Source organism: Lepidochelys olivacea, assembly GCF_965140295.1.
Source record: "Lepidochelys olivacea isolate rLepOli2 genome assembly, chromosome: 2".
NCBI lineage: Eukaryota > Metazoa > Chordata > Testudines > Cheloniidae > Lepidochelys > Lepidochelys olivacea.
The window spans coordinates 16,088,172-16,160,260 of record NC_140412.1 but is presented as its reverse complement, the minus strand read 5'-3'; the positions used below and the strand labels follow the sequence as shown (position 1 = coordinate 16,160,260).

At 45.1% G+C, this 72,089-nt stretch overlaps 1 protein-coding gene across 2 annotated transcripts; it reads left to right on the top strand.

Annotated features, from left to right (window-relative positions):
- Positions 1-15,531: 15,531 nt before the first annotated feature.
- CCN4 (cellular communication network factor 4) lies at positions 15,532-70,717 on the top strand. 2 transcript variants are annotated; one of them, XM_084619109.1, is made up of 5 exons: positions 15,532-15,731; positions 58,003-58,282; positions 62,998-63,255; positions 65,251-65,444; positions 67,287-70,717. In XM_084619109.1, the coding sequence occupies exons 1-5, from the start codon at positions 15,684-15,686 to the stop codon at positions 67,584-67,586; spliced, it is 1,080 nt and encodes a 359-aa protein (XP_084475235.1). In that variant the 5' UTR covers positions 15,532-15,683; the 3' UTR covers positions 67,587-70,717. The 2 variants fall into 2 exon arrangements, with proteins under 2 accessions (XP_084475235.1, XP_084475236.1); XM_084619110.1 differs by lacking the exon at positions 15,532-15,731 and having other exon boundaries at positions 58,016-58,259.
- Positions 70,718-72,089: the final 1,372 nt, after the last annotated feature.

The window sequence follows — 72,089 nt, the reverse complement described above, 5'->3', positions numbered from 1 at the left end:
CTGTTCTGGGGTGTAGCGAAACCCCAGTGAACATTCTTTCCAATCCACAGCCTTTCTCCCACATGGTCCAGTGTGACTTGCTGATAGGACAAGGCCTGACACAGGATTAGGACAAAGCCCAAGAATTTTAGAAATAAGACTTGCACAGACAACTGCAGTTGCCAAAACTAAAAGAGACATGTCAATGGCTTTAAAACCCTATTGGCCAAATCCTGCCCTGACAGGCACTACAAGTGACAAATCGAAATGGGGAGCACACTGTGAATATGTTCAAAAGTCTGCACTTCTGCTGTACATCCATAATTCCCATCAGTGCTCATGTGATATTACGGCATATTACAGGGAAAGTCTATTCCAGTATATTTTCCTGCTCCTAAGAGCAGCAAGGGTTGAGCCTGAGTATATTACCTATTGTGAACTATTACAATGAAGGATGTAATAGATGTTTTGCTTGCATGAATTTTTCATGATCCTGAGCTTTGGTCTGGCTACGAAATGTAAGATCCAAATACCAGATGGAACAAGAAGTTGTAATGGTCATATAGGCCCAAAAGCTAGCCCTGATGACATAATTTGTTCCAGGGCTTATCCCTTAAACTGCACATATATTAATCTCTGCATGTCCCACAGCATTTATTTACCCATCTTTAGTCAAAAGTGAGACATTTGGCAAATTATTTGGAAAATTTACAAGTCAAAAATAAATTCCTGCACAGTTGAGTCATTTCATGGCTATCAAGGGCCACATTTTTAAAACACGCAGGACTGGAGTATTGGTAGCTTTGTGTTTTCAATCATCTGTGTGCACTGTTGGTAGTATTTACACTCACAAAATCCATTTGTGAGAGTTTGAGGCATGCAAGCCAATGATCAGCTCTATGTACCAGCTACACCGCACTGCTCTGGTGACACAGAGAAGTTGTAGCCCTCATTCAAGTGGCCCGTTAAGCTGGACTTGCAATTGCTTTGTATCATCAGGGCAGCACAAAGTAGCTAGACTAGAATACCCTGATGAATCTGGCCAGTAAATACTATTTTTGGCATAAACTGCATAAAAATAAAGTATGCAAATGATTTGCACCTGCAGCCTTGTTTGGGCACACATGGCCCCTGAGCTGAGGTTCTTGGAAAATGTGTATAGCAGAATTGGAGCGTGTAATTATATGTACAAACTAGAGCTCGACTGGCAGCATCATTTAAAATGGGTGAAAAAAATTCCTTGCAACAGTAATTAGTTAGGGCTAAATCCTTCCTTCAACTGCACTGCTAGAGAAGATTATTCCCCAAGCCTCATCCTCCTGGTGTCCATTGAGGAGAGTGTCCTGTTTCCTCTTCAGTGGGCTAGAACAGTGGTTCTCAAACTGTGGGTCATGACTCCAAAGGGCCAAAGCCAAGATCTTCAGCCTTGGGTGGTGGGGCTCGGGCTTCAGGCTTTGCCCCTCCCTCCCCTGCCCAGGGTGGTAGGGCTTGGGTGGGCTCAGGTTTCGGTCCTGCCTCTTGGAGTCACTAATTTTTGTTTTCAGAAGGGGGTCATGGTACAATGAAGTCTGAGAACCCCTAGCCTAGAAAATATGCAACAGAAGAGGTATGCACCAGGATTGACCCTGGCACGATATACAGTAGGAGTAACACGCCTTCACCACCCCAGCAGACCACTGTGTGATGCTCGAGGCATAATTTTGCCCTTTGACTTATCTGGAGAAGCAGGGGCCTTGCAATATTTTCTTCTCAGAAACCTCGTTATGGAGAAGAGGAATTGATAATGGGTCAGAGATCCTTGAACCTGCAAGCTAGAGGTGAAAATCCAGCGTGGGCTGGTCACGGCTGGAAGTTGTTCCTGTCTGACAGCTCTTTGTTGGTCCACGAGAAATGAGCAAGCGGATTCTATTCAGTTGCTGATGGACAAGGATCCAGTATGTGAAAGCCACCATCAGAACTGGCCACCTTGTTGGTAGTCTCAGCTGCAAGGCTTGGAGACTGTTCTGTTCTCTTAGGGTATGGCCACATGACAGCTGGAGCTGTAATTTGCAGCTTGTGGAGATATGCATGCGCCAACTTTGACCAAACTAACATGATACAAATGGCAGCGTAGCTGAGACGTGCAGGCAGCAGCATAGGCTAGCTGCTCCAAGGACAATCCCATCTGTGAGGCTGGGTACACAGGTGGGGGGCCCATGCAGCTACGGCTACACTGCTATTTTTAGCACACTGGCTAGATCAAAGCTAGTGCAAGTATGTCTGCCCGAGCTGGAAATTGTACCTCCCGCTGCAGTGTAGCTGTAGTCATAGAGGTGCTTCAGAGCAGGACTAAGGCCCATTGGCAGCGCAGTGTGGGAATGGTAGCACTGCGTGAATAGAAGGCTGAGATTCCTCAGGGACGAAATGCGGCAGCTTTCACATGCACTAAACTGAATTAGCCATTCCAATTTCCTCCTTTAAATTTGGAGTGTGTGCAGTTGGATCTGACAGGTATGCTCATGGAGCTCCTGACTGGCAGCTGGATATACAAGCAACACATTGTAACGGACTGAATGGAATACCGTGAATGAGAATGCGTGGGAGTAAAAAAGAAAAAGAAAAAAAGCCTCCCGGAATCTAAGTCAACAGAGGGGCCTGTTTCAGTACAGCTGTTATTTCTATTGCAGAAGTGGCTAAAGGCCCTGATAAAGAATTGGGGTCCCTGTGTGCTACGTCCTATACAAACAAATACCAGTTCCTGGCACAAAAAGCTGGGAGGTGGAGAAAACAAAGGTGGGGAGGACCCGGTAAATGGGGACACAATCCAAATTAACGGAATAAGAAGTTGGTGTCAGCACGCACTGCCTAGCCATTGTGGGGTGAATGGTGGGTGTCATGGCAAAGGTGCGTTTTAAGCAGAGATTTGACAGGGGGTGAGGTAACGGCTTTGCAGATTTTTTAGAGAGCAGTGTTTGATTCCTTCCTCCCTGGGTATTATAGTAAAGGAGTCACTTCTGGCTTCTTTGCAGCTATTTTATTAACACAAAAGGGGTTTCTAAATTCAGAACATTGAGCACCTACATAAACTGATTTACTTTTTATCCCCTTTTTATTAACTTTTAAAGGAAAAAAGATAAGGACAAATTGCAACTGTAATGCTCCCACCATCATGCATCATTTTCAGAGCTTGAACCCTGAATTTTCAGTTTTGTAACACTTGAGCTACAGGGTGCTCATGAGACAGAGAAGCGACAAAGGAGGAAAGAAAGGGCACAACAGTCCAGCCAACAACTATGTCTCCTCCAAGATTACACCTGTCACTTCTGTGGGAAAATCTGCAGGGCATAAATTGGGTTCCTCAGCCACTTAAAAACTCGCCAATGAACCCCATTGGCAGACATCATCCTCTCACTGAGGGATAGCCGAAGAAGAAGAAGATTAGATAGTGGTGTTACCCGGGCTTCTTTCAACCCAAAGCTCTTGGTAACTTTTACTCAGTGCGAGGTGGTGTCAGGAAATAAATCAGGGGAGACACGGCCGTCCTACTGATAGATGGCTGGCAGAAACAGGACAACACAAGAGTGCTTTCACTTTAAGCTAAACTTTACTTAGTCTCAAGCACTTATACACACATCCGCAAGAGGTTAGTAAAACACCCCCACTCCTTGATAATTACCAAAGCTGAGCGTGGCTTTTGAGTGGCACAGCGGCAGTCACTGGGAAACACAAGATGCATCCAGAGAGAGAGAGTCCGGTCCTGAAGAGTCCCCATACCTCAAACTTTTCCCCCTTATTTATACATGAGTAATAGAATGACATATCTCTTAAAGAAAACTTGTTAAGCAAGCGGTTCCAATGGGCAAGCAAGAGGCTCCTGATTATCGATTAACCAGGTGTGAGTTTTTGAAGAGTTTGCAGTCTTGAGGCCCCAATAGACATTTCTGGGGCACATCCTGCTCTTCTAAGATGCATGTATCAGCAACTTCAACGCAATTCTTATCAGGAAGGATGTGGGGGTCAAGCTGCCCTCTCTGTGGCACCCAAAAACACCCTTCCCCTCCTGCCTTGATTAAGCTAAGCCTGCTGACTTGGCTAATTTACAGCCTGCTGACTTGGCTGCTTTTAGTAATAAGTCATAGTGGTTTCAGGCACTTTACTGGTTTGCCAAAGTCTCCCCGTACAGTAGCAATAGAAGGCTGTTTTCTCAGAAATGGGGAAATGGACCTCTGGGTCTGCAATTTTTGAAGGTTGTGAGTGATGCAGGAATTTCCCTTCCCCGTGAGTTTGGTGCTTGAGAACAGGAGATAGTGAAAACATTGGCAAGAGGCAAACATAGTGTGAGCAGGTGCCTTTCACAGCCGTCCTCTGTGCATGTGTTGTACCTGAGTCCCACCTGCGATGCCCTCGGAATTCCGTCTCCTCGATCACAATTCCAGTTGTGCTGAATCTTGTGCTGGGTTACGGATGTTGATTACCAGCTGCCAGGGGATACTCATGACTTTAGAAATGATTAAAGGGAGGTGGATTGAGGCCATGTTTCCTTCAGTCAAACAGGAGAATTGCTGTCAGACCCAGAGACCCAGTGTTTTTTCTTCCCTTAAGAGTAAAAGCATTTATATGTTTGACCAGCTGGGGTTGGAGAAGTCCCTTCCAGCCTCTGTGTAGCTGACCGTAGCCAGCTCTTGCATACAAGTAGAAATCTGCTTGTGACCATTAGCTGACCTTCCTCCTGAGTGACTCTGCTCATGGCACAATTCCAGTTAGTCTATTTCTGCCCCATCATGTCCTTACTTATCTTCCTTAATATAAATAATATACATAATAAAACAAGTCATTTTAGATTAAAGGATGTGAATGCTCTTTGAATGGAAAATCATAACACTAGTAATAATAATACCCAGCTCTTACATAGTGCTTTTCCCCAGTAGACCTCCAAGCGCTTTACAAAATATCATTATCCTCATTTTCCATATAGGGAAACTGAGGCACAAAGAGGCAAAGTGATTTGCCCAAGGTCACTGACAGAAATAGAGTCCCAGTCCAGGGCTTAATCCACTAGGTCACGTTGCCTCCCAGGAAGCTCAGTGAGATCAGAGATGGCTTTTGCTATTTCTTCCAACCCCAGTTCTTCTAGTCTGTAATGGGGTGTCCACCCCACACAAGCCCTGAGTGGGATAATGTGGGCTAGGAGGGGCCAATTAACCTTATATGCTGCATCAGGAGGGGAACCAGGGACTGACAGGGCCTAATGGCTGCTGAAACTCAGCTGGGGAGGAGCTGGGATAGGCATATAAGACAGGAAATGAGAGCAGGAAGGGACTGCAGAGAGGTCTGTAGTCACTCCCTGGAGGGAAAGGGAGTTGGCCAGAGACAAGGAGGAGATCCAGGGAGGAGAGTGAGCCCTGGGGCCCAGCCCAGCCCAGCCTGGCCCTGCCCTGCCCTGCCCTGTCCTGGACTGGATTGGTCTGGGGAGTCTTAGAAAAGGCCTTGAGGGGTGAAGTAGCCACAGAGAGCAGCGGAGATAGAGAGGTGGGGTATGAAGGAGCTCAGAGAAGCAGCAACAGGGTCTGAGACTGAGCAAAGCTGGCTTGCTAGTCACAGGTTAAAATCTAACGTAGCAGGTGGGCCCAGGTCCCCTACCAGCCACTGGGAAGTGGCATAGGACCTGGAGATGTGGAATGGAAGGCCATCTGAGGTAGCATCTGGACAGGTTCTCTGGTGGACCTTTTTACCCCAGAAGCCGGGGGAGGGCACTGCATAGTGACCTGGCCAGAGGGCTGAGTCATGATGAGGCAGAACCCTGATTCACAGAAAGAGAGGGACTACAGCATGAGCAACTGACAGAAGGTGGCACCAGATGGGGTGAGAGCTAATGCCCAGACCTAGCCTCAAGAAAGTCCACCTGTAGTGAGGGGACCCCTTCACATATTCTTTATGCTATTTTGAAGGCATTTTTCAATAAAACTATGTGGGATATAAAATTACCCTTGTAGCTACACTGACATACCTACAATGCCGGCAACTCTCATTTGGTCAAATATGCATCCGTGACAAACCCCGCATGTAATACTGTGAGGCACTTGAAACCAGTGCCTGAGGCTGATCGCATCTGAGGTAAGCCAGGAGCAACTGCGCTGAAGCCTATAGAGTTCTGCCAGCATGGACGAGATCGCCATAGTGTGGGATCAGAATCCAGCCTAAAGAACATTCCTGCGTTAGAGGCTGGGAAAAGTACCAGATGAACTAACAGATTCTGTGGTCGCCGCTCTACAAAATGGCTAATACCAGAGATGTGTGTTATACATTCCAAAAGATGACCTCACCCACACTGGGCATCTTAGAATTTCTTTCTCAAGGACAGTAGGATTCTGCAGTGGGATAGCATCACTGAGGAGTGCACAGGCCCAGCTTTGGGAATATGTGTCCGTGTGTGCACTCATTCTTCAGGCTTCCAGCTGAACACATTGGATTAGTCAACATTTTTCTCCTACCCTTTCATCTGAAAAGAGAAACAGTTTCACAGGAGACAAACACAAAGTTAAATTCCCTTCCCCCCACATCCCACATGTCTGTCTTGGGAGTTGAATTATTTGTGATTAATAGTGGGCCCGATCTTTAGGTGGTGTAAATCAGTGACACTCCATTGACTTCGGTTGGGTTATGCCCCTGTATACCAGCTGGGGATCTGAATCAATATAGGGTGAAAACCATAGAATGAGAAGGGACCATGAAGGGACCATGCAAGGGTCATGTAGTCTAACCACTGTCTAGTCTCTGTTTTTGGTTAGTAAATATTTGGCAATTTAATTGGAATATGTCAGTTTTTGCCTGCATGAACTAATTAAGTAGTGAGGGCCCAATGTTCTGGATTCATACATGTGCAACTCTCCTAATGTCACTGGAGTCACTCCTGATTCTCACCAGCATCTGTGAGAAGAGAATCAGGTCCTGAGTGAGTAGGATCACTGACTTTAAGGCTCTGCATCCTTTCAGCCCCCAGTTGTGGGGAGGGCAGGCGGCAGCTCAGTTGACCGTCGAGTGGTGGCACTGCTCAAGTCTCCCACAGGACCAATGGTGGCCTTCCAGAAAAGGGAGGGAAGCGAGAATTCGATGTGGAAAAAACAAGTGGAGCATTTTATAAACAAAAATGAGCTTTGAGGCCATCGTTAGACATAACAAAGTAGTAAAGGGCAATGGCTGACATCCAGTCCCCCCTTGGAGCCCTTGGCAAAACTCCCACTGACTTCAATAGGGTCAGGATTTCAACATCTATATTGCTTTAAAGTTCAGCTTTTAAGTAAGTTGGCCCAGGCCATTGAGAGAACTCATGTGGTAGCCAGGAATGCAGGAGTTCATGGCTACCAGCCCATATAGCCATCTTGGCACCACTTTTTCCTTGAGAAATAGCTGCTTAACAGGCAACTGAGAGAACCCTCCTGCTATATTTTATCTCCTTGCCTTCGGTGGGACACATTCTTATCGGCAGAGATAACTACTATCCCTGAGAAGCTGAAATGCAATGTTGGCATGTGCTGGAGCGGTGCTGTCCGAATGCTCACAGGCTTGACAATATTGGGGTGGGGGTGATATTTTCTTGTCTGTGAGGCCCTTTTGGTATCTCTAAGGGCGAGGACTCATGTTCCCCTGTTTGCCATTACCTGATGTTTTTATTAATGGTTTAATTTCCCCCTTTCCATTCAGTTCTGTGCTCATTGGAACTGGTGCAGGAGGAGGGGCCCCAGCACTGAGTGCCAGTTGCAAGCACTACACTGTTCCCTCTATTAAGCAGCCAAACGCTAAATAAGAAGGAAGCCTCCTCCCTCAGACTGGCTGCAGCAAAAAGGCAACGACAGCTGGAGGAACCCAGTTGCAAGAGCAGCTCTGCTACCTGTCTGGCTTCTTTTAAAGCCAGAGAATGGCTCTCAGCTTTTACCTTCTATGAGACAATAAACTCAGAGACGGCCTCTTTCCCCCTGATATACAGAACCACGTTCTGATCTCATTCTGATCTGTAAGAGCAGAGTAACTCCACTAAAGGCAATGAGAAGAAAGAGGGTCCAAGGACAGGGTAGGCCCATTACTCAATGAGGGGGGAAAGACAATGACAGGAAATGGCAGAAGTGCTGAATAATTATGTTTCAGTTTTCACCAAAAAGGTTAATAGCTATTGAACATGTAACATAGCAAACGCCAGTGAAAACGTGGTAGGATCTGAGGCTAAAATAGGGGAAGAACAAGTTAAAAATTACTTGGACAAGTGACAGGTTTCAGAGTAGCAGCCGTGTTAGTCTGTATCAGCAAAAACAACAAGGCCATCCTTGTGGCACCTTAGAGACTAAATAAATACATTTGTTAGTCTCAAAGGTGCCACAAGGACTTCTCGTTGTTTAGACAAGTTAGTTGGCTTCAAATTGCCAGGGCCTGATGAAATACATCCTAGAATACTCAAGGAGCTGACTGAGGTGATATCTGAGCAATTAGAGATTCTCTTTGAAAACTCATGGAAGACAAGAAAGATTCCAGAGGACTGGAAGAGGGCAAATATAGTGCCCAGCTATAAAAAGGGGAATAAGAAAAACTCAAGGAATTACAGACCAGTCACCTTAACTTCAGTACCCAGAAAGATAATGGAGCAAATAATCATACAATCAATCAAACACCTAGAATATAAGAGGGTGATAAGTAACAGTCAACATGGATTTCTCAAGTACAAATCATGTCAAACCAACCTAATAGCTTTCTTTGAAAGGGCAACAAGCCTTGTGGATGGGGAAAAGCAGTAGATATGGTATATCTTGAAAATAAGGCTTTTGATACTGTCTCACATGACCTTCTCATAAATAAACTAGCGAAACACAGCCTAGATGGAGCTACTATATGACGGGTGCATAACTGGTTGGAAAACCGTTCCAGAGAGTAGTTATCAGTGGTTCACAGTCAAGCTGGAAAGCCATATCAAGTGGGGGTCCTGCAGGGGTCGGTCCTGGGTCTGGATTTGTTCAATATCTTCTTCAATGATTTAGATAATGGCATAGAGAGTACACTTATAAAGACTGCGAATGATACAAAGCTGGGAGAGATTGCAAGTGCTTTGGAGGATAGGATTAAAATTCAAAATGATCTGGATAAACTGGAGAAATGGTCTGAAGTAAATTGGATGAAATTCAATAAGGACAAATGCAAAGTACTCCACTTAGGAAGGAACAATCAGTCGCACACATGCAAAATGGGAAATGACAGCCTAGGAAGGAGCACTGCGGAAAGGGATCTGGGGGTCATAGTGGACCACAAGCTAAATATGAGTTAACAGTTGCAAAAAAACCAAACATCATGCTGGGATGTATTAGCAGGAGTGTTGTAAGCAAGACACAAGAAGTAATTCTTCCACTCTACTCCATGCTGATTAGGTCTCAACTGGAGTACTGTGTCTAGTTCTGGGTGTCATAGTTCAGGAAAGATGTGGACAAATTGGAGAAAGTCTAGAGAAGAGCAACAAAAATGATTAAAGGTCTAGAAAACATGACCTATGAGGGAAGATTGAAAAAATTGGGTTTGTTTAGTCTGGAAAAGAGAAGACTGAGAGAGGACATGATAACAGTTTTCAAGTACATAAAATGTTAGAAGGAGGAAGGAGAAAAATTTGTCTTGTTAAGCTCTGAGGATAGGACCAAGAAGCAATGGGCTTAAATTGCAGCAAGGGAGGTTTAGGTTGGACATTAGGAAAAACTTCCAAACTGTCAGGGTGGTTAAGCACTGGAATAAATTGCCTACGGAGGTTGTGGAATCTCCATCATCAGAGATTTTTAAGAGCAGGTTAGACAAACAACTGCCAGGAATGGTCTAGATAATACCTAGTCCTGCCATGAGCCATGGACTAAATGAACTAACGAGGTACCTTCCAGACCTACCCTTCTACAATTCAAAAATTACTGAAATCAGAATCTGGCTTCCATGAGCTCCATCTCTGTTCTTAATGGATCCTATCTTTCTTTTACCAGCTGTGGAGCACTGATCAACTTGCATTTGACTATCAGTAGAACATCATCTACTTTTCTACCTTGTTAGGAAAATAAGACAACCTTGTAAAATGGATTAAAAATCAAGAAAATACTTACCTGTTATGTGTCCAGCAGAATTTGAAACCTTATTTAAGGAGGAGCCGGATGTTAATATCATTGCTTTGGAGCAGGGGTAGGCAAACTTTTTGGCCAAGGGCCACATCTGAGTATGGAAATTGTATGGTGGGCCATGAATGCTCACGAAACTGGGGATTGGGGTGTGGATGGGGGGGTGAGGGCTCCCGCTGGGGGTGCAGGCTCTGAGATGAAGGAGAGTGGGACCAACGGGTTCGGAGGGGGTGAGGGCTGGGGCAGGGGATTGGGTCACTGGAACGGGTCAGAGGTGCAGGTTCAGGGTGGTGCTTACCTCAAGCAGCCCCCGGAAGCAGCAGCATGTCCGCCCTCTGGCTCCTATGCGGAGGCGCAGCCAGGTGGCTCTACATGCTGCGTGGGGCGGCGCTTGGGGCGGGGGCAGTGTGCAGAGCCCCCTGGCTGCCCCTACATAGGAGCTGGAGGGAGGACATGCTGCTGCTTCCGGGAGCCACGCGGAGCCATGGCACACATGGAGTTGGGCAAGCCCCAGACGCCGGTCCTCGACAGGAGCTCGAGGGACAGATTAACATGTCTGAAAGGCCAGGTGTGGCCCCCGGGCCGTAGTTTGCCCACCCCTGCCTTGGAGCCTAGATAGAATCTGAGGTACATTGTGATTTACCGCTTGCTAACCACTTTGTTCCATTTCATTGTGAGACACATCTAGAATAATGGATAACTGAGTTCAAAGTTGTACGGCTCATGCAGGGAGAGAAGTGAGGAGTGGAAGTCTTTAAACTACAGGACGTAACAGTGAGAGTTAAGGAGCTCAGTGCACTCATTTTATTTAAAAAAAGGTTAACAGGTAACTTGATCAAGCTTTGCAAGTACATACACAGGATGAAGGTATTTGATGCTCTCTCAGCTAGCAGATATGGACATCACGAGACCCAGTCGCTGGAAGTTGAAGCTAGATAGACTCAGACTGGAAGTGAAGTGCACCTTTTTTACAGTGAAGATAATTAACAATTGGAACAACTTTGATTTCATAGCATTTAAGGCCAGATGGGACCATTAGGTCTTCTAGTCAGGGGTTCTCAGACTGGGGGTTGGGACCCCTCAGGGGGATGCGAGTTTATTACACGGGGGATCGTGAGCTGTCAGCCTCCACCCCAAACCCTGCTTTGCATCCAGCATTTATAATGGTGTTAAATATTAAAAAATGTTTTTAATTTATAGGGGGCGGCGGAGTCGCACTCAGAAGCTTGCTATGCGAAAGGGGTCACCAGTACAAAAGTCTGAGAAACACTGTTCTAGTCTGATCTCCTGCATTTCACAGGCCATTCAATTTCAGCCCATTACACACTGGGTTAACGCCCGCTAATGTGGGTTAGACTAAAGCATTTTAGTTTTCAGGACACTAAAGGGGCGTGTGCCACAGGCACAGAACAATTAATATCAAGGTGCCACAAGTGCCCAAGGCCCCTTCAATGGCAGGAAATTGATTAGGTGGGATATGCCCAGAAAATCCCATCAGGTGATCCGTGCTCCATGCTGCGGAGGAAGGCAAAGCCCCCTGCCCCAGGGCTCTTGCTAATCTGCCATGGAGGAAAATTCCTTCCTGACCCCAAATCTGGTGATCAGTATGACCCTGAGCATTTTAACAAAACACACCAGCCAAGCACTTAAAAATAGGATTTTCTGGACCAGCTCAGAGCACTGGTCCACCCCCAAACAGTGTCCTGTCTCTAACTGTGGCCAATCTTTGAAGCTTCAGAGGAGGAGGGCGGGAAATAACCTTAGATAGGCATGTGGTGAATTCTCCATGATTTGAGGACTTTAAATCAAGATTAAATGTTTTTCTACAAACCATAGCTCTAGTTTGACCACCAGTTTTTCAGCTCAAGGCAGGATTCACTGGGTGAAATGCTATGGCCTATTTGAGGTCAGATGAGTTGCTCATAATGGTCCCTACTGGCCTGAAGAGCTATGAAAACTCTTAATGGCTCTTGGCAGCAGTTTGGCAAACTATGAACTGCTGCAGTCTGTGTTAAATGAGAACCTGAATTTCCTAGTCAGTGTCTGTTTTAATGGATAAACATAACCGGTTAGTGCTTATGCTGACTAAAGCATTCACACACACACACACTGAATATATTGGTAAGGGGGCTGGATGCCCCAGGGGATTTGTAATGGGGTTACACTGGCCCTAATCCTAGCCAAATCAATAGCGTCTGAAAGCTCTGACTGAAGTATGGTTACCATGTGATGACCATCAACTGGTCTGTGTGTGCTGAGCTGTTGAGTTCCCAGTGGACAGGTGTCCACATCCCAAAAGCTGCCATTACCACTGGCAGCCTCAGGAGAGATGCAAATTAATGAAGGAACCTGGAGAATGAAACACTCAGGATGAATGGTCAGAGGTTAATAGAATGACCAAATGCCCTGGAAAACCCATGGGCCCAATGTCTGGGGCCTGTCCTAACCAACTGGTTACATTCACAAAAATGGTTCTTCATCCTGATTTTGTAATGCAGGATGGGGTCGGGGGCTCAGTGTTGCTGCATTTCCTGCATCTACTCAGGACATTCCTGCTGAATGCTGTTGGCATTGCTTGGCCTCCATATCTGGGAGCAGAAGAGAGGCACTGCTGCTGAGGGTTCAGAGGTATGAGGAGGTGCAAAGAATGTGGGCTCCTTCTGAGATGTGACATTCTGGACTCCTCTCCAGATCTTATCTCTTGATTCAGTTGAGGATTGGCCCTGCTTTGAGCAGGGGGTTGGACTAGATGACCTCCCGAGGTCCCTTCCAACCCTGAGATTCTTATGATTCTATGATGACAAGGGCTTGGGTCAGGTAGGCAGGTGGAAGTGAAAATGCAGCAAGACAAATGAAGGGAATGGGGGTGGCTGAGAAGAAAAGAGGGAGTGTTGCTGGTGGATGAGAGGGAATGTGGGTAGGTGAGAGAGTGGGGCTGGCAGCAGAGACAAGTAAATACTGAGAGGGGGAGAGAAGACAGATGAGAAGAAGTTGAAATGAGGAACGGGAGGAGAAGAATATAGAAAATGGAGAACAGGAAAAAAACGCAGGTGGATAAGACTCTGTATCTAGAAACTGGTAGCAGAGGAGACAAATAGCCATTTCAAAGGAGGTAGCTAATACAGTCACAACGAGCCGCTTCTCCCACCCCACTCTTCACTATGGTGTGCCTGACTCTCATTGTGGAAGGGGGAAGGAGTGTAGTTGGCTGAGGAAAGGGAGAGTGAAGAGGACAGCTATTTCCCCCAGGCCAGCTGCAAACCCATAGACGGCTGAGCTCTCCCCCAGCGTATCAAGGTGTCCTAGTATTTCACAAGGAAAATCTGTTCCCCATATGGAGGGAAGCTAACAACTGTTCCTGGTCCCCATGCTCTACCTGTCCTGGCCCCATGTTGGCCATCCTGCACCTTTCATGAGCACAAAACACCTTTTACAACACACTTAAGTGCACCGAGGATTCCATCTCTTCCTGCAGTGCCCAGATTAGGCCACTCCTGCAGCAATGGAGATGCTGGGCCTCGTTCTCTTCTCACATACACTGGTGCAAACCTTTGAAGTCCATGGCCTTACACTGGTGCAGATGAGTGGCGTTAGGCCCCATGTTCTGAGACACACACCTGTCCTCCCCCGCCAGGGGGCCAAACGCTGCACCAATACTCGCATTAAAGCCGGATCTTTTGCAGCTGCATTGAAAAGAATGGCACGGCCTGTGGAGGAAGGTGCTAATTGTAAGACTGCAGGATCTGGCTCAGAGTTGCTATCTGGATTGTAACTCCCCTGACTTTAGTCAGTTTAAGCTGGATCAGTAAAAGCTATTTTAACCTGATTCATCTTTGGGGGAATGAATTGACCACGTTCTGTTCTTCCTCACTTTAAGGAAGAGACAGAGTCTGAATTCACACAGGCACAAATTTAGAGGCGTGAGGGAATATTGTGCCTGACCTTGGTGCAGGGGCATCATTGCCCCCCCCCAACCCCCTGCCAAGGCTTTTCCTGGCTCCTCACCAGCTGGTGCTGTAGTGTCTTTTCTGGTCCTGCCGAGGCTGCTGTGGGGTGGGCCATGCCTCCTAATCATTGCATTGTCAGCCCCACCTTCAACTCCCACCAACCTGGCAGGAAGCAGCCATGGCCTGCCATTGTTGGGACAACCACCCTGGCCCACCATGCCCCCTACTCCTCATGACAGGACTTAGAAATAATCATAGAATATCAGGGTTGGAAGGGACCTCAGGAGATCATCTAGTCCAACCCCCTGCTCAAAGCAGGGCCAGTCCCCAATTTTTGCCCCAGCTCCCTAAATGGCCCCCTCAAGGATTGAACTCACAACCCTCGGTTTAGCAGGCCAATGCTCAAACCACTGAGCTATCCCTCCCCCAAAAACAACTGTCACACAGAATGGCCCCCTCAAGGATTGAACTCAAAACCCTGGGTTTAGCAGACCAATGCTCAACCCACTAAGCTATCCTTCCTCTGGTCTTGCCCACCACCTCCCTGCCCCTCTCTGGGATGGGACCAGCCTGCTCATCTCCTGAGCAGTAATGGCCATTGTGGGGAGAGGGAACTAGGGATGCTGACACAACTTTGCCTCCCCACCCCTGAACTTTTCTGAAATGACACTTCTGCCCGGAGGAAAAGAGCAAGACGACAGGGATGGCATCACACTAGGGAGCCACCAGACAAGGAGCAGACAGTAACAACAAATGGACCCAGGGGACCGAATCCCAGGCAGGGTGGTCAGTCCTACCTGGGGAGGTTTGTACCTAACAGAGATCCCAAAGGCCTGCCTGTCTCATGGATACTTTGGCAACCCCTAGTACAGCTCGTCATGCTGATAAAAATCTCACTGAACTGAAACAGCAGAGCAATGAAATGACAGGTATAAAACAGGGCCCAGATCTCTACTTGAAATCAATGAAGTGACACCAGCATATAGCCATGTGGAGGATCAGACTTTGACCCTCCCTGTGTATTCACATGTGGGTAACTATGCAGCCAATAGTTCCATTGGACTTGGCAGGTCTCCTCCCATGTGTGTCTGCAGGATGGAAGACCAGACCTTCTCCCTGTCTCGCAAATAAAAAAATTACCAGAATTTTTAAAAGACCATTTTCAGTTGGGGGTGGGGGGTAATTTACGGCAATCAGTGAGACTATTGCAGATGCTTATGTCCATGCCACCTAGTCTGCAAGCCTGGGACAGCCATAAACATAATGATGGGTAAACTCTGAGTATTTAAACCCCCTGTTAAAATTATAGGTTGATGCACCACTGCATTGTAACTTTCCCTTTAAGACTCCTCTGGCTAAAGGCAATATAGTGAAATGCAGGAGGTGGGGACAAAAAAAAAAAAAAAAAAAAAAAGAAGAAGAAGACGTGAAGGCAGGGAAAGTTTCTTCAGAGGAAAAATGCAGGGTTTGTCCTTTGCCCTGACGTCAGATCTGTCTTTAATAAAATCCCCGAAGAGCCAGGAGAAAAATGCAGATCTGCCTGACTCGCTAGGCTGCCAGTTGAGGATTGCTCTGCATTTCCAGTGGTGTTTTTGTACAAAACGGCTCTAAATCTGGGTTCAATCAATGTATTTAATCCTGGCTTCCAGTGATGAGGTGGCTTCTGCCCTGGCTTCTAGCAACAAGCAGCATTTTGCAGGTGAGTTGGCAAAGTGGAGGAGAGAAATGTTTTCTGCAAACTATTATTGGTAGGATTTTAGTGTTCATAAATTGGTGCATGCCGGAAAATGCAAGAGCCGCCTGATAAGGATTGGGTAGATCAGATCTGAGAGTGTCAAGGGTAAAGATGAGATGAGGCAGGAGGGGACATATCTAGAGAAGAACAGAGCTGCCCCTCTGACCCTAATCTTTCACCACCTCAAAATTGGGACCAGTTTTTGAGGACAGAAAAGCAGCAACAATTGCAAGTTGTTCAATCCTTTTGCACAGAGTGAATAAATTCCTGTTTGACAGCTTAAATGTGTCAGTGGAACATCATTGTGGGAATTGGATTAGAAGCCACTTGGGAACTAAGAAAGAGTCTGAGGGAATCAAGAACAAACGATGTGTATCTTAGGAAAGGTCCAGCAGCAACGTTTAAGGGGGTGGGGAGGAACAGCCTGCTGAGTGAATCAACAGGTCAGAACACACCACACGTGGCAGCAGCTCCCAGTACACAAGAGAGCAGAAGAGATACTGATCAAGGGGGGGCAGGCCCAGACTGCAAGCCCTGCTGGAGGGGTGTGGGGAGGAGAGGAAAGCAGCTAGCTGAGATCAAACGAGTTTGCAGAGCAGTGTAAAATGGTTAAAGGCACAGGGTCTGGCCTGTGCATCATGCAGAAGCCACCTGGCTGGCAACCAGAGAGATGGCCAATGATTGAGGGAGCGGGACAGCTGTGCAGGGAGTTGGCCTCGATCAAACTCTCTGTGTATTTCTGGCTCTGATCTCTCCAGATCTGGCTCTTTGGGGTAATATTGATTGCTAATTTGGCTCCTGAACCACTGAGGTCTGAGTATCACTCATCTAGTGTATCTAATGTGCCTGTGTGAGACCAGATACCAAGGTGATAAGCATGATATAAATCAATAGATAGACAGATATAAGGTCCACCCTAGGAAAAAAATTCTGCTTGCCTGTTCATCTAAGGCAAGTAACTTGTTTTGATGAGCAAGTAACATAGCATGAGTGCATATTTCCCCTCTCCGTTCTCATGGTAGGTGTGGGTGAAGACTATAGGTTTTATACCTGTTGTAATCCACTTTCTTGATGTTGAAAGGCTCTGTATTTAAAAACCAGACACAACATGAGTCTGGGGGGCAGGCTGGTGGTGAATGTGTAAATGTTATTTGTTTACTTCTGGCAATGTGTTTGCGTTTGATTAGCCCACAAAAGTAAAGCCAGTCCCTGGCCAGGAGACCTTCCAGTTCAAGGTCCTGATCCTTCAATCAGATCCAGGCAGCTGGACCCCTGTGCCTGTGGGGAGTCCCACTGAAATCTTTGGGGCTCTAGGTGGGTCTGATTGTGTGGATCAGATTGCAGGATCAGGCCCTAAAAGGCAGACCCATCAAAGACAGGCTGTATGTGGAAATCCAGAGGTGGGGAAGACTTCCTTTTAATAACTACTTCTTTCATAATGAATTTGCTTCTCGTGGGCCTCCTCTACAGAGGGCGTCTTGAATGAAAAAGGAAGGGGGTTTGGCAGACTGTGGCAGGGAAGATATTCCCTGGGTAGGGAGTAGCGTGGTAAAATGCCGGGAGCATAGTGGGACACCAAGGCTGGTATGTCAGCATATGAGAGAGCACATGAGGATGTGGGGTTGCAGTAAAGCACAGTGGATGTATTCTGTAAATGTGTCACATTCTGCTCCATCTTATTAACGTTTTAGTGAGTTCTTACACATTTTATTGGGATTATCTTTTCCCCTTCCACTTCTAAGACCAACCTCTCCTAGTACTAGGAGTGCAATTGTACAGGGAGAGAGAGAAAAAAACTACAACACTCTACTGCCTATAAAACTTCTAAATATTTCCTAAAATAGATTGTTCTAGACATAGGGTAAAACTTTTAAAAGCACCTTAGCTACTTAGCCTCCCAACTCCCATTGACTTGCAACAAAACTGATTCTTCAAAGTGTCTGTCACTTTTGAAAGTGGGACTTATAATGGCAGGACTTGGGAGTTTGATAACATGACCCGCAAGTGCTGTGCTTCTTACTGGGAGACCAAGAATCTTCCCTTTCTTCTGATTCTAGCCCTGATGGGTCATGAGATTTGAATCTTGTCATTTCCACAGGACTGAATATTTCCTGTCTTGGGCCTCAGAGCAGGATGATTTTGTGGAGGGGGAAATTCCACTCATAAGGAGAAATAAAGCAATCAAAATTTAAGGGGAGGGGGGGATAGGAAACTCTTTGAGGTTGCTCAGAGGTTTGGAATGTTAGAAGTGGTCTTGTTGGAGACGGTTAGCAGTCGGAGTGCAATGGTGTGTGATCCATGCAGTTGGTTGTGTGGATATCACCACCATGTAAGGAGGGAGGGGGTGTGCTTGAGATTTTTTTTCCTCAAATCACATTGGTAAACAGGTCCCACGGGCAAAGAGTAAATGGTGCTATTGCCCCCCTAAATAAGCAGGCACTTATGCAAGCAGCAGGAAAGATAATAGTTTATTTGGGGACATCATCACTTATATCTGGTGTGAACAGCAGAAAGAGCACCAACCAAACACTAACTTTGTGGTTTTTGTTTGTGGGGAGCAGGGGTGTATGTGCCAACCTCCCTTTACATCCCTAGATCTTCATAATCATTGCCACTGATCTGAGCTATGGGCTGCCCTAGACCTATGGGTAGGATGCTTTGAGAATAGTAATGTGTAGCTTTGCCTTCTCCTTTTTTTCGGATTTACCGCCATGGGTTTGGGTCCAAGAAGTTTTCATTTGTAAAATATTTGGAACTGATGGCAGGAAAAACTGATTGTGATTTCTTGGACTCCTTCTCCAAAAAAAACCCACATTTTGATCAATCTTGAACCAAAAAAACAGCCTGGATTTGATTTTATTTTTTTCACTGGCAGCTTGTCTGGTGTTTAATCATTTCATGAGTTCCAGGGACCTGGCAATACATAGATGTTAGAAGGAGGTAAACTCAGGTTTGGTCATCAATTTTGTATTTGGAGCTTACAGCCTGGGACATGGATAATTTCGTGCAGTGTGTGTTCAAAGTGAGAAGAGCTTGACTTGTCACGTTCACCCCAGAGCATCTCCACTGCCACTGCTATTCTGTCGGGGGCCATCCTTTTGTTCTGTGTTTGTACAGCACCTAGCACAATGGTCTGCTAGGCATCGCTGCAATGCAAATAATAATACTTCAGTAGTGACTTGCTCCCCCCGTACATACAGCAGTCATGCTTCCATTCTTGACAACGGGTCTTATCCTCAGCTGGTATCAGTTACTACAAGAAGGATGTGGATAAATTGGAGAGAGTCCAGCGAAGGGCAACAAAAATGATTAGGGGTCTGGAACACATGACTTATGAGGAGAGGCTGAGGGAACTGGGATTGTTTAGTCTGCCGAAGAGAAGAATGAGGGGGGATTTGATAGCTGCTTTCAACTACCTGAGAGGTAGTTCCAAAGAGGATGGTTCTAGACTATTCTCAGTGGTAGAAGAGGACAGGACAAGGAGTAACGGTCTCAAGTTGCAGTGGGGGAGGTTTAGGTTGGATATTAGGAAAAACTTTTTCACTAGGAGGGTGGTGAAACACTGGAATGCGTTACCTAGGGAGGTGGTGGAATCTCCTTCCTTAGAGGTTTTTAAGGTCAGGCTTGACAGAGCCCTGGCTGGGATGATTTAGTTGGGGATTGGTCCTGCTTTGAGCAGGGGGTTGGACTAGACGACCTCCTGAGGTCCCTTCCAACCCTGATATTCTATGATTCTATGAATTGACAAAGTGCCATTGGGAGCTACACTGAGTCACACCAGCCGAGAATCAGGTTTAATTTATTCGGCTACCTTGAAAATGTATATGCTGTAGTGGAAACCTGGTAAATGGCTCCGCTAAAGTGCACCTGCTAAATGCACCGTGTTTATTGCTTTGGATTAAAAAGCTTTTGATTTAGGCTGTGTCTACACTACAGCCTATGTTAGCATAATTTGTCACTCAGGGGGTGAATAAATCCCACCCCAATGAGCGATGGAAGTTACATCGACATAAGAGCCAGTGTGGACAGCGCTATGTCAGTGAGAGAACTTCTCCCGCCGACATAGCTACTGACATTCTCAGGGGCTGCAGAAGTTAGGCCAATGGGAGCCGTCAGCTTAGAGCAGCTACATTTAGAGTAGCCGCACCACTGTAAGCTCTCGAGCGTAGTCATAGCCTTAGAAACTCCCCTTTTGCCCACACGCATGCACAAGCAAATAATTGCCCTTTCAAATGCAAAGTCCGGGACATGTCACTGCCTGAAGGTTAAGATGGTTCCTTGAAGTTCATTTAGGACTCAGTCCTGTTCCTACTGAAACCATTCACAAAACCCTCATTGACTTCAGAAGTAGTAGGGCTTCTTTGTACTTTTCATAACGTCTGTCTTCCATCCCTAAACTAGGGATTGTGCCGATTGCCTTCAGCTTCATTCTGTAGCAGCTGGATTTCTGCAAAGAGTGCAGGGTAGGCCTGGGAGCCAGGACTCCTGGGTTCTCTTTCCAGCTTTGCCTCTGACTACCTGTGCCTCTTTGGGGAACTCCTTCCAGGGGTCTTGAGATTCTCTGAGGAAACGTGCTAAGAGTGATTGGTTTTAATAAGCCTGCTTTCACTTACATAGCATGTTCATGGAAAGATCTCAATGACATCGTGGTTTTGGGAGTCTCCATTTTTGGGAACCCGAAGTGGGCAACCTGGGACAGAGTTTTCAAAAGGGTCCGGACCACACAGCTGGGGTCTGATTTTTTTTTTTTTTTTAATAAACACTGGCTCAGATTTAAAAAAAAAAATAGCAAAAAACAAAAACACCCCTCAGCATTTTGAGTGCTGACCTTATTGAAGAATCTGGCTCTATGTATCACAATGGGAACTGCTGGGTCCTGAGCCCACTTGTCTGCCCGTCTCTTGCTTAGGCTTTGTCTACCCTAGCACTTTTGTTGGTAACGCTTTTGTCAGTCGGGGTATGAAAAACACGCATCTCCCCCTCCCGCGACTGACATAAGTTTCATGACAAAAGTGCTACGTCAGCGGGAGACGTTCTCCCGTCCACATAGCTATCCCCGCTCATTGAGGGTGGTTTAATTATGCCGGCAGGTGTAGAGCAGCTACACGGGAGACCTTACAGCGGCGCAGCTGTGCTGCTGTACGGTCTGTAGTGTAGACGTAGCTTTAGACACCTGAAGGGGAGCTGCACTTCTTTGCAAAAATTGGTATTGAGCACTTGAAAATCTGTCCCCTGTATCTGAATTTTTTTTCCAGTAAAACTGAGCAGTCACAACTTCAGTTAAAGACAAGGGATGTTCAGCCCTTCTGAGAATCGGGTAACTCGTGCTGGACGCTCAAAATCAGGGCTCTTAAAAAAAAGGTGTCTGTAAGTGACTTGCCCCAGATCACACAATGAGGCAGTGATGGGGCTTGGAATAGAATACAAGTCTCCTGAGACACACTCCCTGCTTCCTTAGGGTATGGCTGGCTCCCTGATCCCCACTTTCTGGGTGTTTAATTTAAAAGCAAAAACGGAGGTTCCGAATCAGGAGTAGCCCAACATGGGTTGATTGATAAGGATACCCTTCTAGGGTGGGATTTATGTTGCAATACCCAAAGGTAATTGATCTCCTTGCTAGTTCTGGGTTGGAAGTCCTGATTCTTACCTACCCTCCTTGCCCCAAAGCTGTTGAAAAGCCTTCTCCCCATTGCTGCCTTCTCCTTCTACTGCTTCTATCCAGAAGCCCTAGGGGTCTCCTTCTTAGATGTGTGAGGTGCTGCTTATTCCTGATGTGAGGGCAGTGTTTCCAGGGATCTCTGAACCTCTTGTGCCCTGTATTATTTTTAATAGACCTATATTGGCCTGTTACTAGTTCTGAGCCTCACTTCTGTCCCAGATGTGGGGGAGGGAGAGAAGGCTTGTGTGCGTTAACTGTCCGTATGAGTAGAAAGGGGAGGGGAGTGCTCAGGCTGAAACAGCTGCAGGAGAAAAGTGACATTAAGGATATGTTTTGCAACAAAACCCGAATAACGAATTTCTAATACTCAGGTTGCGAGCACATTCCAGCCCTGTGCGGTCATCTATACATTGGTTTGCCCTCTCTCAATAGCTCCCCGGGTTAGTCTACAAGACAGCGTCTCTTCTATTAGTCTGGGTCTGTCATTATACTTAGCCTAGAAGGAGAATGAAGATGGGAGACGAGTGGGCAAGGAATCCTATGGTTCATGTCCTGTGGGATGTCTTGTGGCAAGGCCAAAGAAAGACTTTAGGGGTTTGTGCAAAGAAACTCTGAAAGATCTTGAGCGCATCAGGGACTGAGTCAGCTCAGCACAGGAAGTCTCGCCTTCTGCACCAAGCTCTGTGCAGGCACAGGGGTCCGTCCGCCTGGTTTGGAATCTAAGAGCTTATTGTTTTGGAAAAGTCATAAGAGAAAATGACTTACACATATTCAGTGATGGGGATGTATGGCAGAGTAATCCAGCGCCATTTATATTCAAGTGGACAAAGTTTACAGCACTTGGAATGCTGTGAATGGCTCATATGCATGGCAAAGGTCTGCTCCTGCTGGTCACTGAATGATCACAAATATTTTAGGTGGGGTGTGTCTTTATTTTCTCGGTTTATGAGCCATTCATCCCAGACTAAGAAACCAGACTGGACATGAAGTATTGACTTTATTCCCCACACACCCAAATATATAATGATCTAACCAAATTTACCCAGGTATTCAGTTAGAGTTAGATGTACAAGACTACTGCCTACAGTAGTTACTGAATTTAATACATTACTTAGTTGAGCAACATTGTGCTTAGATCTGTAGAAAACCCCTCAGAAAATATGTTCCTTGCTACCAGGACTGTTACAATCTAAGTAGACTAAACAATTTTGACACAAACTGCGCTGAATAACTCAGAGAGGGATGAGCTAGACTAAAAGAAAGCAACTTTTAAATGAGCTGTGTGTGAGAGACAGCCCTTTTCCCCCTCTCTAGGAATTGCACCACCAAATCCAACGCTATTTTCTGCTTTGCTTAAAGTCTTGATTCCTTTATGTACTGTACACTTTCTTAGATTACAAATGCTCCTGTTTATTTCATGTTTCCACACTGAAACTTCTTTTTGAGTAAAAGCCTAGGTTGGGCTAGGGGGAGGGGACTGATGAACATTTCTTCAAAATCTGAAAACATTTGCCCAGCTCTAGGCCTAGATGATTCCAGGGAAAATACGATACCTTTCACATGGAACTAATAGAACAAAATTCCTATTTGCTTTACACGAAAATTATGTTGTAGCCAGCTGGCTAGTGTTGTGTACCACTGTCTCAAATCAGAACTGTATGCCATGGCCTTATACAGCTAACTGCGGGGAGAGAGTTTCCTTCACTTTAAATGGAAGAGGAGTCTACAGTTATAGCAGGAGAATCAGAATTCTAATATCAATGTCACTGTAATGTTCCAAGAGGTCTTTGTATTCAGCATCTTGACAACCATGATATACTAGGTTGCCACAAATATATTAGAATATTAGCTGGTTATTTTAAGTGAGATGGCAAATGCCTGTCTGTACTGCCAGAGGGTTTTTAAATCTTCCAAGATCCTGCTGGCTGTAAATCAGAACTAATTAATTGTTATCTTGAGTTTGTATTGTAATTGGCAAAAGCAGATTCTGCTACCACACTAAGGCGTTTTCTGCACGTGCTAGGCTGAATTTCCGGTTTGATGAGCAGGCAGAGAAATCCAAATTCATATGGGAAAAAATAAATGCTGTTCAAGAAAGCAGGTACATGTGCTTGGCTGGCTGTGGGGGGAAAAAGAGGTCCAGGTTTGACAGAGTAACAGCTGTGGAATTTTAGCGGCTGCAAGGAAGGAGTATAGCACAAAACTTGTAGCCAGTGCTACAATGCCTAGAGTCCTCAAATGTATTACACTATAAACCTTTTGGGTTCCACTATGATGAGTTAAGTGGTGGAAAATCAGCTTGGAGAATATCCCTATTCCATTAATCAGAGCTGGCCATTAACAAATGAGATATAGGCTTCGCCAGCAAACCTCCTGGAAATTGACTAGCTTGTTACTGAGGATTTGGATAGTCACCCAAGGCCAGATCATACCAGAGGTTCTGGAACTAGGGATGCTGGGGGTGTGGCAGCACCCCCTGCCTTGAAGTGGTTTCCATCATAGGGTTTACAGTTTGGTTCAGTGGCTCTCAGCAGCCCCACTACACAAATTGTTCCAGCACCCCTGTCATTGGCTTTTAGAGTAATACCCGGTATGTTTAATCCCTATTAAATTCTACAGGGCTTTTCTATAAGGGAAGCCTCTCTGTGGATCTGGGGGCATGAGAAACTGGTGTGCAGGAGATGAAGGGGTGCATGTCTCTCCGTGCCTCACCCAACTGAAACATAACCCAGAGTCTGTAGTTAATTCTTTCAGCAGTGCCCCTTCTACCCTGGGGATTCCCTGAGAAGGGAAGTTCCAAGGTGCACCATCAGGCTGTTGAATTCTTGGCCATCTCTAAGTTCGAGGACTTCACTGAACTTAGGCTGACGTCCGAGTTTGTAATGTGTATGTGATACACATCTGCTTTCAGATTCAGCTATGAAATCTTCTGCTTCTCACAGATGAGATGCTTAATGAGCAGATATATATTTAAAAGGCCGCTTATGTAAACCTAAAATAGAGCCAATAGCTTTTCAACAATGTCACTATTCATGACTTATTTTTGGTTGTGTGTGTGTTGAGGTAGATCAAAATCCTTTCAGTGATGCCATCCTGACATGCAACGCTCTGTGTTCTTGATTAAGGGAGTGAAGCTGCAGCAGCTAATTAGATGAATGAAAGGAACATGCAGGCTGCACAGCCAAAACCTCTCTTGTTTTTAATCTAGAACCTTGTCTGTGCTAGAAAGTTGTACCACTTTATCTCTCCAGGTATAGTTAAAGCAATACAATCCCTCACCTACACCATGGACTCAGTTATACCAGTTGAAAGGTGTTTATGTTGGTGTATCTTATTCCCATATGGAAAGAGCAATAAGATATACAGGCATAACCACATCCTCATTAGGGGTTGTTGGTATAAATACTGCAATAGCTGATCACACTCCTAACCAACATGGTTATACTTGTACAATTTTTAAGTGTAGCCCAGGCCTTAGTCTAGGGGTAGTAAATAGGTGGACCACAGGCCAAATCTGGACCACCAGACACTTTTGAACGGACCCCAGAATCTTTTTATTTACTTATTATTATCTTTATTCGCAAAAAGAAAAGGAGTACTTGTGGCACCTTAGAGACTAACCAATTTATCTGAGCATAAGCTTTCGTGAGCTACAGCTCACTTCATCGGATGCATACCGTGGAAACTGCAGCAGACTTTATATATACACAGAGAATATGAAACAATACCTCCTCCCACCCCACTGTCCTGCTGGTAATAGCTTATCTAAAGTGATCATCAGGTTGGGCCATTTCCAGCACAAATCCAGGTTTTCTCACCCTCCACCCCCCCACACAAATTCACTCTCCTGCTGGTGATCTATCCTATCTATCACCTATCTATCTATCTATGAATTTGTGTGGGGGGGTGGAGGGTGAGAAAACCTGGATTTGTGCTGGAGATGGCCCAACCTGATGATCACTTTAGATAAGCTATTACCAGCAGGACAGTGGGGTGGGAGGAGGTATTGTTTCATATTCTCTGTGTATATATAAAGTCTGCTGCAGTTTCCACGGTATGCATCCGATGAAGTGAGCTGTAGCTCACGAAAGCTCATGCTCTAATAAATTGGTTAGTCTCTAAGGTGCCACAAGTACTCCTTTTCTTTTTGCGAATACAGACTAACACGGCTGTTACTCTGAAACCTGTCATTATCTTTATTGTTATTCTTTTTTAAATATTTTAATCTGAAATCTGGATCTTGCTTATACCTTGACCAAGAAATTTGGACTTTGACAAAAAAATAATTGACTACTCCCACCTTAGGCTGTAAACTATTAGCTGGGAAGAAACATGTTAGTCTCTCAGGTGCCACAAGCACTGCTCCTTGTTTATGCTGATACAGACTAACACGGCATTCAGCATTCTGTCATTCCTACCTCAATACTGCCCCCTTGTGTTTAGGTGTTGTGCAATTAAGAAACAGACTTACTGGTACAACCAAAGGTGTCGATGCATAGGCTCTCTGTTTATAATTGTGACTGCAACATGAAATGCTGTGAGCTACTGGCAGCCAGCAATAGCCAATTTTACAATAAAATTCTATGTTAAAAAAGAAAAGTCTCAGTGCTCGTGTGATTGAAGTTTTCTTTACGAGGCTAGGACAAAAACACAAGTGGCCAGCTGTGCTTGTCTGTCCCTTGGGAAAGTTTGTGAGTACATTAACCATTTAAATACTGAGATACTTCCATTCACTTGGAACGTGGCTATATAGGGCAGTGAGAAATGATAGCAATTGTGAATGTAGTGCTTTTTAGATGTCCCAGTTTAACAGTCTGAAGACCTCTGTTCATAGCACAACTGATCCATGTGATCCACCAGTGTGCTTCAGTTCTGACCTGGAGGGACCACTTACTCTGGAGGCCAGGTCCTCAGCTGCTATAAATTGGCACAACTTGTTGGAACTCCCCTGAGGACCTGGCCCTTGGTTTTTATGCCATGCTTGTCACCATGGCATCAGAGTATCTCTTGTGCTGGGAGGGGAATTAATCTCCAGGTCCATTTAACCCAGGGCCCCTTCTGCCATTACTGACCTGTGCAGATTGTGGTGGATGCATGTCTAACAGGCAATGGACTAAGCACCCCCCCTCTCCTCCCATTTCGCACAGCCATCAGGGTGTAAACTTTTTTGTTGTTGCCAGTTTGTGTTGGATTTGAACCAGTGTTGTGGTGCTGAATGGCTCTAATCCCTTCATCATTCAGACCCTCCTATGCCATTTGTTTACAAGATGCAAAAATAAAGCAATTTCCTCATTGTTCTACACAAAATTTGTGAGGCTCAACTGAGTGGATCTATTTTCTGCAACTTGTAGAACTCAACAACTTAGTTTGTTAAATATGTGTGGGAGGAAGGCTGGTATTGTGGGTAAGGCATGAGAGTGAGAAATCTAGGTTCTGCCACAGACATCTTGTCTGATTTCACCTCTCCGTGCCTCAGTTTCCCCCCGATAAAATAGGGGTATTTAATACTTCTTCCCTCAAAGTTAAGAGTGACATGCCTGGAAAATGTTTATGAACTGATTTGAATTCCTCCAGTGACAAGGCACTAATAAAATGTGAAGCATTTTGATGTACGTTAGTCACCCTTTCAGATAATCCATGCACAGGCCTCTCTGAAAGGCAGATATCCTCTTTGTCTAGCTTGAACTTCATTTTGGTGTTATCACCTTTTATTTCAGGCAGTCTGATATCTAGCATCATTTTAGTTAAATGCCACATTTCAGTTCTGTTTCCACTGACTTCACTGGAAGTGGGAGGGGGTCTCCAGTGCTGTTTGTAACTTTCCAACTTTGCTCCTTTTTTGTGAATTTATTCCAGGTGGTATTCTAGTTTCCATTTTATTTCATCAGAAAGCAACTGTTTTGTCCCAAAAGCCACATACAAGCCAAAGGCGAATCTACAGTTATATTTTTCCCAGTGTGTCAACTTTCATTTGTTTGGATGGTTTATATATATATATAAAATAAATATTTGGTTTCTCTGTTGCACACAGAAATAAGATCCAAGTTCAAAACAGCTCTGGAATAGCATTTGTCCTGAGCCTTTGGATTTGAAAGTGAAGGATGGTTTGACAGCCTAACGTGGCCTCTTCTTAGTCCCCTCCTTCCCAGTGTCTGAGTTTGTTCCTTTGCTGTTTCTGGGCCAGCTATTCAGGAACAGTCTGTTCTGTCTCCCCCATTGATTCTTCACCTACCTTTTTTTTTTAAATTTATTACACAAATCCATGCTGTCTGCAACCACCAAACTGATGATTGTTGCCCCACAATGGTGCTTACTCTAAAGCCTTGTCTCTCCAGTTCTAAGATGCAGGGGGAACAGTATCGTTTTAACACTTCCACTGGGCGTTTTGCGAGAGCTGTATGAATGGCCTAGACTTGGAGATGACGCTTCTGTCCCAGAAGTGATAGGGGAGCCCAGACCTTTAAATGCCACAAGTGCTTCCTGGGAGAGCGTGTCTGCTCTTTGCTAGCAGGGTAATAATCTGTACTTACACAGGAGCTTAACAAACATTGCTTAAGCTTCATGGCAAACGTAGAATTAGGTTTTATTAGGGGCCAAATCCTGCTTGTTTTACTCAGTGAATTAGATTCAGTGAGGTTACCTGCCAGGGTTGCCAAGCCTCCAGGATTGTCCTGGCATCTCCAGGAATTAAAGATTGTCATGGGATGAAACCTCCAGGAATACGTCCAACCAAAATTGGCAACACTACTACTTGCCTGTGTAAGGCACACCGGGTATGGCCCGAAATCTCTCTTAAAGATGCATAAACTGAGGCAAGGAGAGCTTGCTTTGTCCAAGGACACACTACAGAGTGGGAATAGGGTCCAGGAGAGCTGACTCCCTGTCTCTCCTCATTCAGATACCAAGAGCTGTTGTTTTCTGTTCTTATGCACAGTGGCTGTGCACTTTGCTAATGTGGGGTGTGATCCTGCTCCCCTTGAAGTCAAGCTCAGAACTCCCCTTGATTTGTAACTGCTTTGAAATCATGAACCGTGAACAAAAGAGAGAGAGGCACAGTAATATATTTTAACGTGTTAAGATTCATCTCACTGTAATATTGATCCCATTGTAAAAACATTTCTTCTCCTGGAGAGGCTAGGTGGGAAATAGATTCAAAGTGCCATGCAATTGAGTGAGCGAATGCATATTCGATACTGCCTTCATGATAAATCCAACAACAGCCAAGTGCACCTCTTGCCTTTCACTAAAATTTTCCACAGATGTATAGGTTTTAAAGGAACAGTGAATAATTACCCTCCTTACAAGTATACAAAGAACATTGCCTATTATTGGACCAACAAGTAATTTCCAGTAGAAAAGCAGAAAAAGACTTTTGTACCCTAGAAGCTGGTTAATTACTAATAAGGATAAACTGAATTTAGACCATCTTTTTGGGTAGTTAATGGAAGCTTAGTGCAAGGAGTAACTATCATAACAAAACGTTGGATGGAGGTGGGCAGGGAGGAACAGAAATCTCAGTCCTGAGATTATAAGGGGACTCGGCAAAGGGTGTAGGTGGGTGGGTGGGTAGGTAGGTCATTTTTATTCTGAATAAAATTCTTGTTTGACTTGCGTATTGCAGGAGTTATGGGGGGAAGTGGATCTTAATGAGTGAAAGGTCGTGTCTTGGCAGGTCCCTTCAATAATGGCATGCCACGCTTTGGGGGAAAGGTCCAGAGGTGGCTATGGAAGAAATGGACAAATGGGCCATTGAAGCTGTCATCATTAGTAGAGCTGGGGAGCAGTGATGCACTAAGGGTATGTCTGCACTGCAGCTGGGATCCAATCTCTGAGTCTGGGCAGACAGGCTCTCGCTAGTGGGGCTTGAGCTGGTGTGCTAAAAATAGCAGTGTGGATGTTGTGGCTTGGGCAGAGACTCAGGGAGTTGGGTGGGCTTGAGAGCCTGAGCTGCTGCCAGACCCACAACATCTACACTTCTATTTTTAGGGCACTAACTCAAGCCCCATGAATCTGTCTACCCGTGCTGGGAGCCTCACTATCAGCTGTTGTGTAGATGTACTCTAAGAGGCCTAGCATAGTGGATCATGGAAGGTTTATTCTTTGGTATGGACAGGACAAAATATCATCTCACTTGGTTTTAACCTACTTGTTCATTATGTGTCTGTTCTGGGCAATGATGCTGAGCCTTGCAAACACTACTACTGGCATCGAATTGGCATGTCTGATACTAATCCAAATCTTCCATATGGCACCATATGGAACCAGCATTCATTCTGTAAGGATCCGAGAGAACTTTTCCCTTCTCCTTCCTGGCAAATGGGAAATGTTCAAATGGCTCCCCGCACAATTTGATGGGGAGCCAACGGAGAAGTCCTGGTCTCCTGCCTCTCCTAGTTCTGAGCCAGTCGCCAGGCCAGTAAATGCCCATAGTGGGATTGCCTGACTGTTACAAAGATTTCTTTCTGAGTTAAAATCTAGAAAACAGAATCCAGTGCTGGCGAGTACGGTCCAAAAGCCACAACGCTCAACCTTGGCCTCCACCCCCTCAGGGCAGCTCCGGCACAGCAGTATTGCTGTTGCGTTTCCTGTTGAATATCTGTGTTTTAAATTTCCATTGTTAATTTTTTTAAGGGGGGAAAGAAAAGGGCAATTTTAAAAATGTGGTTTGACTCCAGAATCCATCTTCCTGTTGATACAGCTGTATGAGTGCCACTTAATGTCTTAGCAAACATACAACAGATCGGAGAGAGGGAGTTTAGCTCTTAATTCCTCTTTTTTTTTTTTTGCTACTTCACTATTCTGGGACTCTCTCATTATAATGATTTCTTCTTTCTCTGTCCCTCCTCTCCCCTTCCCCGCCCCCATCCCTCTTTCCCTTCTTGCACATCCCCACACCTGTTACATCATGCTGCAGCTCAGTTTGAGTAAAGCCTGATCAAAATTTACAGGATTTTCTCTTGCAGTCGATGAAAATGCTTCAGTCCTTTGATGAAAATAGCTGCAACTCTTGTTCTTTGGTGTCCTGTTCCTGGAGGAAAAATGTAATTAAATTAAATCACTTCACATTTGTTCTTTAAACAATTCAGTCATATGACGGGGGCAGCAAGAGGCCTATGAGCTATTAAAGTTGATCTGAAGCCATGTGAGGGTTTAGGCCATATTTTGAGGACTTGAGTCTCTAGGGGGGGGCTAGGTACTTCATAGACCTTCGTCATACCAAAATGAACATAATTATGGCTGGAGAGCCCTGGGATCTGACTACAGCTGTTGGGTATGAGTCGTGTGGGAAGAAAATTGGACCCTCTTGGGTTCAGGTGGGGTCGGTTCTCCTCCTCCTGCCTGTGGGTTCAGTAGAGCAGTGTCTGCATGTCCTACTACTGTCGGCCACCACCGCCATCTTGCTGCGTTGTGGAATGAGTGTTCCAAGAAGCCTTTCGCTCAGCACCACACGCAGCTCAGCAGGGGGCAGCGGCTGCTAGAAGCAGGGCATGCGCCCACTGCCATGCCAGCCCCGTGGGCAGGAAGTGGTGCCAGCCCTGGCTTTCGTTCAGGGAGGAAAGGGCTGGGGTTGGGTCAGGTTTGGTGGACTTGGGTCTGGTTCCAGCCTAAAAAATTAGACCTGTGGATGGCTGAGCCTGGTTCCATGGATGATCCTGCTGCCATTGCGGTATCCACACACGTTTTGTGAGCAGACCCGCCATGGTCAGCCTGAGCATCTTACTAGAACCTACCAGTCGCACTCTGCTATTTCTGTGGAGCTGTGAGTGGCTGCGGTGGCCAGGCGGGAACATCATGTTTCCTACCCTGGACACGCGTTGCTACTACACGAAATGTTGGAATTCTGGATAGGAGATGGGAGACCTGTCTTCTTACCTAGAGCTGAAAGGTTCCAAAGTGTTTACCCTGGGTCTGTCTGCTTCAGTTCAAGTCAACTGAGCACCTTTGCAAATCACACCCTGCACAGGTTAGCTTGCAGAAAACTGAATGCTGGGTGTAATAGTGGTGTCCGTGTATAAACTGAGACAGAGGGGTTTACTTGTTCGGCATGTGGCCAACGTAGCTACAGATACAAAGCTTTTTTTCTTTTTATTTCTTTTTAAATAGCTCAGGGATTCTGACTTTTTTTATAATCTGAGCTTCAGATCTGCTCATGAAAGGTACCGTATAATAGCTAGATATTACCGGTATTAATAGAGGTGCTGTAGGCACCTCCCTTCCTAGTCACGGTAGCAGGAGTCGCCTCCTCTCACATGGGTTGTTGCACAGTGTTCCTGTGCCGATCCGTCTATTCGGCAACATTAATGACCCCCATCACCATAATATCTAAGCACCTCACAGTCTTCAAAGAATTTGTCCTCCCAACTCCTTTGTGAGTAGGGCAGTGCTATTATCCCCATTGTACAGACGGGGCACTGAGGCTAAGAGAGACTGACCTGCTCAAGGTCACACAGGAAGTCTGTGGTGAGGCCAGGACACGAACCTGGGTTTCCTGAATCCCCAGCTAGCTCCCATCCTTCCTCTCTGCCTGAGACAGCAAAGGAACAATTAAAATAGTATTTATGTGATGAATGCTTAGCCTCTTTATGGCCACTGGTGAAAGTGTTGGTGTCCTTTTTCTTCGAATACATGAATGACTTTTTTTGCTTCTGCTCCCCAGTTGGGTCTTTATTCTTGTGGATTATTGTGGTGCTTTCTTTCAAATTAGAGGGTCACTTCTGCCATAAATAATATTTAAGATGACCCAAAATCCTGTGCCTCTGTCACTAATAGCACACAGTAGGAGAGGGTTCACCCCTCAAAACTGTACAGATTAGAAGCTGTGTACTGAGCCCCAGTTGTATGGGTGGCTCTTTAACACTCTTCCATGTGAGACTGTGTATTCCCTTTTCCAGCCTCTGCAAAGACAGGAGTGGGGGCTGTTGCTCTGGTAAAGTCATGGGCATGATGCTCAGAGCAGACTGGAAGAGAAATCTCTTCCTCACTCTTTCTGCTAAGGGGAAGCAGAGGCTCCCATTGGCTCGCCTATGTGAAGGGCTAAATGAAGGTGAACCTGCCAAGAACTGCACTGGTAGGGAAAGGGAGACAGTTGAGGATGGTGGGACTAGACCCACACATGAGAAGGCTCTTCCCCAGCATGGCTCTTCATCAACAGCACCAGGCTGCCGGAACCTCTGTTCCGCTCCCTCCTTTGAGTGGAATGGTAGCTAACATCTGAACATGCTCGTCTAGTGCGATGCTCAGCTAAGAGAGCAAATGTGACCCTAGGATGTATTATCAAGGGGGGACTTGTATTATCAAGTAGGAGCAGAGAGGTGGCATTTCCTCTGTATACAACTTTAGTTAGTAAAGCTGAGGGAATAACTGGCTTTTTTTCAGTTCAGTGCCTGACCCCTCCACCTCAGCCCCAAAATATCAGTTAGATTTTAACCAAAAGTGAACTGGGTTTTTTTTTTTAGGCTTTCTCGCCAAAATGAAAAACCAAAAAAATGTCATTCAAGACAAATGTCACTTTGAATGATGAAACAAATTGCACTGCAGAATGTTTTGTGACCCAAAGGCTTTGCCCTTCCAAATGCTCCCCTTGTAACCAAGTGCCCTTTCCCAGCTGAGATTTGGTGGAGTTTCTTCTTTAACTGAGAGACTGCTAATAATGACATTCAGAAGTTTCATAGAGAAAATGGAGCTCAATGTTCTTTCATGGCTGTCAGAGCTGTGTCTTGACAGTTGTTCTCTCCATGTTTCCTTTTTGCAAAATGATGTCCCCACAAGGCCTAGGAAAAGGAGCAGGAGTATTTTTCTTCATGCTCTAACTATCCAGATAAGTCAGAGGCTTTAATGAGGGATCAGTCATGGAGCAGCCTTCCAAAAGGAGTAGTGGGGGCAAAAAAAGCTAGCTAGTTTTAAAATGGAGTCTGATCAGTTTAAGGACAGGATTATACAGCTTGGCTGCCTGTATTAGCAGGAGGCTAGACTTACTGGCCCACAAGATCCCTTCCAGTCCTACATTACATCAGGAGGCTCCTATGGTTAAGACATTGGATTGGTATTTGAGAGGTCTGGATAAAGAGGCCTGGGTCTACCATGGACTTCCTGTCACTGTGGGCAAGTCATTTAGTGTGTCTGTGCCTTAGTTCCCCACCTGTACAACAGGGATAACACTTCCCTCTACCTCCCTTTGTCTGTCTTGCCTATTAGACTGTAACTCTTTGGGCCAGGGCCTGTCTCTTACTACCTGTGCATACAATGCCTAGCACAATGGGATGCTGAGTTTGGTTGGCCTCCAAGCATCCCTCACAATTACCCCCTTGTGGTTACAAAACTGTTCTGTAAACAGCTTTCTGCATGCTACAGAGTAGACTTTAGATAGCACAGTTCTCAGGAAAAAAAATCACTGTCCATATGGCTTTAACCCACGTGACTTCCACCATAATATGTATGGACATGCCTCATGCAGACTTCACAGCAGGAGATGCATAAATCTCAACACTGTTAGATAACAGCCTCTCTTAGGCCATTTTAGTTTAAAAAACTAGGACCAGATAAGCTCTGTGGAGGGAAGTAGAATCACGAGGGAGGTGGTTTTCAGTTAGTCATGACAACCACATTAAAGTTAGTGGGTTAGTTTCACAATCAACTATGTTTGGATCTCATTTTAATTTCTAACTTGTTCCAGCAACGATTCAGTGTTTCCATAGTTGTCTTGCCAGTGTGGGTCGGAGGAATATTTAGGTTGATTTGATTTCCGATGTACCTGGTGAAAGTGAGAGCAGAATCTGGTACAATCTGGTTTTGAGTAATAACTGGGACACCAGATGTCAAAGTTAATTAATTCCACAACTGCACTGTGGAAGGAATAAGCAGTTGCAAAAAGATAGGGGCAGAGGACGTCTTACGTCACCCAGTGCTTGCACCAACATTTTCAGTGGAATCTCAAATCAAAAAATCTCTCCCAGATTCCACTGACTTGTCCTCTTTTATGTTGTCATGAGTCAAAAGGCAAAGAACTCAGCAGATTGTATGCTTCACATTCTGCAGCTTGCTGCTCCCCTGTAATATCAAAGAGCGGTGTCACGTGAGGTTTCATATTTCCTTTTTAACTCTTTATTTTGGCCTGTGCTAAAACACAGTGACAAAAAAATTAATTAAATCCAGCAGCAGAGGCTTTAAGAGGCAGGGGTTCGACATCAGTATCCTTGTAGGACAACAGAAAGCTTGTTATGCGATCTAGCAACACAGCAGATTGGGAAGATACATCTCTAGGAAATCAAACAACACATGTTTTCAAGGAAGTGGTAAAAGCAGCATCCACTTCATGCCATACCTTCTCTATTCTGTCTTACAGATCACTGAATCTTCAGCGGGTTTCTTCTAATGTAGCAGATGCACAGGGATTTACAGAAATTGGGAAATGGGCTAGAAATACTCAGCAAGGCTCTGAAAGCTGTAGGGAAAAGTTACCTGTGGAGCTGAGTTAGAAACATGCAGTCAGAAGGAATTTAGGACATGGAGCCTTATGGAACCTGAGCAGAAAGTACAGTAGATGTAGACTGCACCCTTTCTGCCCCAACATATAAATGAACCTCCTTGTTCGTCCAGAATGATCATTCTGCCCGTAGCAACACAGTCATTTTGTTCTCTTGGGACTTGATGCAAACCCTAAAAGTCCTTTGGAAGGATCTTTTTTCTCTCCTGTTACCAGGCATCTGTATCTGTGAAGGGATTTTTAATGACACAGAATTATATGCATCTTTTTCCTTCTTGAAACATCTAATTTGGTCATCTCATCCATCCCCTAACCACATATTTTAGTATCTTAGACTAGTCTAGTTCTAAGTGTTTCCAGGCATTGCAGCTTCTATTGCTTCCCTTGGGAGACTATTCCACAGCCTAATATTCTCAATGCCTGGAAGTATTTCATGCTTTTCAGATTACATTCTTCCTTTGCTTAATGTAATCCCATCACTCCTCGTAATACAGCCTTTTAACACCCTACATACTTCCTCTCCCTCCTTAAGCTTTCTCCTTCCATGTTTCGGTAGATGGGACTGCATGGTCATTGCTGAGCCAAGGGATGTATACATAACTTTTAATCTTCCTCATCAATTTATCCCTCCAGCCAATCAATTGCTTGAACTGGTTTTCACTGAACTCCTTCCCGTTTGTCAGCGGACCTGATTTCACAGTAAGGCCCCTATACCCTATTGACATGCAATTTGAGAGCACTTTACATTGCCAGAGCAGTGTAAATGAGAATCAGACCTTATCTCTTTGCAAAAGCATGCAGGCTGACCACATGTAATGCATTATCAATACTGGCTGCAGCAATACAGGCTTGCTTCTCCACTGTCCTCCACCTTGTATTGTCACTTCTACCTGGGAGTGGTGAACAATTTTGGATTTGGTAGCATGTTACAGTGTCTTTGCACTGGTGTATATGGCTACAGAAAGTGCAAGGCAATGGAGAATTGAGCCCATAGTCTCTGGACATTTGCCTGGCTAACCCTTTTATGGGCTCTAGACACAATCTGAAATCACTCATCTCCTCTGTTTCATTGGATCGCTTATGCTGCTTTCTAGCTAGTAGCCTAAGGTGTCAGTTGGATGCTGGTTTAACATTTGGCTTCCATGTTTCTTTGATGAAAACTGCTTTCATCTCAGGAATATGGCCAGACTACACCAAGGTCAGATGTTCGAGTTGGTGTAGCAGTCCCTGTGGATGCCTGTGGTTTGTCTTGTTTCAGACATGTTAATGCTGTTTTACAGATCTCTCTGCACTCATAGTTAATAGAAGTCAGCTGCTTTGAGAGACTGCTGCCACAGCTCTGCCTGGTGAAGGATGGAATGAGCCATGGAATTTCAAGTTGGGTCTTGCAGGCTCAGATTCTGGGTTAGTTTCAGGGCCTCTTGATGTACAATCTTATCTTGCAAAAAGAAAAGGAGTACTTGTGGCACCTTAGAGACTAACCAATGAAGTGAGCTATAGCTCACGAAAGCTTATGCTCAAATAAATTGATTAGTCTCTAAGGTGCCACAAGTCCTCCTGTTCTTTCTGCAAATACAGACTAACACGGCTGCTACTCTGAAACCAATCTTATCTTGGTTCCAGATATTTTGCTGACCTGCACGTCCCTTTCATCCTCCTCCTCACTTCCTCCAGCTATAACATAGTACCTGAGCTTGACTGATGCTTGAGTTACAGGTACAAAAAATGCCACATTTAATGCAACTGAATATCACAGTTCAGGGCACTTACACCTGTGTTCTTCCTCTGTGGTCCACCAAAGGCTCCCACTCTAGGCTCCTGGCTCCCCAGCTGTAGCTTCTCTTGGGTGCAGTCACACATCTCTCTCCCTTCTGACCAACATATATCCAGGCTGCGTAGCCCCGAGACTGAACTGTGATATCCCAGCAAAAGACTGTCTGTTTTGCCTTCTCTTCAGAGATGGTACACAGTGTAATCGCTATAGTTAAGCAACCCAGTTATTTCTAAGCAAGCACATTTTATTCTGACGGTAACGGCAATACAGAAAAATAATATTAAAACAATACAAGAATCTACATGCATGCTAATAAACTTAGCAGAAATCATCTCAACCCCAGCATGGGCTCTGGGTGGTGGTGAATCTTTCAAACCCCACACAGGGGTTTTTCCTGTGCTCACAAGTTCACCACAGCTTCAGCTCAGAACGAGCACACTCATGACTCTGAGTCACTCATTTATCCAGTTTGGGCCTTTGAAGACGCCATGAATGGGTAAGCAGCCAGACGATGGTTTGAAGGTGAAGCTTCAAAGAGATTTCATTCACTTGCATTCCCTTCACTCCAAGTATTGCCTGGGTAGGAAATCCACTTCACATGTATTGTCCCCAAAAGACCTTTGAACTTCCTAACACTTCCCAGAGATTGCATTAATTGCATCTCCTAGAGAAGCAACATGTGATGCTGGCAGACCAGGTGTCAGATCATGCCAAGTCCCCCAGACCTCACTGAAAACTGACAAATGCACAACTGAAAACCGGTCTCCCTTATGTGTATCGGTATTGTCAACATAGATATTAGAGTTATAAGAATGTGTTCAGATTTTCATAGATTTTATGAAATGCTTGTAAGATGCCCAATGTATTAAATCTTTCTTATAATAACATGTGTACCCCATGTTATAAGGTAATATTTAAGAGTTTGCTCTGTAACTATAAAGTGTTTGCTCTAAAAATGCATCCCCCACACTCAGGAGAGAAGCATTACCAAGTATGAAATACTAGATTACCACAGGAGGTGTCATCTCAAGCCCAACAAAAGAAGGCCTATAGAGGCCAGACAAACCCATGTGGAACATCAATGAAGAAAATCTGTTGTTGATTGCTACCCCCATACCCACAAAGGGGTGACATGCAGAAACACTTGTTTCATCACAGCTTGAAGGCTGGGGGAAGGGAATAAAAATCCCTGTAAAGAAGAAATTGTTATCCTTATGCTGCATGGATGTCAGGGAGAGGACAAGACTTCTAAGCATAAGCTAGGGACCCTTAGCTGTTTAGTTTGGATTAACCCTAAAGGACATGCTGAGCTGGCACGTTATAGCAGCGTCTGTTACTTTTTGAAACCTAACAGTGTAACTCATTTGTGTGTGTGTGTTTCTCTGCTTTAAGCTTGTAAGTCTTATTTCTTTTTCCTAGTTAATAAATCTTTAGTTAGTTTATTATTGGATTGGCTACAAGCATTGTCTTTGGTGAGAGATCTGGGCTGCACTTGACCTGGGATAAGTGACTGGTCCTTAGAGATTGGGAGTAACCTGAATATTGACATGATTTTTGGGGTAAGAGACCATCTATCACAAAAGCAGGCTTGCCTAGGTCGCAAGGTAGACCAGAGTACCCCAGGGGGCTGTCTGTGACTCCATGATAAGGCTGTTATGGTGCTTGAGGAGTTCACACATGATACTTGGTAGGTGAAATCTAATTATAGTACACACAACCAGTTTGGGGTTTCTGCCCTGCTTCTTAACAGTCTGCCCTGAGGTTGGCACTCACGGTCATGAGCTACTCCAGACAGCTTGACAAACTCCACAATAGCACACAAACAATACAATGGACTCCTAAAATACTTAATCCACAAAGACTTAATGTAATCCCATAAGGTTTGTCCAGAATATTGTCATATCTGTCCCACAGAGCAGGTCTCCCTCTGGAGCTCCCATCCCAAAGTTGCTGCTGCTTTTGAGTTAGGAGTTGCAGACTCCTTTTGGTTTCTACTCCCTGTGCATCTTTTGCCAAAGGACCTTGAGATGTCATGGGGATAAGGCGGGCAGTCTATTGAATTGCAATTGTGCTTTATGGAAGAACACACACATGCCCCCCACATTCCAAAGGGGATCTACAATTAGTAATAGCTCAACACTGAAATAGTTTTGTTTCTCTTTATTAGCCCAGCGGGCTTCTTGTGTTCTTTCCCATTACTGTCTGACTTACAAAAGTTGCCGCTGCTGGTTTTTAAGGCATGTTTTCCACCTTCTGCCTTTCTGCTGTTTGCTTAAAGCAGAGAATTTCAGGGCCTTTGTGGTAAGTATACGTTTGGCCAGTTGCTGTATCTCCCATTCTGCATAGAAATGATACCCTGAATCAGGCATTCCACATGTTTGCAACTAGCAATGAGTGCCCTGGGGAGAGAGACTGAATGTATCTGTACGTAAGCTGTTGAGGATAGTAAAGGGGTTTAAGCATCTCTCCAGTCCCTAAAAAATACAAATTCAACTCCTAGTAGGGGCCAGCTCAGTCTGTATTTTCAAGCTTTTTAAAAAAAATCTGAGGCCAGACCTTCACAATTTTGTGTATTTGACCACACCCACTGGAGCAGATTTAACCAGGCGGCAGGTTTCCATCTGCTGGTGGCAGAACTCTCTGTGTTCTGAGTACTGCCTCAGCCGGGATTCGAGCGAGGCTGTCGGTGACCCAAAGACAGCAGCTATTCTCAGGGAGCCAGGCAGAATCTGTGCACAGCCTGTGCCAGGCAGACATTCCTCTTTGTGTAGCTCTCTTAAATGGCAAGCTATTTATTATTTGTATTATCAGAGTGCCTGAGAGCCCCAGTCATGGACCACGACCCCGTTGTACTACACACCTAGAAAACAAAGACTATCCCGGCCCCACGCAGCTTACAGTCCAGCTGTGGAGCATTGGTGCATGCATGCACTGACATAATATTCAAGCATGAGCCTGGTTCTGTATGGCTTTAAAACCTGAAGCAGCGAGTCTCAGAGCCGGGGTCTACAGACTTGAGCATGCAGGGCTCTGACTACGGCGCTAAAAACTGCTGCATAGCCATTGCGGCTCAGCCTGGAGTTTGGGCTCTGAAGCCTGGGGAGGGCTCCAGGCCAAGTCCAACTGGCTACACAGCTGTTTTTAGCACCAGAGTGCAAGCCTGAATCTGTAAACCCAGGCTCTGAGACTCATTGCTGAGGGTTTTGAAACGCAGTGTAGACGTACTGTATGCTGTCTATAAAACCAGGAACTGCAGCTGTGGTTATGCCAGATTCTTGCCAGGATAATGTGTAATATCCTCAGTCAGTCAGTCCCCCAGAAATATCTGTCTAGATAGGTGCTTAGATGGCACCTGTCATTGTAATATCTAATATCTCACAAACTTACATTGATTTATCCTGCACCGCTATGAAATAGTGAAGTATTATCTCCATTTTACAGCTGGGAAACTGAAGCACACAGAGAGATTGACTTGTCCAAGGTCTCACAAGAAGACTATGATGGAGGTCAACCCAGATCTCCTGAGTCCCAGTCCAGTGTCTTAACCACAGGATCATCCTTTTCCCCCTCTGCTCTTAGTGCAGTGCCTGAGTAGCTGAACAATAATAACTTTTGCACTAGTTTAGTATAGCACTTCCATTAATGATCTCAAAGCAAATGGAAGATGTAACCAAAATAAGCCCTAGTCCTGGGAGGTAGACATGTATTATTTCATTTTACAGATGGAAAAACAAAGGCACAAGAAGGTTAAGTGACTTGTCTGAGGTCACATAGCCAATCAGCGGCAAAGATTCAAATGAAAACTCGATCTCGTGACTCCCTGTCACGTGTTTTAGCTATAAGAGCATCCTTCCAGTAGTTTTTCTGCTGTTGAATAAGATAATAGGTTGATACTAGACAACTTTATAGGGTGAATTGCATGAGGGGAGAGATGGGGAGGTCAGAGATGTGTTTCTCTGTCCGCATTAAAGAATGTACTTTTAAAAATCCTTTGCTTTTACAATAGTTTTTTTTTTTCTTGGAACATCAGTTCGCTCAAGAAAGACCTAATGCAGAGGCTGCACTTTGTCTTATCTTTTGAATTAAGTCTATTGTGCAATTTAACAGAAAGGATTGTTTTACTGTTCTCTGCAAGACCCACCTTGCAGATGATGTCATTCAAGGCTAAATGGCTGATGATATTTTGTCGGTTGCTTTGGGCTACACATCACAGCAACGGATGCACTCCATAGGCCTCTTTAACCAGTCTCCTCATGGGTGTGTTTTTGCCGTCTGTAATTTGACAGTCTATTCAAAGACTGGGGATGGAAAGACTCTGAGGCTGTGCCCATCAGTGCCTGGATTATTAAGCCACTTGCAAACTGAGAGCAAGTTCCCTGCTTTGTGAATAGCCATCTGCAAGGAAGATATATAGACAAAGAAAAGCAACATGGGGGAAAATCAGGAAACCAAAGTTGAAATAAACTGAACAGTGGTGGGAACATGGAGAGAGATTAAAAGTCCTACTAGATGGTGCCTTGATGATTTACTACCTGGCGGGGTAATCTGGAGGAATAATTCTTCTGGCTTGTTGAAACCGGAGAGGGGCAATGATTGCAATACAAAGGGAGAAGTAAATGCAGCACATAGATACTGTGCAAAGGATCCCCAGGCACCAATAAACTAGCCGTGTGGCCTCGTTCTGGAGCTGGAATTGGGAGGGAAACCCAACATCTGCCACTGACTCATTCATCAACCTCTTGTTCTTGGCAGCTTTAAGGTGGGCATTTGTAACCTATTCATAATACTTGAATTGCCAAATGGCACCAAAGTTTGTGCTGCTCTCCACATTTAGTGTGTGATTCACCCATCCCTACTGGAGACTTTTCTTTGCAGCTTCTCAGACTTTCCCAATTGACTTGTATCTGTCAAAGTCATCCTGTTACTGAATAAATAAACTGTGCAAAGCACATATCTTATAATCTCTGTTGATTTTGCCAGATGAGCTCATAAAGCAAACAAATCCAGAGATAGAAACGTACATGTTCTTATAGCACATAAAATATTCCATCTCATATGCACACTGGGTGTGACCTTTGTGTGGCTGTCAATTCACCAGTGACACCGCAGAATTTTAGGTGACCCTGGTCTAATAAAATGCTGGTCTTTATTAGGAAAACCTGCAGGAGGCATCTAGTCTCCTTTTTAATGGCCAAGTTCTTTCTGTCTAAACAATTAGAAAAATACGCAAGGATGCTTTTCTGGGGAAATGTGAAAGAATTCTGAGGCCCCAGTGCTTGTGGCAGCATAAGCAATATTTCTGGCAAACAGCTGAACATTTGTAATCCTTACATTTTAAATAGATGAGTTCCAGTAGGGATGAATACTTTCCAGCATTTGCTTGCGTTTTTCACACAGATATCTTTCCCAGCTCATGCTACTGGAAATCAATTGCGCATTGCTATCAAATCCATGGAAATATTAATGACTGGGTTGATAAGTGATTTTATTTTCTCAGCCTAGTGAGCATTTCATTTCAGTAAAGACAGACCCTGTTTCTTCTCTCCCCTCCCCATCCCTTCTACTTAGCACAGTGTACAGTGCAGAGCTAGGATGAATCCCGTTGCCATCTGAAGTCAGATGACTCTATACGACTGCCCCTTAACCTACTGGGTGACTGGCTTTGGAATCTGCCAATTTACACACTGTTGAGGGTTCTGGAGTTTCATGTCTGGATCCCTTTCTATAAGGTCCTCAGCATCTCAGACTGGTGGAACATGTGTCTTGAGGAGAATGAAATCCCTATAGCGATATTGGCCTTTTACAGTTCCGTATCTTTGTATTTCATCCAGATCTCTTGATAGTTTGTTGTTTCTGATGCTCATACATGTGCAGCAAGCAAGCTGTCCTGCATTCAGCATTGCCTACAGTTTAAGAGTGTCAAATAGCTCAGCAGGTTAGTAATTAGCGTTATTCCTGTGGTTAACGACAGCTTGGCAGCAGTTGTGCTGATGCCACTGCCTGTCATATTGACAAATATTGCCTCATTGTTGCCTTATGCTCCCCATCCGTCTGTCTATAACCACCCAATGTCTTTTTTACTTAGACTGTAAGCTCTGTGGGGCAGGGACCATTCTTTTGTTCTGTGTTAAAGCAGCAGCTACCACAGTGGAGTCCTTGTCCACGACGGGGGCTCCTTGGTGATACAAATAATAAATGACATTCAGCTCTAGGTCCTGGGTCCAAATTGGAGCCAGGTCAGCAGGCAACATTGTGCATTAAGAGCCAGCTCCAACGCCCACTGAAATGGGCCAGGTCCTACTTCCTTTGAGGTCAATAGCAAAGCTCCCAATACAAACCTAGAAATGCACTGCAGCTCACCTGGACTACCCAGTGCTAGAACCTCTTCCACTACACCCACAGAAACACACTGACATGCCTTTTCTCCTAGCTGCAGCATCCATCCGCTTCCCCTCTGAAATACAGGTCAACCCACCTCACTGCTTAGCTCTCAGGGTCTACCCCGCCCCCCCGCAACCCTCCCAAAAAACCTTGCTAACCACAGAAATGTTCCTTTTCCTGTCCTACCTGGCACCCAGTTTCCTGTATATAATCACAGAATACAGACATGTCCCCACCCTTCTGTACATATTCCCAGCCCTCTGAAAGCACCCAGAGTCATTTGCCTGGAAACTGGGGGACGCTAAGGGTTAATTTTCCATTATAAGATCACCATGGACTTCCACATAGCCGATGAGGCCCAGATCCTGCACAGTATTTAGTTTGGTGCTTAACTGCCATTGAAATCACTAGGAATTAGGTTCCTAAATTCCTTTGGAGGCTCTAGGCCTGAGTGGTTTTGGCCTTGTGTTGCTGTCAGAGTAACAGAACCACACTTGCCATGAAAAGGCTGCAGGGTTAGGACACACCGAGACCTGACAGTCTGTTCTTCAACGGCGTAACAAAAAGTAACCAGCCTTGTGTACCAGATGCAGTAAACGATGTTGCTAACTTAATGATTTTGTTGCTAGACTTAGAGACTTTTTGGTTTCCCTAGCAAGGAAATAATGCCAAAATGACCTGCGACAAATCTAGCGACTTCCACTGCTGATTAGTGATATTCAGAGAATGAAGTCACCAATGTGTATAGTCACAAAATCATAATAAAATCCATTCCACGCTCTTCATACTACATGATCCTGCCGGCGGCCCTCAGCCCTAAGATGGGGGCACAGTGTCCAGACAGGAGACGGCAAACCCACCTAGCTGAGGGAGGCCTGAGCAGCGGCAGCCAGTGATGTCAATCTGCAGGCACAGCCTGGCCCAGAGTCAGGTGGGGAAGGAGAAGGCTGGGCTGGGTTGGGGTGGCTTGGCTGGGCGCACACAGCGGAGCCGGAGCAGAGGAGATGGCATCTCAGCCACCTCCTCCCAAGCCCTGCGGGAACCAGCACCTCACAGGCACCGCGGTCTTTCAATGAGTGCGGCCTCCCACTCCTTCCTGGGGATCATCCCTGAGACTCTGCCCCTCCCCCCTTGCTGCGGGGGAGACTCCCTCACATGGCTCCTGCCTACCCCTCTCCCCCACAGACCCTACCCCATTTCCCCCTACCACCACGGTAGAGAGACTCCCTCACTCAGACCTTGCTAGGGTGACCAAATAGCAACTGTGAAAAATTGGGACGGGGGAGGGGGTAATAGGTGCCTATATAAGAAAAAGCCCTGAATATCAGGACTGTCCCTATAAAATCGGGACATCTGGTCACCCTACATGGTGCCCTGGGAGCCCTTCACTCATTGAGGAGGCTTCTGGGTACACATCTGGCTCTGGAAACAGATCAACAGAGCCAGACGTGTACCCAGAAGCCTCCTGCTGCAAGACAAGCCCAAGAAAGAAACCAACAGAACTCCACTGGCCATCACATAGTCCTAAGCTAAAACCTCTCCAACGCATCATTGGTGATCTACAACCCATCCTGGACAATGATCCCTCACTTTCACAGGCCTTGGGAGGCAGGCCAGTCCTTGCTCACAGACAACCCGCCAACCTGAAGCATATTCTCATCAGCAACTACACACCGCACCATAGTAACTCTAACTCAGGAACCAATCCATGCAACAAACCTCGATGCCAACTCTGCCACATATCTACATCAGCAACACCATCACAGGACCTAACCAGTTCAGCCACACCATCACCGGTTCATTCGCCTGCACGTCCACCAATGCAATATATGCCATCATGTGCCAGCAATGCCCCTCTGCTATGTACATCGGCCAAACTGGACAGTCCCTACGTAAAAGGATAAATGGACACAAATCAGATATTTGGAATGGCAATATTCAAAAACCTGTAGGAGAACACCTCAACCTCCCTGGACACACAATAGCAGATTTAAAGGTAGCCATCCTGCAGCAAAAAAACGTCAGGACCAGACTTCAAAGAGAAACTGCTGAGCTTCAATTCATTTGCAAATTTGACACCATCAGCTCAGGATTAAATAAAGACTGAATGGCTGGCCAACTACAAAAGCAGTTTCTCTTCCCTTGGTGTTCACACCTCAACTGCTAGAAGAGGGCCTCATACTCCTTGATTGAACTAACCTCGTTATCCCTAGCCTGATTCTTGCTTGCATGTTTATACCTGCCTCTGGAAATTTCCACTACATGCATCCGACAAAGTGGGTATTCACCCACGAAAGCTTATGCGCCAATAAGTCTGTTAGTCTATAAGGTGCCACAGGACTCTTTGCCACCTCTTCAAGTAGGAGTATCCTCGATGATGTGTTCTCTGTTTTATCTTTCACTCTTTTGAACCACCAAGCTGCCCTGAGCCATTCAGATGTGAATGTGAAGTGAGCTCTTACGTTTATGCACAGTTGATGTAAGCTGGCCACGGGATACTTGATTCATGGAACACTACTCAGTGTCTTTGGCACCAAGTGTGGAAAAGGTCTGTTTAAGTTTGCTGTAAATACTGATGCAGCGGGTCATCTGTGGGTATGTTATATTCGTGCCTTCAGTCTCACCCTTAATCACGGGTGAAGCTGATGAGTTCTTCCTAGTTAACAACTTGGGTTGGGGTGGGGGACTGATGGGGTTATTTTTGTTTTGTTTTTGACACATTCAACCCCATTTTCTGTTTTCAAATCATCCTTGGTCAGATTTTAACTGCTCCAAACATATTTATTATTTTACATGATTAGGTTTATACAAACATATTTCAGGTTCTAGTGGTTTGCAGCCAATTTGCTATGATTATTGATTAGAGTGGTCACTATTTTTAATTCACTATTCATGCTGTGTTATTGATCAGCTAAGTCACATGTTATTTCTTCTGCTCCTTGACTGTAGGAGTGAATGCAAATATTACTAGTCTATGAGTAAAACATGATAACAATGATTGAGTCCTCGCTATATCAACTAGAGAGGCCCTTAGATAGCAATACACTTATACTAAATTATTTTTCCCTACCTAGCACAGACTTTCCTGAAGTTTCACCCAAATCAATACAAATGTGCAAAAAATAGCATCGATCAGTGCCAGATACAAGTGCACATATTTTAGAAAGTGATTAAGTTGTGACTTTGCTGTCTTGTTTTCTATGACATCTGTCACTTTCCCTGTTTTGAATAATGACACAAACTCCTTTGCAAATATAGACTGGAAGTGGAAATCTAGATCTTTAATTTTAAATGTTAGTAGGGAAGGAAGGGACTCAGTGTTATGTGCTGCCAGGCTTTTCCTCCTGTTCTGGGCTGAACCTGCAACCTTCGTATATTGAGACCAGTCATGCTGGCTAAGTAATGGAGAGCTCCAGTTGCTTTGTTTCTTTTTCTTTTTGTCCGTGTGCAGTTTCAGTTCTTGGTTTAGATCAAGCCAGATTGCCACTGATTCTGGGACAGTAGGGTGCTCAGACATTCTGTAAGCTGTATAGTCCTACTGAAACATCCTTCATTCATTAGCTTTTACAAGTTTCTTAGTATTTATTTTATTATTTGTATTGCTTTTCTGTTAAGTTCCTAACTGTGTAACAGGTGTGGTGTGTCATGATCAAAGCCCTCCTCATACTCAGTGCAAACTCCAACATACTTTTGGTAGTTGGGTGTATATGTATAGATGCAATGTTCCTGAGATCCACCAAGCGTTACTGGGGAATCTGGGACAGCTGCCTCCTGATGCTGTCAGACAGCCACAAGGCGGTTGGTAGAGACAGAAGTTTTGAATCACAGCAGTGTACGTTAGGACTGTGTTTGGGCAGTTACTCCTTTCCTAGCAGGGTTTAAACGATTGTACTTGCTTTGGAGCAGATGGATTGAAGAGATAAGCCTTCACATCACCAAACCACCACCAAAATTAGCTCTCTTGTGGCCACCTTGTTGCCTGAGCAGAGAGGTTGAGACTCTAGTCACGGTAGTAGCTTGGTGAATTGCAGACGTATTATGTCATCAAGTAGCTTGACCAGTCTGTCTATTTTAATACTCCAAGGACCAACCCTGTTCCAGAGGGGCCAAGTCAGGGCAGCTTTAGGAAACATGCAATGTCATGAGTACAGAAGGGACGTGGTGCTTTTTCAACAATTCTAAATCACTGAAGACCTGGCTTGCAGCTGCTGCATCACGTTACAGCTGGTTCAACTACACTTTCTGCACATATATTTTAGGATATTTCATTCCACTAGGTGGAACCAATAGAAAAGGGATACAATAGTAGCTTATAGTTACAAACACCAGAGTTACGAACTGACCAGTCAACCACACACAGCATTTGGAACTGGAAATACACAGTCAGGCAGCAGCAGAGACAACCCCTGCCCCCCAAAAAGCCAAATACAGTACAGTACTGTGTTTAAATGTAAACTACTAAAAAAATAAAGGGAAAGCAGCATTTTTCTTCTTCATAGTAAAGTTTCAAAGCTGTATTCAATCAATGTTTGGCTGCACTCTTTTGAAAAAACAGCCATAATGTTTTGTTCAGAGTTACAAACAGCCTCCATTCCTGAGGTGTTTGTAACTCTGCGGTTCTACTGTATGTGGTGACTAGTGGATATAGAGCATAAAAACATGGACCTTTTTTGAGGTTTCACTTGCCTTGCTGTCTTGAATGGTTTGAAATCCCAGGCTTATTTGCTTCGTAATTACTAAGGACAGCAAATTTGGAAGAATACAGAATAATGTCTTAACTAATAACAGGCCTGATTCTGCAAGCCCTTGACAAATGCTCCTCCCATTAGGAGTTCTGTAGGTCAAAGGACTTGTAGGATCCAACCCCAAATCAGTCCAATTAAAGGAATAGTCTCTGTTGGGGGTCTCAAACTCCTTTATAGTGGGGACCACAGTTTTATTAGAGACCCCACTGTTTACCACTTCAACTTGTGATTGTCTGGACCACCTCCTCTCTGATCCCCTAGCAGCCCTCTATCAACTATAGCAAGTGTTTACATAGAAAATGAATAGTAGAAATGTTTCAGAGTAGCAACCGTGTTTTATGAGCTCAGTTGCCTGATCTATTGGTTATTTATTGATTAGGTTATTGATTTAGTTTGCCCAAGTAGCACACTGTAAATTTGGTAGGTCTTGTCCCAAGATCAGGCCCAGTATTATCAGAGTTATTGCTTTGGCAGTCCCATTGGCACAGCAATGACAACAACACTCGCAGCAGACCTTTTGTATCTGTCAAAGTTTTATTATGACAATGATTAGTCCAATAAGTTAAACAATCCAAACACGTAAAGTGAGATAATATAACACTGTAAGAGTGACCGGCACCATTACATGTATATGCCTACTCTATCCTTTGGGAGAGTGCTAAAGGTTGAGACAGATCCTAGTCCGACTCTGGCATGTCTGTGAGGAACTCCAATGGCTGCATTGGAGACCAGATGTTCTATAGGCCTTGTTGTCCCCCATACATATGTATGTACAGCTGTTCCATCCTTTACCATATCCCTGACCTTCCTCACCCTTATAGTGTTGGGGAATCCTTAATCTATAGGTTAGTATATTAATTAGCTTATGCTTATTAACATAGATGTCAATTGGATGACTGTGGTTACCTACAGCTGAGCATCATCTGCTTATATTTCTCTCTAAAAATACTCTAAACTGGTTGAAACTGCCTTCTTGCGGGTACCTACCAGCAGTTTGCAGCATTTGTGATTATTACAATACAATAAACAAACTCTTGTGCCATCTTGTGACTTAAGGTCATCGTTGGTTTACTTACTCATGCTAATTTATTGCTACTCAGGCTATAAGGCCTTATGCTAACTGTGTAAACTATTCTTATAGGTCTAGGTCTGCAGGTCTCTTGAGTTCCTGCTATTGGTTCCTTACCCTTTATCTACTAATTCCTACTATAAATATTACCTGGCTGCAGCAGGAAATGCATGCATAGCCAGCTCTCCACAGACCAGTTTGGGAACCTCTAACTAGTCTTTACAAAATTCACAGGTAGCTCTGGCAACATACTCCTGTTAGAGCAACAAACTGCACCTTGAAGGGAGTGTCAGTAACTTCTGAATGGTTATTAATATTTACATCCCAAGGACCGAAACAGGAGTGGGGTATGAGGACATGATTTGAGCAGGGCACTGGCAAGCTCTATCCAGACTCCTGGATCCTAGTCTCAGCTCTGTCAATGATATGGTGAATATAATATAGGGCAAGGCATGCTAACCTTTCTATGCCTCCATTTCCCCATCTGTAAAATGGAGATAAAAAGACTTGCTTTCCGCACAGTGATATTACAAGGCTGAATTAATGTAGTTAAAGTGTTTAGAGATCTTCCCATGAAAGGGGCTACATATACAGGGAGAAAACTTTGGAGTTCCCCCACTTTACACTAGCTGAGGATTTTGCCCAGTAAGTGCCACGTATTAATGTTCTTTAGGTAAACAGCCTTCCCTTGTTAACGTGATCGAGAGGCACTGCAGATTGTTATATCTCATTGGTCTCCCATGTGACTCAGGGTTTGGTCTAGGCTTATCTTTAGAAAAAACAACATAAAAGAAGAACACCTCAAGCGACACGGAGGCAATTGAGTGAATAAACTTGTTTGAAAAGTTTCAGAGTAGCAGCCATGTTAGTCTGTATTCGCAAAAAGAAAAGGAGTACTTGTGGCATCTTAGAGACTAAATAAATTGGTTAGTTTCTAAGGTGCCACAAGTACTCCTTTTCTTGTTTGAAAAGGCCATAACAACTGAAAGCAAAATGATGACACAGCAGTAAACCTGGGACTTGGCTACTGAAGAAAGAAGGCTGGAGATTCCCTTACGCTTGGTGTAAAAGCCATCTGTTATTGCTGTGACTGGCTTGAAAGCCAAGCTAAACAGCAGTTTCAGCACAATAACCCAGACCATCAAGGTTTCAAAAACAAAACTAACTTTCAATAACCGTGCTTCCTAGAGAACTGGTAAAAAGCAATGCCATCATGTAAGACATACCACTGAATGGTTGCATCTACTTGATTCCTTTAAATAAGATTTGTACAAAAAATGCTTGGCCATTATAAACACTGAGATTGTGGCCACGTTATGCTATCACTTATCATCTTCTCTTTCTTCCCTCCCGGAATGGGTACATATTAAATAGCTAGCTGCCGTTGGCTGGAGATGTGTTATTCTATGCAGGTGCAAAAGGCAGTTCAGATTGGAGCCTGCCAAATAGAAGTAACAAGTGACCTTAACAGAGACCTATCAGCCATAACAGAGTGTGAGGCGCCCTGTGTTTTCCTTACATGAGCACAGGCTGGTAACTTGGAAGAAATAAAATCAGAAGTCATCATAAATAACTCGTGTTGAAATATTTTCTCCTGTACATCGAAGATGGCGTATTCCCAGACTACAGGATTGGAGTGTAATCATGCAAAATTAATTACTGAAAGCTGAAAAGAGAAATTGATTTTGGCATTCTGGGGGTTCCAGAGTATAGATGACAAAGAACTCAGCCCTTTGGGACTTTGGAGTCAACATCATCCCCTAGCCTGCCTTTTTGAATCGCTCTGTAACCCAATCTTGTGGACTCCGTATGTACTGATGTTCTCATGAAGGGATTTCTAAAAGCTCAACTGGCATCTGAAATTGTGTTTTGTTTTTTTTAAATCAAAAGATGGCAAAGAATGAAAGTCAGAACCATCATGATGCCTGTTGGGTGGCGTATGTGAAAGAAGTTCTGTCTGTCCAGGTGTTCATAAAGTGTCACTACCCACAGTATTTAGCCACAGCCATTATTAGTGGGTCACTGTCTGCATCACAATCACTGTGAGGATTGAATGGCATCCTTTAGATTTCTCAACTGCTACAGGGATGTGTATTTGAATAGATGCTTAAATGCATTATAGATAATTTGCTGCAGCAGCTGACTGAACGAGCTGGAGGCTGAGTTCCTCTCTGATCCCCAGAGCTGGTTCTTCCATGGTAAAGGTTGAGGTGTGTTTTGGGGCAATAGGAGGAAGATACCTGTTCTGTTGTTTAACATCAGTCTCCAGAGAGACAAAGTGGGTGAGAGAATATCTTTTATTAGACCAACTTCTGCTGGTGAGAACACAGAGCTCTTCTACACAGAGCTCTTCTTGAGGTTGGGAAAGGTAATCAGTGTAATCAGGTAATCAGGTAATCACAGCGACAGTAGAACCTCAGCGTTACGAACACCTCAGGAATGGAGGTTGTCCATAACTCTGAAATGTCCGTTAACGCTGAACAAAATGTTATGGTGGTTCTTTCAAAAGTTTACAACTGAACATTGACTTAATACAGCTTTGAAACTTTACTATGCAGAAGAAAAATGCTGCTTTCCTTTAGTTGTTTACATTTAACACCGTACTGTACTGTATTTGTGGGTTTGGGTTTTTTGGTTTTTTTTTTTTTTTTTTTTTTTTGGTCTCTGCTGTTGCCTGATTGTGTACTTCCAGTTCCAAATGAGGTGTGCAGTTGACTGGTCAGTTTGTAACTCTGTTATCCATAACTCTGATGTTCTACTGTAAATACAAGGTTGTGTTCACTAAATCAGACTCCAAAGACAATCATGTGGTGAAGGTGCTGACAAAAGAGAGGCTGCCAGCTTTCTGCCAGATCTTGAGCAATCACTTCAATCTCTCTGCCTCGGCTCCCTCTCTGTAAAATGGGGGTGTTAATAATGCTCCAGTACCTTTCAAAGATGTTGTGAAGATAAATCCACTAATGTATGTGGGGTGGTGATGCAACCCATGCTAACGCAAGGTGGCTCTGGCTAGACCACAGATAAAGTTTTGAGTCTGCTAATGTCTCTGAAGTGTTGTCCCGAGTGACAGAGATTCACAGCAGTTCAATTCTCCATATAAGACACAACTCCCCTGGTCAGGTCGTAGATTCCTAGCATTTTAGGCCAGAGGGAACTATTAGGTTATCTAATCTGACCAGCTGTGTAAGACTGGCCACAGAATTTCACCCAGTCACCAGGTTGTTTACAGGACTCAAACCTGGGACCTGTGAATGTGAAAGCATGACTAGAGCCATTAACTTAAAGCCAGTAGCAGACTTTTAAACTTCACTTGGCAGGCTAGCCATTATAGGGGACAGAACTACATTGTGTTAGTGTGGGCTACGCTCTGATTCAGGGCTCAAGCAGTGATGGAACACTCCAGAACACCGTTCTGACACTTTTCGGGGGAGCCATAATGGCCTTCCAGTATGTCCGGTACTTTCACTTCCTGAAAGTGTGTTCTGACACTTCTGTTTTTTAGGACTGGAGCACTGCTCTGGGACTACAGTTATACTTCCTGTGAGGAATTACAATAGAACCTCAGAGTTACGAACTGACCAGTCAACCACACACAGCATTTGGAATTGGAAGTATGCAGTCAGGCAACAGCAGCAGGAGGGGGAAAAAGCCAATACAGTACAGTGTTAAATGCAAACTATTAAAAAATTAAGGGAAAGTTTAAAAAAAAATTGGACAAGGTAAAGAAATTGTTTCTGTGCTTCTTTCATTTAAATTAAGGTGTTTACAAGCAGCATTTTCCATCTGCGCAGTAAAGTTTCAAAGCTGTATTAAGTCAGTGTTCAGTTGTAAACTTTTACAAGGACAACCATCAGGTTTCAGAGTAGTAGCCATGTTAGTCTGTATCTGCAAAAAGAAAAGGAGTACTTGTGGCGCCTTAGAGACTAACAAATTTATTTGAGCATAAGCTTTCGTGAGCTACAGATCACTTCATCGGATGCATTCAGTGGAAAATACAGTGGGGAGATTTATATACATAGAAAACATGAAACAATGGGTGTTACCATACACACTGTAACCAGAGTGATCACTTAAGGTGAGCTATTACCAGCAGGAGAGCAGGCGTAGGGGGGGAGAGGGGAACCTGGCCAGTCCTTGCTTACATCCAGCCCCCCAACCTGAAGCAAATACTCACCAGCAACAACACACCACACAACAGAACCACTAACCCAGGAACCTATCCTTGCAACAAAGCCCGTTGCCAACTGTGTCCACATATCTATTCAGGGGACACCATCACAGGGCCTAATCACATCAGCCACACTATCAGAGGCTCGTTCACCTGCACATTGTCAAAGTCAGATTCAGGACTCACATAATCTGTTAGACCACTCTGTTTATTAGCAAAGTGCTTTGCCAATGCACCCAGATCTGTGAGTCCCTGCAAAAGCTCAAGCTAATTTATTTATACAGACAAGCCAAAGCCAATTTAACATAACATAACAAAAGGAAGCAGAAACTGACAAATATACATACATATCTTATTTGCATACTAACGTTTACCAATCTCCTAGCTCAGTAGAAGCTCTAAGTTAATTAGTTTGGGGACCCATTGTCTCACACTCCTTAATGTTTCTCTTCCTGACAACTATATTTCAACAAACCCTTCAAGTAGCATTTCTTTAATGAATTATAATTTCAATATAATTCATTCTACTTTCATATCTACCAATGTGATATATGCCATCATGTGCCAGTAATGCCCTTCTGCCATGTACATTGGTCAAACTGGACAGTCTCTACGTAAAAGAATAAATGGACACAAATCAGACGTCAAGAATTATAACATTCAAAAACCGGTCGGAGAACACTTCAATCTCTCTGGTCACTCAATTACAGACCTAAAAGTCGTAATACTTCAACAAAAAAACTTCAGAAACAGACTCCAATGAGAGACTGCAGAATTGGAATTAATTTGCAAACTGGATACAATTAACTTAGGCTTGAATAGAGACTGAGAGTGGATGGGTCATTACACAAAGTAAAAGTATTTCGCCATGTTTATCCCCACCCCCACCTCCCACTGTTCCTCAGATGTTCTTGTCAAATGCTGAAAATAGCCCACCTTGATTATCATTACAAAAGGCTCCCCCCCCCCCCCGCACTCTCCTGCTGGTAATGGCTCACCTTAAGTGATCACTCTGGTTACAGTGTGTATGGTAACACCCATTGTTTCATGTTCTTTATGTATATAAATCTCCACACTGTATTTTCCACTGAATGCATCCGATGAAGTGAGCTGTAGCTCACGAAAACTTATGCTCAGATAAATTTGTTAGTCTCTAAGGTGCCACAAGTCCTCCTTTTCTTTTTGCGAATACAGACTGACACGGCTGCTACTCTGAAACCAAACATTTCTGAGTGACAAACGATCTCCATTCCCGAGGTGTTCATAACTCTGAGGTTCTACTGTATCTACGTACCTTGTGGATAAATTCTCCTGAATCTGGCATAGCCTCTCCAGATCCCAGGAACTGGAGCCTGTGCTCAGACCCACCACTAATGCATATCTTCCAGCACACTAATGCAACAAGGAGTTCTTAGAGCTCTGAAGGAATTCCAGCATAATCTGTATTTTACTGATGACATCTGAGCAAACAATTACATATGCTTCAGCTTCACACCTGATGCCAGGAGCCACCCCAGTTATTTCTTATCCAAAGGATGGCCAGAAACTATGATGCCCCAGTGTGATATGTATTGTCAGAGGTGGACATTTTTAATAGCTCACTGTTTGGGACAGAGGGGCGGGGGGCATGCACAAATTATAACATAAACATGATCTTCTCTGAACTAAAACCAGAAGAACTATGGTTTGAGGGTTTTCGTTTGTTTTCGCCTTTGCTATCTATGTTGATTGAGCCGTAGTTTCATAGCTGTACAGGATGCAACCTTTGCCAGCCAATCTACTGGCTCACTCTTGTCTAAACCAGCAATAGCTTGGCAGCGGTCACTGCAAATGCATTTACTTATAGGGTTGTGCTGTGATTATGCGCTCATTACATTGCTGTAGAGTTTCTGTTTATATCTGGATTTGATCATTAACTGTTCTAATGATTAACCACAATGCAACTCGTTTGAAAGTATTTTCTCTCCTTAGGCTAGGTGAGCACAAGGGCCTGGTTTCCTTACCCTGCCCTTCCCTTGGGCCAGTGACGTTCTGTGCCCAGGCATGCACTTTTCCACCAGCACATTTGTGTGTCGAGCTACTTGGAAAACATTTGCAAATTGATATGTGCACAAACGGAGGCTGGGTTTAGAGGCCATTGACAGCCAGGCCCAGTGGAGGTTGTCCATTTCTGATTGATGGGAGATGTTTTTACAAAGCCACCATGTGCAGAGCAAGGAAGGGAGCAATCTGTAGCCCACAGACAGCCATGCAGAATTTCCTTCCCAAAGGGTTGACTGGGATTTGGAACTCCTGTAGTTGCCAGTGTTGGTAATAGTGGTAATTAATATGTCTTTTCAATTGGAAAGTACAGCTGGCTGGGATACATTAGATACTTGTCACTAAAGTTCTATGGGATAGCGGCCCTTAATGCACCCTGCGGCCGTCTCTCATGGCTTAACTTTGCAGCACAAACACTTTTTCATAATCTCTTCATTGACTGTCTCCTGTTCTGATTCTGTCTCAAGTACCTCAGTGCAGTGATCTCCCACCTTGTACCAGCTGAGGAAACATTCAACTACTGTAGTAGCAGAGGGCCCCTCCATACTCTCAGGACAACCAGATGTCGCATTGCAATGTGATGTTACATGACTGCAGTGATATATTATATATTATCAATATATAATAGGGCAGTGTCAAGATTTACACCCGTCTTTTCCATACCCCATCCTCTCTCCTGCTTGAGGACAGTGATGTCACCCTCCTCTTCTTGGCTGTGGGGAGGCTTACGGTCTCTCAGTTTTACACACTTACAGGATATTGGTTCAACTCTTACCTGTAAGACAGGCGGGGTTGGGAAATGGGACCCTGGCAGCACTTTCACTGCACGATCTGTTGCCTCAGCATGCCCCATTCTGGGAGGTCTGTGTATGCCAGTAACTTGGGGAGCTCTGCAAACAATGATCCTTGTCTCTTTCGATGTGCAGGGCATTTCAGCCATGTGCCGAGTGGCAAGGGCTGAAGCTTGCCGCTTTAATGTCCCAACGGCTGTTTGTGGAGCCTTAGGGAAAAAAGAAAAAGAGAAAACAAGGCACCATCAGTGTTAGTGCCTCAAGAGCCCATCAAAGAGGAATATGCAATTGTGACAGCAACCTGATGCCAGTGTGAATCACAATTAGGCAGAGATGGCTGCAATACACCTATGGTATTTTTGACATTGACATGGATGAATAAGGGTTTAAGTCACACAGGCCCAGCTCCACAAAAGGAATCAGGCATCACAGCGCCTAACTTTTAGGTGCCTAGAAAATCACAGGAAACCCGTGTAATCCACAAAGCCTGAGTTAGGCAGGTAGGCTCCCAATGCAAGGAATGGGGAGAGACAGGCATCTCAGCCTGCGCTCCACAAAGCCATTACGTGTACTAAGCCCCACCCCTCTCATGCAGATAGGCGCCTAAGCCCAGGCTGCAGGGAGGTGCCTCCCCTGAACCAGGGGAAGACAGGCTCTTGGCCACCCAAGTTGTGTGAGGGACCCAAAACAAAACAGTGGGGGTGGTGAACAGCATTCTGTATAGCTGTTAGCCCAGTGGTAAGGTGCTCACCTAGGATTCGGGAGTCTCCCAGTTCTAGTCCTTCTTTCTCTGGGGACAAAGGGAGTTGAACAAGGATCTACCACCTCTCGGGTTAGTGCTCTAACCACTGGCCTACATAGTCATTTTCACTAGCCCAAATAATGTGTAATTGTTGACTTGTTTAGCTAAAGTGGAACAGCTTCAATAGGAAAGACTGAGGGAGCCCTACACCATAATATCCTATAGTCCCCATGGCTAGGACACTCACCTGAGGTGTGGCAGAGCCCAGTTCTCCCCCTCTGGAAGAGAGGAGACTTGAACTGGAGTAGGAGGGGGGATCTCCTACATCCTGGCTGAATACCCTACCCACTGGGCTAACGGCTCTAATGGGGGCTGGCTGCCTGCCAGGCTGGGCCTCTGCATGTTACTGCACTGGCCAAACACCCATTTTTCCAGGTGGGAGATAGGTCTGGATGCCTGGAGAGAGGAAGCAGTGCACATGCTCAGGCAGGAGATAGGCACCCAGGCATGCCCAGAGGAAAAACGTGGGTGCCAAGTAGAAGCAGAAGCAGAGTTTTGTGAATCACAGTGGTATCTATCAATGGGACTTACGTGCCTAAGTACCTTCATGGACCCCACCCATAGGACTTAAAGTAAATGTTAGAGCTAGCGTAAATCAAAGCCACATAGATGTGGGACGCTGCCAAGGAATTTGATTGTCTGTGACTTGTTCTACAACTGGGACATGCGGGGGAGCTAAGAATTCATGGACTGGCATGGGTGAACCAGCTTGGTAAAACAAGAACCAAATGTTTGGGTAACAGAGAAGGAATGAACATATCTTTCCCCCTCGCTAGCTAATGCACTTCCTATGGCGGGTCCGTATTTGAGGCTGAAGTCTTGAAATACTGTACAAGAGGCAATTTGTAGCCTGACTGTAAATGAGAAGTGGCAGGGATCTCAGGAGACCAGCCTGTCCTCACAGGAGCCCCAGCTCAGGAGCAGGCCCAGGAGTTTCAGATAAGCTAGGGCTCTTGGGCCTTCAGATCATGAAGAGGTGTCAGGGAGTCACAACCTCTTTGCCCTCGCCCAATTGCTAAATGGAGAGACATCCCAGCTGGGTAGGAGATGGGTCTCCATGTGAAAAAGGCTGAGTATCACTCAGATAAGACCATCCAAGCTGGGTGCTTCTCCAAACTCCTGACCCTCTACCAAAGGCTGGTAATGGAGATTACACAACAAGAGGGAGGTGGCTGCTCTCCAAATGAGGTCCACCTCCATAGCTCTTTGCTGTGACCCCTTCATTCCTTCTTGGTCCCTTTGAACTTGACATGGGTTAATTAGTGGATAAACCTTTCAAAGCCCTTCCCGAAAGGACTGTGAGCCTTGTTTGTTCATTTGTAGGCCGTGTCCCAGGACTCCACGACCATGCCCCCTACCGTCACCGTCGTGACTGAGGGCTACACACGGGCTCAGTACTGTAAGTGGCCATGCGAGTGTCCCAAGTGGCCCCCTCGGTGCCCGGCAGGGGTCAGCCTGATCACCGATGGCTGCGAGTGCTGCAAGACGTGTGCCAAACAGATTGGAGAGAATTGCACGGAGGCTGATACCTGTGACTTCCATAGGGGCTTGTACTGTGACTACAGTGGAGACAGACCTAGGTACGAAATAGGAGTATGTGCACGTAAGTGATGTATGTATATTTTTGGCTTAGATACACAGCTCTGACACCTCCTATTGCTCTGAATGTACCCAAGACTTGTCTATTAACAGAATCATAGACTTGTAGGACTGGAAGGTGCCTCCTTAGTTCATTTAGTCCAGTCCCCTGCACTCAAGGCAGGACTACATAATAACTAGACCATTCCTGACAGGTGTTTATCTAACCTGTTCTTAAAAACCTCCAATGACAGAGATTCCACAACCTCCCTAGGCAATTTGTCCAGGTGCTCAACAACCCTGACAGTTCGGAAGTTTTTCCTAATGTCCAACCTAAACTTCACTTGCTGTAAGTTAAGCCCATTGCTTCTTGTCCTATCCTCAGAGGTTAACACAGTGGTCCCCAGACTTTTTACCTTGCGCCCCCCCTCCACCCTTGCCTTTGTCTGCATCCCTCCTTCCCCCAAGAGACCATTTCTCCAGTTTGTCCAGATCATTTTGAATTTTAATCCTATCCTCTAAAGCACTTGCAACCCCTCCCACCTTGGTATTGTCCACAAACTTTATAGGTGTACTCTCTATGCCATTCTCTAAATTATTGATGAAGATATTGAACAAAGCTAATGTACTCAATGCTTTTTTTGCCTCTGTCTTCACGAAAAAGGTCATCTCCCAGACTACTGCACTGGGCAGCACAGCATGGGGAGGAGGTGACCAGTCCTCTGTGGAGAAAGAAGTGGTTTGGGACTATTTAGAAAAGCTGGACGTGCACAAGTCCATGGGGCCGGATGCGTTGCATCTGAGAGTGCTAAAGGAGTTGGCGGATGTGATTGCAGAGCCATTGGCCATTATCTTTGAAAACTCATGCGATCGGGGGAGGTCCCGGATGACTGGAAAAAGGCTAATGTAGTGCCCATCTTTAAAAAAGGGAAGAAGGAGGATCCTGGGAACTACAGACCAGTCAGCCTCACCTCAGTCCCTGGAAAAATCATGGAGTAGGTCCTCAAGGAATCAATGCTGAAGCACTTAGAGGAGAGGAAAGTGATCAGGAACTGTCAGCATGGATTCACCAAGGGCAAGTCATGCTTGACTAATCTAATTGCCTTCTATGACGAGACAACTGGCTCTGTGGATGAAGGGAAAGCAGCGGACATGTTGTTCCCTGACTTTAGCAAAGCTTTTGACACGGTCTCCCACAGTATTCTTGCCAGCAAGTTAAAGAAGTATGGGTTGGATGAATGGACTATAAGGTGGATAGAAAGCTGGCTAGATTGTCGGGCTCAACGGGTAGTGATCAATGGCTCCATATCTAGTTGACAGCCGGTATCAAGTGGAGTGCCCCAAGGGTTGGTCCTGGGGCCGGTTTTGTTCAATATCTTCATAAATGATCTGATCTGGAGGATGGTGTGGATTGCACCCTCATCAAGTTTGCAAATGACACTAAACTGGGAGGAGAGGTAGATACACTGGAGGGTAGGGATAGGATACAGAGGGACCTAGACAAATTGGAGGATTGGGCCAAAAGCAATCTTATGAGATTCAAAAAGGACGAGTGCAGAGTCCTGCACTTAGGACGGAAGAATCCCATGCACCGCTACAGACTACGGACCGAATGGCTCGGCAGCAGTTCTGCAGAAAAGGACCTAGGGGTTACAGTGGACAAGAAGCTGGATATGAGTCAACAGTGTGCCCTTGTTGCCAAGAAGGCCAATGGCATTTTGGGATGTATAAGTAGGGGCATTGCCAGCAGATCAAGGGACGTGATCGTTCCCCTCTATTCGACACTGGTGAGGCCTCATCTGGAGTACTGTGTCCGGTTTTGGGCCCCACGCTACAAGAAGGATGTTGAAAAATTGGAAAGAGTCCAGCAGAGGGCAACAAAAATGAGTAGGGGACTGGAACACATGAGTTATGAGGAGAGGCTGAGGGAACTGGGGATGTTTAGTCTCCGAAGAGAAGAATGAGGGGGGATTTGATAGCTGCTTTCAACTACCTGAAAGGGGGTTCCAAAGAGGATGGCTCTAGACTGTTCTCAGTGGTAGCAGATGACAGAACAAGGAGTAATGATCTCAAGTTGCAGTGGGGGAGATTTAGGTTGGATATTAGGAAAAACTTTTTCACTAGGAGGGTGATGAAACACTGGAATGCGTTACCTAGGGAGGTGTGGAATCTCCTTCCCTAGAAGTTTTTAAGGTCAGGCTTGACAAAGCCCTGGCTGGGATGATTTAATTGGGGATCGGTCCTGCTTTGAGCAGGGGGTTGGACTAGATGACCTCCTGAGGCACCAACCCTGATATTCTATGATTCTATGAACAGAACCAGACTCAGGACCAACCCCTGCAGGACCCCACTCGATATGGCCTTCCAGCTTGATAACTACTCTCTGGGAATGGTTTTCCAACCAGTTATGCACCCACCTTATAGTAGCTCCATCAATGCTGCCTAGTTTGTTATGAGCAGGTCACGCGAGACAGTATCAAAAGACTTACTAAAGTCAAGATATACTTGACTGTAAACCTTCCATTCCCCCTGCCCCTGAAAAAGATCTGCTGGTTCTCCAGCCTGTTAGTCAGTTGAGAGGTGACTGTAGGGGTCTTGCTCTTTGAGTTGGCTGTGGCCAGGAGTAAGAAGGACACCGCAGCTGGAGGCCCAGTCCTACCCTCCGATTTACAGCTGTATGCTCCTCCATTCCCTGGAACAGTAGGTGACGCTCAGTGTGTTGAGTAGGCAGGGAAGATGTCTTGACTGGCTGGCAGATACACATGGCTGGCTTCAGACCAAAGCAATACAGGCGCATGCTTGGGACGGTGGGCCATAGGGAGACCCACCACTCATCCCTGCCACGGGGGCCCAAAGGAGAATGCAGCCTGCTGCCCTGCCAAGAGGATCAGAGAGGCAGTCATCTCTTGGCCTGATTCCTCACCCTCAGCAGCTTGAGGTCCCAGCTCAAGTCTCGCAAGGGACCCTGAAAACTCTGAGGCTGGCCAGGTAGAGGGAGGTTAGGGGTGTCCTGCTGACCAAGTCAATTAGGACACAGCAGTTTCTCATGTGACACTTCACACCCCTTTCACCTTCACACTCCTTTCAGGCTCCTTCCCTGCTCTCAAGGCACTTGCTTCCTTATTTGGGATTGTCTACCCATTCTCCATGCATTTCAGCGAATACACTTCGGGACCGATCCTGCAGAGGACTTGGGGCCTCGGGGACTGAACGCACTCAGCACGTTCCAGGAACTGGCCCTTATATGTAAAGGCCATGCAGAGCTCCTTATTCAGCAGCAGCATCTGTCCCTGCTCATTGAGAGTATTATGCATCTGGTCCTGTCCATCCAATGTATATAGTATAATCTTCTAATAATATAACACCTGAAGGAGATATACAGGTGTTGGGATGAGTTTGAGGTTTGGGGTGAAACCTATGGAAAACGCAGTGACTGCATGTGGTTTCAAGTCAAAACCTTCAAGCTTCTGAGGGTTTGGATGGGTTTTTCTGTTTGAGCTTTGGGATAACTCCAAATGAAACTCTCCGTGTGAGGGGTACAAGGCAGTGTGAGCCTGCATAAATCATGCGGGGGAAATGTTTGCAACAAATCCCCCCAGCAAATTGAAACCACGGACTTGCTTCCCGATAGTGTGTATGCAAGGATTGCAGCGTATCACTGGAATTCTCTGGCTGAGTTTTGCCTCTGTGCCCTCACTCAGAAACACCCTCTTCACAACTGCAGGTGGGCACAGGACCCAGCATCTTGAATCTGCATTTGGATTTCAAACAACTCAAATTGGGGCGGGAGTTGGATTCAGGGATTTTGTTCAATCCATTCTAAAAATAAGAGGCTTTTGCAAAATGTGAATCTAAAGTTTCAAATCACCTGGCAGTTGAAGTGAGGTTTGGTTCAGGCCCCTCTTTAACCAACCTTAAAACTTTGTGATCGTTCCAGTGCAAGAACATCTTCATTAATGAAGAGAATAGAAGGGGGATGGCAATGCTTTATGTAGCACACTGCTTCCCTTTGACTAATTATGAAATTGCAGCTTTAACTTGCTACTATATTACAAGCCCCTGACTGCCAATTGATTCCAATCAGAGCCTTGTAGAGCTAGCCTTCATTACAGAATGAGAGCTCCCATAACGTGCCTAAGTCTGCTTTTCATTGCGAACTCAGAACTTTGCCCCAAAGGCTCACAAGCCCTGTTTCAAAGAGCACCCGTGTTGATTTGTTTGTGTAAGAGTTGCGTGGAGCATTCATGAGGCCAGGTAAAACTCAGTAGTTCTATTGTTCCTGGCTCTCAGGCTGGGAATTCCTTCAAGTCGTATAAAATAATCGAGCAATCAACAGTCATAAGCTTTGCAGTCATAAGCTGCAATTCCCTGGATCATTATTACAGTCCTTTTGTGTCTGTTTGCTTGTTTGTAAGGGGAACTTGAAACTCAATGAAAAGCTCCGTGGATGCATGTGTGACTCCTGGCAGATCCAACAAGGAATAAAATATATTCTTCAGACCTCTAAGAAGGAAACTGCCACAGCTGTGCTTCATAAGGGGGAGCTACCCTATTAGTGATGATAAGGCCTAAAATTATATGGACCTGCTTTGTTCTGCAGCAGAATGGTGCTGGCACTTAAATTTTGGCCCTGTCAGTGTGGGGAGTTCCCCATTAAAGAAACTAGCTATTCTGAATACCGTTCATGATTTTTGTGGTGTTGTCTCTCTCTCGATCTCTCTCTTGCTCTCCCCGTTTTAGAAATTATGGGCGTGGGCTGTGTCCTTAACGGAATCCGGTATAAGAACGGAGAGACCTTCCAGCCCAATTGCAAGTACAATTGCACATGCATTAATGGGGCTGTGGGCTGTCTGCCATTGTGCACCAACTCACGCCCCCCACTCGTCTGGTGCCCGAACCCAAAGCAAGTTAAGATAGCAGGCAAGTGCTGCGAGCAGTGGATCTGTGATGACTCAAAGAAGATCAGGAAGACATCTCCACGACATATCTCCTCTGCAGGTAGAGTGTGTGTGTGGGTAATGGGCATCGCCTTGATCGTCACGGGGAATTGAACCCGGGACTGCCAGAGCTAAAGTGTCAGCCTCTGCAGCTTGAGCTAAAAAATTAAGTCCCCCTAGCTGGCAGCTGCAGCAGACTCCAATCCCCTGTGAATCAGGCAGCAGAGAGAGCGCTGTGTAACTCACCCTGCAGAGTGGGTTACATGCAGGCCACTGCTGTGGTCAAACCCTGTAGCAGAGCTGCTGGACAGGTTTCTGCAAAATGCCCAAGTGCTCCTGACAATTGCATTAACCACAGCAAAAGAGGGGGGAGGGGAAGGGGGGAGCTGTCACTGAAGCTAAGACTTCTAGCACTGGGAAAGTGCCATGGGCTGCTTCCTCATTTAGCTCTGCCCATGTCACATTCAGGCTTAGAGTTAGCATGCAAGAGTTTATCAACACAGGGGCGTCGGGTCTCAGACAGAATCGTACACATGCGACTAGCCCCTCCTGCCGCTCGCGCTGCCATGGCTGCACGCTGATTCTTAGCACACTAGCTCGATCAGAAATTACGCCTCCCACGCCAGTGTAGACATACCCAGAAACAGGCCCATTCCGCAGCCATGCAGCCCTGAATTTTGAGACAGTCTGGGTGGGGATTGGTGCCTATCACTATAGTGGCCTACCCCCCATAATCTGAACTCCTCCCCCAGACTTCGGGACAGGGTGGGTCTAAAATACAACACGGGGCTCCCCGCCTCCGATTGACCCTGACGCATGCAGCAGGGTAGCTGTGACGCACTCCCACTGCACTGCAACATCACCATGTCTGACTAACCTTCTCTCTGGAGTGTATGGAACATCCTGCCATAAAAGGTTGGATTGTATGAGCCCTAGCTAAAGCATGGTAGCTGAGAAAACAGGCAGAGAGGTGACTGCCCAAAGCTACTTTAGGTACTGATAATCCCTGTTACCATGGCAGCTGGATGCTTCACAGTCTTTAGTAGTGTATTTATCCTTATAACACCTGGTGAGGTAGCATAGTGCTATTATCCCCATTGTACGGATGGAGAACTGAGGCACAGAGAAGCTAAGGGACTTGCTGAAGGTCACACAGGAAGTCTGTGGTGCAGCAAGGACTTGAGTCCAGGTTTCCTATGGATTAGACTAGTGTCCTAAACACTGGGAAATCTTTCCTCTTCATCAAACAACCTTGAACCCCAAAAAAGTGTAACTTAGGTTCTGGATGGGTCTCCAGATCTGGGTTCAAATCCTGCCTCTGTCCGACTCATTGTGTGGCCTTGGGCAAGTCACTTAGTTCTCCTAATACAGCCTTTATCTGTCTTGTCTATCTAGAATATACATTCATCAGGGCAGGGACTGTCTCTTACTTTATGTTTGTATAACACCTAGCACAATGGGGCTTCTCTCTCTGTTGGGACCTGGAGGCTGTACTGAATTACAGGTAAGACCAGCCCAAGTTCTGCAAACTGCGTGGAAACCTGAGCTAAGGGTTGTGAATACATTAAACCCTGACCCCACCGTCAATCTGAGTGCCTTCTGAGTTCTCTGTGGACTATTCCCTCATCCCTATCTACAAATGAAAGGCTCTGGGCTACTCCAGCCCTCCACAAGGACTGTGGACCATTCCCTGAGTCAGCTGAATCAGTACAGAAATAAACTTTCACAATAAACTCAAATCTCATCTCACTCCTACAGTGACTGGTACATGTTTCCATTGTTAATTGTTCATATTGTGGTAGAATATGGGAGCCCCAGTCTAAGACCAGGGCCCCATTGTGCTAGGTACTATACAGACAAATAAAGGAGGCAACCCCTGTCCCAAAGAGGTCACAATCTAGGAGGTCGCATGGGATGAACGAACAGAGCTAAGCAGGAAAATGGAGCCCTTTCCATTTGATTTAATTGTCATTCAGTGTATTGGCCTGGCAGTTAGAATGAGCCTTAGAAATTATGTTTGTGGGGTAAAATGATGTCATATGACTTTGGTCTATAGCTTATGAAGGAGAGAATGAATCCTGGCAGAAGAACTGCATTATTCACACCTCATCCTGGAGCCCCTGCTCGAAAACCTGCGGGCTGGGGATATCAATGAGAATTTCCAATGACAACGACCAGTGCCAGCTCATGAAAGAGAGTCGCCTCTGCAACATGCGGCCCTGTGAGGTGGATATAAACAAACACATTAAGGTGGGCCCATTTCACAGCTCGCCTTTTAGTTTGCTGATTGGTTGCCCCTCTCTGCCCAGGTGCAGGGCACTGAGAGCTACGTGTTGGAGAGTGTAATAAGGTGGATCTTCTGACAATGAATGGGATGGGAAATAAGAAAACACTGACCTGCTGATTAGCAATTGCAGCCTGTGGCATAAATAAAGTCTGGCCAGTGCAGATAGGTGTAATTTCTCCTCCCTGGACCAGTAGGGACCCTATTCTTCCATTGCAGGATGGAAATAACTCCCACTGTGGGAAGATTGCTTTACTTCCCGCCAGGAGCTCCCTACAGATGACAGCAGCATACCAGCCACTCGTTCAGATGTGCCCATGACTGGGCTAGCCGGAAAGTGATGAAGCAGTGCTCTCTGTAGGTGTAAAACAGTGGTTCTCAACCCACAGCCCATGGGCGACTTGCGGCCCAATCAGCACCCAGCTGAGGCCCATGTGACATCCTCGGGGCCATACAAGTAGTATATATATTGTGTGGGTGCAGCCCACAAAGAACAAAGACATCTACATGTGTGGCCCACAATAGTAAATAGGTTGAGAACCACTGGTGTAAACTCTGCTGTTTGGAAGCAACCAGCCTGCCACGAGTGAGTTTGCAAGTCCATGCATGTAAATCTGCAGCACCTACAGGAGACAGGTGTGTGGAATATTCTGTGAGAAAGTGTGTGTGTGTGGGGGGGGGGTGGCGATGGAGTTAAAAATCCTTGAAATTAGAGGGGATTTTACATTTTACTTTGATTTTTCTGTGTTGTGAAAATCAAAACGAGCAGTGAATATTTTTTTCCACACACGAGAGGTACGGCCCTAGTTTTCAGCAGAAAAGGTCAGCATTTCATCACTGAAGATTTGTCTTTGCAATAACACATGAAAAGATTTTTATGCTCCAAGGCAAAAATTGCCATTTTGTGAACAACTTTTGAGCAGCTAGATTTTGGGGCCTTAAAACGGCTTGAAACAAAATATGTATTTTTTTTTCCTTGAGAAATGTTGCAAAAAACATGTAACCATCGGCAAGTACCTATGTCATATGCTGAAATAAGGGTTTATGCAGCACTTAAAGGCTGTTGGCTCTCTGCATAGGGTGGTATTTGGTGTGGTAATGCTAACCTCACATGGCAGGCAAGGACTTCTAATTAGAGTTTGTAGAAATTTATCAGTACAAGAAATTTTCCCATTGCTTTTTATCAAAAGCTAGTTTTTTCATGAGAAAAGATCATTTGACTAAATTTTTCAATTGTTTTCTGTGGGAAAATCTGAAATGAAACAAATGCTTGTTTAGCTTTGACTCAAAATTTGCTTTTTCAAAAGCAGAAAAATTTTCAAAATGAGGAGCATTGAGGTGTTTTTTGTCTCTTCGTGTTTTCCTTTTCCTTCTCAAAATGTCTCCAACTTTGGAAAAGTGTCTGAGAAACAAAAACAACAAAAACAAAAAATGGTCACTTTTCCAAAGTAGGAGAAGTTTGGAAAAATTAGAGTGGAAAAAGGAAGGGGGAAAAATGAAAAAACTAAAAGAAATGGACCATAGGCATTATTCATTTTAATCACTCTCTGGGGGAATGGGTGAGAAAAATAAATTTTAAAAAATGGAATTTTTTTAAAAACATATTTGAAATGCAAACTTGTTTTCAATCCTGTGAATTTGAAACCATTTGGAAATATCAACATTTTTCACTAATTGTTTTCCGTTTTTGACCATCTTTACTGCCACCCTCAGGGAAGTGCTGCATACGTGGGACAAAGTAGCATCTGGGAGCACCCAGCAATGAAAATTAACCTTTGCCTCTCTTTCTGTCCTCTCTCTCAATCTAGCCTGGGAAGAAATGCTTGGCCGTGTATAGGGCAGATGAACCAATGAACTACACCATATCGGGCTGTGTGAGCAAAAGTACATACCGGCCAAAATACTGTGGCGTCTGCACAGACAACAGGTGCTGCTCTCCGTACAAGTCGAAGACTATTGAAGTGAGGTTTGAGTGCCCGGATGGAACTGGATTTTTCCGGAAAATCTTGTGGATCAACGCCTGCTTTTGCAACCTGAGTTGCAAGAACCCCAATGACATCTTTGCTGACTTGGCACATTACCACGATTACTCTGAAATAGCGAATTAAATTGGCCGAATGCTGGAATGAACCACTGCTCTGATTTTACAGAGGTTTTAAAATAAAGGAGAATCTTCCATCCAGTGCCAATGTAACATTTGTTTCTCAAAGTCAGAGTTAAGTCTCCTTTGTTTATCCCACTATATTGAGAGGCTTTTAAATAATGGGAGCTAGGCAGCAAAATACCTTTAAACAAAATCTGGCCCCCAACCCACTGCAAATCCCAACCAGAGCTGTTGGGGCAGATCCTGCAGCTCGATGGATGGAGCTATAACAAGCTACACCAGCTGACTTGCTGCTGCTGGCTTTTCACTTACCACTGGGCTAAATCCTGATGCACTTCCTTTTACTTAACCAATATCCTGGAAAACTCTCATTGGCCTGCAATAGGCATTCTGCCAGGGTAAAGAGTTAAGGATTTGGTCCATACATTTGTATCAGGAGGTGAGGATTAGCCCCAATCTCTGTTTTCCTTAGCAGTCAATCATTCTTTAATTTATAGACCCCTCTATTAGTTCTTTCTGAGGTTTCACTGAGGCCTGGTCTACACTAGAAAATTGTTGGCTTAACTGTGTTGCTCAGGGGTGTGAAAAATCCACCCCCCCCGAGCGGCGTTATGCTGACCTAACCCCCCAGTGTAGAATTTGTCCATTCCTCCAGACTTCACCTGTCGGGGAGTTGGATTCGCTGTGCCGATGGGACAACCCCTCCCGGCAGCATAGGCAGTGTTTGTAGTGGTGCAGCTGTGGCATTTCTAGCTCTGAGTCTCCAGCCCCAGGAGCACCTGACTCCTGCATGGGTGCACTAGCTGGGGAGCAGATGCAAAGAGCCACTCTACCCCTCCATCCCCACCCCCACCTCATGAAACGTCCAGGAACCAAGGAATGTCGAAGTCCTAGAACTCAGTGACTGCAAGGGCTGCTGTCTGGGGGAGACGGGGGGGCAGGTGTGAGTTGTGCCAATCATTCCAAATCAGTGCTCATGAACCTTCGTACCAGACCCACATGATCATGCTTTTTTCCACTTAAAACTCCATAATGCACCATAAAAGATTTATGGTGCTATAATGCAGCGTGGCCAAGAAATTGAACCCTGATCCAAAGGGCTCCAAGGGATGAAGAGGTTTGTGGCTGGGCTTCCAGGTCATCCCTCACGCTAGATGTACCTGAGCTGTGAAGTGAAGATCAGGAGCTAAACTTTTCCAAGTCTGAGAGAGTTTGAATCCAGTGTTCTGATTCAGGCCAATCTGTAAAACCATGTACATAACCCCGGGCCCTTGTTTGTGGATATATACACACACACTTACATATAGTGCACCATAACATATTCTCCTAGACACTTTCAGTGGCAAAGAGAGGGACCAGGCAAAATGATCAAAGGATATAAAACAACCAGAATCATGCTCTAGGGTGCATTTGTTTAACTTTTTTTCATAGTGTGATTAGCTAAACATTAGAGATGCCAGAATGAACTGTTGGCAGTGGACGTGACGCATTGTTTACATCAATGGCTGAAAGACGCTCTTGTGAACTGATACACGACCATCAGCTCCAGGATACGGCCATTTTCAAGTGAAGTGAATGCCTATCAGCCACAGAGCTTTTATCAAGACAATTCTGTGTTTCATTTGTACCAATTGAGAGAATAATAGCGGAAGGAGGTAAACTCCATTTGTGGTTTGAGATGGAGACCTTCTCCTATACTTTCAAGAGAAATATGAACCTTGTGGTGCAGAGACTGAGGACATCTGGGTTCACGTCCTGCCTCTGCCACAAACTTCCTTTGACAAGTCACTTAATCTCTCTGTGCCTTAGTTCCCCTATCTGTGAAATAGGAACAACAAGAATCTTATTCTCTAGGCTTTGTCTGTCTAGTTAATTTAGACTGTAAGCTCTTCAAGGCAGGACTGACTCTTGCTGTATGTTTATACAGTGCCCTAGCACAATGGGATGCTGATCTCCGTTGGGACCTCGCGGTGTTACAGTCATAGAAATAACACAATAATAATGCTAGGGAGGAAATGCCAGTCTCTGAGCTGGTGCTAGAATTCTTTTGGTGCTACGTTCTACAGCAAAGATAAAGCTAAAATACTCTGTGCTGGGGGGAGGCCACAGACAAGGCCCTTTGGCCCAAACCCTGTTCACTCCAGGCACAGAATCCCATGGACATTCATGTACTTGTATGAGGAGGGGTGTGTGTGGAATTTGAGGGTCTGTTCCCGCTGCCATCAGCAGCGAACCTCCAGTTGGGTTTGAGGTCGGTAAATTTGTGATGTCTCACCCTCTGTGGGTGCTTTACCTCTGTAAGGACTGAAGGCACAAGCCTCAGTGGTTTGGAACCATTTAAAGCAATAAGTACATCTGATGCAAAAATAAAAGTACCAAATATATAACTTAAACAAGGTGCCTTTGCACTGAGTCAATTAGAACTTAAAAACACTGAGAAACGTATATGGGATTGTAGCCCCTGCTTGCTAGAAGTGGCACTCTGTCCCCCTCCAGTGGTGGCTAGGCCACCTAGAGATCCATAAGCCTGCTACAGCTTTGGAGAACAGACACGTGCCAGTCAGCTCCAGAGGTCCCAGGTTTGATCTTTGCTGCCTACTTTATGGGTCTTCAGCGTTACATAATTAAAATGCAAGCACGTTGCATTCTGTCGGTAATATGATCACTAGCATTGTATTGTATATAGGTAATGTCGGAAGTTACAGAGCTCATAAATACTAAGCGATATTTTAAATTAAGCCACTGATTACTCACCCCCCGCTTTTTGTTTTGTTTAGGAAGACCAAAATGTGCAAGGTACTTTAAGAAGAGCAGCGTATTAAAATGATGGGACTAAAATGCTCAGTGTTACAAATTAAATCCAAGCACAGCCTTGTCCATACACATATATCATTTCAAACTGTGATTTCATTATGTATAGAACTGCCAGAGCTGTATTTGTACGTATCATTGTTCTGAGGTATTTAGAAATTTGTTGGGAAGGTGCAATTGGTTGTGGTCAAGAAGCCTTTGAGTTATGTTAGCTTCATAACAAATGTAAACGTAGGACTTGGCTGTACAACACGGTGTGTGTTTTCCCAGCTGAAATGCTACAGCTACACTTTAAAGGGAATAAATAACTGCAAAAACAGTGAATTAATACACAACTGCCTCCTTATTTAGAAACATTTAGAAAGTGTGTGTGTGCGCGTACGCACAAACATATACATCTGTCCTGTTCCTTCCTTCTCTTCTGTACCCCTCAACCTGCAGGGCCCAAATATGAGGTGTCATGTGTGTCAAAGACCCAAAATGAAAGACACACAAAAAAATTAATCATTCAGGAAACTTAAAACGTGATGGGATCCTTTCCTCTAGCAAAAGGCCCCTCATGCCCCAACTACCCTTTGATTTGTATCTACAGGTCTCCTTCCTTGTGCAATACATGTCACTGGACCAGGACAACCCAGTCCCTACTGTTTGCCCAAGCCTGAGTGGGTAGTTTGGACTCCATAATGCCTTTTGATGCCTCCCCTTGGAGGATGCAGGGTTTTTCCTTACTAGGGAGGAACGACTTGCAATCCCCACACAAGATTTATTCACAACAGACAGAAAAAAGAATTAAAAGAAGCTATTAGTATATTTAGATTTACACTTCTCCTACGCTAGAGAAGATGCTTAACTACAGACAAAGCTCATTATTGTGCGAAGTTTGGTCACCTTTTTCCTAAACCAGCTTTTACTAACCATCCCCACCCCACCGCGAGCTAGGTTACCCAAACCAAGCGGAACTGTAGGGGAGCAACTGTTCTATGGAAAAGCGCTTGGAGGCCAAGGAGGACAGTATGAGGACAGATGCCTCTATCTGTAACTTCTATGACTGAGGCATGTTGTAGCTGTGTCGGTCCCAGGATATCAGACAGACGTGATGTGTGAGGCAATATTTTTTATTAATATTCCTTAAGGCATAGACACACTCACCCCACTTTCCAAGCCATAAGACTCAAGAGGGACGGGGCCTTGCAGAATATATCATGCTGTTGGGTATCAGACACACAGGAGGAATGCACCTTCTCGAAAGTAGGGGCTGCCCTAATTCAGGGCCTTGATTGCACCACAGCATGAGTCCTAGCTGGTACCAATGGTACCGCATGGTGGTACGTACCCCAGTTGCAGTGTCAGTCACCACCGTGGGTGGAGTATTCCTCACCATGGAGATTAATAGAAATGCCAGCTCCGCCATCACATGTAGATCTCCTGGTACCACGAAGGTCCTCAGTTCACCGATGGTGCCACAAATCTCCATGCAGGAATAGACTGCACCAGGATGGGTGGTGCGGAAGTAAACAATGCTGAAACAAACCCTGTCAAGGTGCAAGGGAGCCTGGGGATTTGGTGTGAAGGGACTGGCACTGAAGTGAGTTGTACCAGGGCAGAGAATGGCACTATGGGCTTGGTATCCAAGGCAGCAAGTCATGGTGCCAGAGATGGTGCCAAGGATGTACTGTGCACCCTTGGGGCTCCAGCA

Excerpts from the sequence above, each read along its gene's own strand:
- CCN4 (XM_084619109.1), top strand. The coding sequence starts at position 15,684 with ATGAGGTGGCTTCTGCCCTGGCTTCTAGCAACAAGCAGCATTTTGCAG. Across the intron at positions 15,732-58,002 it reads CAACAAGCAGCATTTTGCAG|GCCGTGTCCCAGGACTCCAC; the intron begins GTGAGTTGGCAA and ends GTTCATTTGTAG. Across the intron at positions 63,256-65,250 it reads ACGACATATCTCCTCTGCAG|CTTATGAAGGAGAGAATGAA; the intron begins GTAGAGTGTGTG and ends TTTGGTCTATAG.